This window comes from Triticum urartu, chromosome 1, assembly GCF_003073215.2.
Source record: "Triticum urartu cultivar G1812 chromosome 1, Tu2.1, whole genome shotgun sequence".
Taxonomy (NCBI): domain Eukaryota; kingdom Viridiplantae; phylum Streptophyta; class Magnoliopsida; order Poales; family Poaceae; genus Triticum; species Triticum urartu.
This window is the reverse complement of record NC_053022.1, coordinates 96,826,109-96,898,197: the sequence shown is the minus strand read 5'-3', so window position 1 is coordinate 96,898,197 and position 72,089 is coordinate 96,826,109. Positions and strand designations below refer to the sequence as shown.

The 72,089-nt window shown below is 44.4% G+C and overlaps 1 long non-coding RNA gene across 2 annotated transcripts; it reads left to right on the top strand.

The window, feature by feature from the left end:
- Window positions 1–31,431: 31,431 nt before the first annotated feature.
- Window positions 31,432–35,030, top strand: LOC125550236. Of its 2 annotated transcripts, XR_007301550.1 has the most exons (4): window positions 31,432–32,414; window positions 32,528–32,649; window positions 32,752–33,037; window positions 33,159–35,030. It is a non-coding gene; the product is annotated as an uncharacterized LOC125550236 (long non-coding RNA). The 2 variants fall into 2 exon arrangements; XR_007301548.1 differs by having other exon boundaries at window positions 32,752–35,030.
- The last annotated feature ends 37,059 nt before the right edge of the window (window positions 35,031–72,089 follow it).

Genomic DNA, 72,089 nt, shown 5'->3' with positions numbered 1-72,089 from the left:
TAAGAATTACGTTATGCATATACTTCATCAAATTTAATTGATGACAAATGTATTTGGCATGCAACTTATTCTTCTTGAAAAGAATTAAAGAGAGATATAGCACGAACATGGGCGAATCTTCATGAACCAACGATAGGATTTGGAAAGAATGAATTAATTGATACGATAACAACAGAAAAGAAATCTTGAATGAACCACCGCATGAATTTGAAAAAGAAAGAAGAAAGAGAATGAATCTCCAGAAAGCATTACTAACGCACGAAGATACTTGAAGGAATCAAGATGCAAGAGAACGAAGAGATCGCAAACGGATTAAAGATAGCTTGAACGAAGCACCGGTACAAATAAGGGAACGAACGAAGCTGAAAGATTGGAAGGAAGAAATATTCTGAAATGGAGACCTCCGGATAATCGAAATGGAAAACAACTCTTGAAATACTCCGGCTGGGTAAGAAAAGAATCACATGATTGGAAACAATTTGAGTGGATGGCATGAAGTTAGAACCATGAATCTTTGAGAGAACAGACAAGCTTTAGGGTAAAACCTCTTCTTCGGTCTTCAAACGTTGAGAATGACGATGAGGAACATCACCAAAATTGTTGAGATACTCCAGGAGAATGAAAAGCGAAGAGATTGAGCCAACAATGAAAATGATTTGAAATTGATCTTGCAAAAGCATCTGACTGATGAAATCATACTTATGTCATACTTCGAAAAGAATCTGAGAATAGCTCCGAGAAAACTAGAAGAGTCAGGTAAGATCCTAGGAAAAGACCTGTGGGTTAGGGCCCACTGAAAGAAGCACCGTTGGAAGGGACTTGTTGAAGAGAGAGATGATGCACTGGAACAACTAAAAGACTTCATTGAGGTGACAACCTGGAAATAATTGAATGCAAACACGAATCTTCTGAGATGTCTTCAACACTCCGGAACGATAAAATGTCGAAAGGTGAACGAGCAAGGGGAAACACTTGAGTCGAGGAAAAGAATATGATCCACAACAAAAATCTTGAATTGGATCCACCGGAAAGAAAACGATACGAACAATGATGAACTTGACGAGAATTCACTGGTTGAGACAACTAAGGAAAGATTGCAGAGGCTCCACACGGATGAAATTGATGCTCAAATAGAGGCTCAGATTCTGGGAAGAAAAGGGGTGGGGCAGGTAAAACAAAGTCAACTTGAAACGGGGAACTGACGAATAACTTGAAGAGAAAAACATCGGTTGAAATAATTGAGGAAAGAATGCAAAGGCTTCGCACGAGTAGGATGGATACTCGATTACGGACTCCGGCTCCGAGAAGAAAAAAGGGTGGGCGGGTGGAAAAACAAAGACAACTTCACACGAGGGAGCAACATCATTGAGAAAGAACTAAGGGTCAACCTCGCAGAAGATGAAGAGGATCGAATCAACTTGACGAGAGAAGCAGCGGATGAAAAGAGCTGGCATCGCAACGAACGAAAACTAACTGCGTGATCCTAAAAAAATTGAAGGGGAAGAGGAGTAAGTCAAAACACCTACGTCAAGATTCCTTACCAGAGCGACAAAGGGACGGAGGAGTAAAAAGAATTCCTACTCTCCAATATAACTAGACTCTGAAGAAGTTTTTTTCTAGACTCAACAACGGCCAAACTACACGATCAAATAAGGGGGCTCATGTGGTCGGTCGAGCCTCTGATACCAAATTGTCACGCCCAATATGCGAATCTATCCTAAAGAGACTCGAAGGTCCCACCAAGGATAGAACAGCATATTGACACGCTTTTACAAGGTGGATATTGTTACATCAACGCATTACATAAACAGTTGGGGATACATACAAGGCATACAAATGCTGCAAAAATACACCAATACATCATACAAGAGAACAACATCCGACTACGGATGAAACACAAACAAAATCTCAAACGACATGCACCCTGCTAGCCCAGGATGCCGACCAGGAACCTAACCCAAGATCGACGAAGAAGAAGAAGAACTCCAACACAAGCAAAACATCGCTCTCACGTCATGATCATCGCATTACCTGTACCTGCAACTGTTGGTGTAGTAATCTGTGAGCCACGAGGACTCGGCAATCCCATTACCATCGGTATCAAGACTAGCAAAGCTTAAAGGGGTAGGAAAGGGTAAGTGGTGAGGTTGCAGCAGCGACTAAGCAAAGTAAGGTGGCTAACTTACAAGTACAAGAGTAAGATGAGAAACTACGCAAACGGTCGCAAACTAGTAACAATCAGTAAGTGATCCTGAACTACTTACGTTCAAACATAACCCAACCGTGTTCTCCTCTCAAACTTCCCTGAAAAGAGACAGTCATGGTTACGCAACGCGGTTGGTGTATTTTAATTGAGTTTACTTCAAGTCTTCTACAACCAGATATTAACAAATTCCCATCTGCCACATAACCGCGGGCACTGCTCTTGAAAGTTTAAACCCTGTAGGGGTGTCCCAACTTAGCCCATGACAAGCTCACGATCCGCGAAGACAATCCTCCATCACGGGACCCTCCGATCAGACTCAGAATCCAGGTGCACAAGACATTTCGACAATGGTAAAACAAGTCCAGCAAGACCTCCCGATGCACTGACCTAGCCTGATAAGAGTTGCGCGATCTTGTTCTCAGGGTACACCGGATGGGACAAGCTACGAGTAAAACCAGCCCTCAAGTTTCCCCGACGCGGCCCTGCAGGCAGCCCGTTTGGGACCAACATGATGACCCACAAGTATAGGGGATCTATCGTAGTCCTTTTGATAAGTAAGAGTGTCGAACCCAATGATGAGCAGAAGGAAATGATAAGTGGTTTCCAGCAAGGTATTCTCTGCAAGTACTGTAATAAGTGGTAACAGATAGTTTTGTGATAGGATAATTTGTAACAAGCAACAAGTAACAAAAGTAAATAAAGTGCAGCAAGGTGGCCCAATCCTTTTTGTAGCACAGGATAAGCCTTGACAAACTCTTATATAGAGAAAAGTGCTCCCGAGGACACATGGGAATATCATCAAGCTAGTTTTCATCACGTTCATATGATTCGCATTTGGTACTTTCATAATTTGGTATGTGGGTGGACTGGTGCTTGGGTACTGTCCTTACTTGGACAACCATCCCACTTATGATTAACCTCTATTGCAAGCATCCGCAACAACAACAAAAGTATTAAGGTAAACCTAACCATAGCATGAAACATATGGATCCAAATCAGCCCCTTACGAAGCAACACATAAACTAGGGTTTAAGCTTCGGTCACTCTAGCAACCCATCATCTACTTATTACTTCCCAATGCCTTCCTCTAGGCCCAAATAATGGTGAAGTGTTATGTAGTCGACGTTCACATAACACCACTAAAGGAGAGACAACATACATCTCATCAAAATATCGAACGAATACCAAATTCACATGACTACTAATAGCAAGACTTCTCCCATGTCCTCAGGAACAAACGTAACTACTCACAAAGCATAATCATGTTCATAATCAGAGGGGTATTAATATGCATATAGGATCTGAACATATGATCTTCCACCAAATAAACCAAAGCAACCTACTAGTACCAATCCCGGACTTGGAGACAAGAATTGGATACAAGAGATGAACTAGGGTTTTGAGAGGAGATGGTGCTGGTGAAGATGTTGATGGATATTGCCCTCTCCCGATGAGAGGAGCGTTGGTGATGACAATGGCGATGATTTCCCCCTCCCGGAGGGAAGTTACCCGGCAGAACAGCTCTGTCCGAGCCCTAGATTGGATCCGCCAATGTTTCGCCTCATGGTGGCGGAGTTTTGTCCGAGAAGATGGCTTATGATTTTTTCTTATCGAAAGACTCCATATAGCAGAAGATGGCCATCGGAGGGCCACCAGGGAGCCCACGAGGTAGGGAGCGCGCCCAGGGGGTAGGGCGCGCCCCCCACCCTCGTGGGCAGGGTGTGGCCCCCCTAGTGAACTTATTGCGCTCAGTATTTTTATATATTCTGAAAATGTCTTCCGTGAAGTTTCAGGACTTTTGGAGCTGTGCAGAATAGATCTCTAATATTTGCTCCTTTTACAGCCCAGAATCCCAGCTGCCGGCATTCTCCCTCTTTATGTGAACCTTGTAAAATAAGAGAGAATAGGCATAAGTATTGTGACATAATGTGTAATAACAGCCCATAATGCAATAAATATCGATATAAAAGCATGATGCAAAATGGACGTATCACAACACCATCAGCACTGGCCCCCTGCTATGTAGAAAATCCTCGGGTTCGCGACTCCCTATGCCAATTAATTATTAGGTTCAAGTATTATTATGGAAAATTTTAAAACCATTGTTGGTCCTTGCTGGAAGAGTTTTATTCAAAGCGAAACGCCAAAAGGGTCCCATACCCCTCATCGTGTTAGGGATGCGAAATCAAGGAACATAACACCGGTATGACGGAAACTAGGGTGACAAGAGTGGAACAAAACACCAGGCATAAGGACGAGCCTTCCATCCTTTACCAAGTATATAGATGCATTAATTAAATAAGAGATATTGTGATATCCCATGATATCCATGTCCCAACATGGAACAACCTGCAACTGCACCTGCAACTAGCAACGCTATAAGAGAGGCTGAGCAAAGCGGTAATATAGCCAAACAACGGTTTGATAGGAAGGGTAAAAAGGTTAGAGGATATCATGGAAATTTGGGAGGCTTGATAAACAAATGGTAGGTAGCACGACATAGCGATAGCATCAAGACAACTAGCATAGCAAAGGTGGTAGTGAGATCCAAGGTGACGGTCATCTTGCCTGAAATCCTGCTAGGAAGAAGAACGAGTCCATGAATAAGATGAAGCCACGTAGATGAACGAATCCTCACAATCGCAACGAAAGAGGAACTGTCGAGAAGGAGCACAACCAGAAAGAAGCAAACAACATGGTAAAAACACAACACAGAAACATGACATGATGCTCAACCAAGTATGATGCATGACAAGTCTAAATGATACTACTCATGGCAACAGATGATGCATACAAGAACAACACATCAAAGCAAGTTTAAATGAGGCCGGAAACAACATATAACAATTCCGGTAAGTCCTCATATGCAAATTTCGAAACTGGTCCAGATCTGATTAAAACACAATGTTGAAGTTGTTAAACATAAAGTTAAAGTGCACCAAGATGTTCTACACAGTTTTCTAGCCAAGTTACATATAAAGTTCGTTTAATTCGGAGCTACGGCCTAGAAGATATGGGCAAAACAAGTTAAACATGGCATTGATGCAAATGCAAGCCAAACAACATCACAAACACCCCAAAACATGGATGCAACATGGCATGATGAAACTACATGCAAAACTAAGCAAGTTTCATATATGCATGTTCAAAACGGAGCAACGGTTCAACACATACACTCAATACAAGATTCAAACACAATCTGCCCAAAACAGCAACTAAGCACTTTGCAATCAAGGAAACAACATGCTACAAGAAACATAAGGACACAAACTTGATATGCACTAAAAATATTGACAACATGATTCAAATATCATTAAGGTTCAGGTTCATAGGTGTCAATATTAATCCAAGATGATCAAGCAAAGAAGCAACTTAATAACATAGATTATGACTTAGTGAAAAACAGGGCATACATGAGCAGAGTAAACATGTTGGCATGTTGGAGGCTTGAAACAATGATGATATATTGCAAGATCATGGCAAACAAAAGCATGGCATTAAAGTACAGGATAAACATGGCAAAACATGATTACTATGAGCCATAGATCAATGGCAAACAACAAGACAAGATGCAACATGATATAGGCTGATTCTCAGACTTATAAGGAAATCTAGGAATGCAAAACATAACAGTATGATGCTGACTTTCGAGGCACATAACAGGAAGCAGAACAACTTTAATAAAGATGCAAAAGACATGGACATATAATAGACATGATATACTTCAACTTAGCCAATGGGCACAAGTTCATATGAAGCATGGAGTAATTACTATGATGCTTGCAAAAAGGAACATGCTATTAACAGGTTGACAGATTTAGCATGATGTCAACTTGAGAGCAAGAAAGAGACAAAATGCATCAGGTTATATGGAAACCAAGGTCATGGAATCAAAGTACACATAACAAGGAGAAAATAACATCAAGGCATCATAACCATATGGCTTACAGACTAGTGGGAACCAGCAAGGCAAGTTTGAATGTTGTAACAGTTTCAGCAAGTGTAAAACAACAACATCAACATAGCATGTTTGCAAGCTTGCAACAGAGGTCATATGAAGTCCAAAATTATCAAACTTGGCATGTGGGCAAATTACTCATAGCATAATTCAAATCATGTAATAGGAGCATCACCAAAAGAGGCATAGATTAATCAATAACAAGCTCACAACATGGCATCATGAAGTTAACAGAAGACTGGAACATCATTTAGGCATGTTCATGGCAATGAAAACATATGCTACAGGACATATATGAGGCATCAAAAGCCATGGCATGATAGAGCATAACATGGAAATCAAAACATGTCAACTAGGCATCTCCAGATTATGCATGGAATAAATGGTAGCTTCAAGTTAACAAGGCAACATATTATAACAGTTACAGACTTGGCAAAAATCACTCAGACTCAGAAATCAGCAACATCAAGTAGCACACTTCACAAGCTTGTGCTAGTCACCAAAAGGCACATAAAAATACCTGGATTGCACCACTTTAAAGATGGCATGAATATGCTCCTAAAACATGCTGACATGATGCTCAAAAGATAAACACACGAAATGCAATGAAAAAGACAAATTGGCAAGTTATGGCAAGTTTCAGCAGTTAACATCATATAGCACTCTTGCAACAGGGATTAACATGGCATAATGCATGCTAACATGCATGAAAATCACACCATCGTGTAGAGCATCATGAGATCAACAATTCCATATATCAAACACTCAAAACAGAGCGACATGCCCCAAGGTATGACATGGCAAACATACATACATAAATGAGGGTTTTCCAGACAGCCAAAAAACACCCCATATATCAGAAGATGGCCATCGGAGGGCCACCAGGGGGCCCATGAGGTAGGGGGGCGCGCCCAGGGGGTAGGGCGCGCCCCCACCCTCGTGGGCAGGGTGTGCCCCCTAGTGAACTTCTTGCACTCCGTATTTTTTATATATTCTGAAAACGTCTTCCATGAAGTTTTAGGACTTTTGGAGCTGTGCAGAATAGGTCTCTAATATTTGCTCCTTTTCCAGCCTAGAATCCCAGCTGCCGGCATTCTCCCTCTTTATGTAAACCTTGTAAAATAAGAGAGAATAGGCATAAGTATTGTGACATAATGTGTAATAACAGCCCATAATGCAATAAATATCGATATAAAAGCATGATGCAAATGGACATATCAACTCCCCCAAGCTTAGACCTCGCTTGTCCTCAAGCGAAAGCCGAAATCGAAAAATATGTCCACATGTTTGGAGATAGAGGTGTCGATAAAAGTAAAATACGGACATGAGGGCATCATGATCATTCTTAGAACAGCAACTTACATAATTCTTGTCATATGATTTCTTATGCTAGAGTAATAATTCAATCACAATTTCAAGTATGAATCGCAAACTTCATTGAAAACTAACAAACTATAATTTCAGTCATTGGAGCAATTGCAATTTATCATAACATAGGAAATAGTCAATATATAAGAGCTTTTCAGCAAGTCCACATACTCAACTATCATATAGTCTTTCAAAATTGCTAACACTCATGCAATATTTATGGGTATGGAGTTTTAATCGGACACAGAGAAAGATAGGGGCTTATAGTTTTGCCTCCCAGCGTTTTACCTCAAGGGTAATGTCAACAATAATAGTTCATGAAAACTCACATCCAATTAGCCATATATACCAAGATCTTTCCAACATACTGTGCTTGCCAAAGGATAAAATGTAAAAAGGAAGGGTGAAGATCACCATGACTCTTATGCAAGGTAGGAGATAAAAGTAAAAGATAGGCCCTTCGCAGAGGGAAGCAGAGGTTGTCATGCGCTTTTATGGTTGGATGCACAAAATCTTAATGCGAAAGAACATCACTTTATATTGCCACTTGTGATATGGACCTTGATTATGTAGTCTATCGCTTTTATTTCTTCCATATCACACGATCGTATAAAGCTTATTTTCTCCCACACTAATAAGTCATACATAATTAGAGAGCAATTTTTATTGCTTGCACCGATGACAACTTACTTGGAGGATCTTACTCAATCCATAGGTAGGTATGATGGACTCTCATGGCAAAACTTGTTTAAGGGTATTTGGAAGCACAAGTAGTATCTCTACTTGGTGCAATGAATTTGGCTAGCATGAGGGAGAAAGGCAAGATCAACCATGTTTGATGATCCATGACAATATAATTTATCTCAGATGTAAGAAAACATAACCCATTACGTTGTCTTCCTTGTCCAACGTCAACTCTTTAGCATGTTATATTTTAATGAGTGCTCACAATCATAAAAGATGTCCAAGATAGTATATTTATATGTGAAGACCTCTCTTTCTTTATTACTTCCTATTAATCGCAACGATTACCAAAACTATGTTTGTCAACTCTCAACAACTTTTATTCATCATACTTTTTTCTATGCGAGCTCATTACTCTGCATAAGATCCATATGATCTTTTTGTTTCCTTTTTATTCTTTCTCTTTTCTTTTATTCACTCAAGATCATGGCAAAATAATCAAGCCCTTGACTCAGCACTAATCTTTATTATACATAGCTCACGGACTCGATTACATAGAAGGATCATAAAGCAAAACTCACAACTAGATCATACTAAAACTTTATTCTACTAGATCAAGATATTATCAAAAGGATCGAACTAAGAAAAACGGTAAAGATAAAAGTGATGGTGATACGATACCGGGGCACTCCCCCAAGCTTGGCAGTTGCCAAGGGGAGTGCCCATACCCATGTGGTTATGTCTCCTTTTTCGGGGATGGTGATGTGATATTCTTGGCGATGATGCCCCTCAGGATACGATTTTCCTCCTCGAGCTTATTGACTTGCTGCTTGAGGTCCATTATTTCCTTTCGAAGCTTTTCTGTAACAGCCAAAGCTCCCTGCACTCAAGGGTGCTGCATAACTGCGGGAGAACCAGTGACACTCTTTTTCATATTCTCAAAAGAAAGAAATCTAACATTGGAAGGGATAACCGAGTTTGGAATAGCCGAGCTCTGCAGTTCCCCCATTGTGAATCCAGCTCGGAAGAGAGAAGTGACTTCTTGATCCTCCTCCATGGCATCTATTCTCTTCAAGTCAGCCTCCATCTCTTCCTCCGTTGTTGGCCCAAAGTGGTCAACATTGTTGTTTGTCATTGATCTCGGTGCTGGGTGAGAAACCCGGCTCTCCCCGACTGACTCTTGCGAAGACATCTTGCTCTAATCTGCAGCAGCAACAACTCGAAACACAAACAGAGGATAATTGCGTGATACGGGAGTCAAAACCTCCGGGAGATTATATAATGAATTTTTACCGACCAAAATACGTAACATGTAAGAAAATGGAGTCTGGAGAGCACACAAGGTGCCCACGAGGTAGGGGGCGCCCAGGGGGTAGGGCGCGCCCTCCACCCTCGTGGAGCCCTAGTGCCCTTCCCGGACTGCTTTTTATTTTTCTATTTTTCTAAATATTCCAAAACGGAGAAATATTGCATTAAAAACTGTTTTGGAGTCGGCTTACTTACCGTACCACATACCTATTCCTTTTCGGAGTCTGAAACGTTCCGGAAAGTGTCCCTTATGTATTCCTCCGGGGTTACGGTTTCAATAACATTGGTTTCAACATTTATGGGATTACCTGAGATATAATGTTTGATTCTTTGACCCTTCACCACCTTCAGATTTGTGCCTTCGAAGTTGTTGATTTTTATGGCACTGGAACGATAGACCTCCTCGATAACGTAAGGACCTTCCCATTTAGAGAGAATTTTTCCTGCAAAACGAGAGTTGTATAGCAATACATAATCACCTACATTAAACTCACGCTTTTGTATCCTTTTATCATGCCATCTTTTAACTTTTTCTTTAAACAACTTGGCATTTTCGTAGGCTTGGGTTCTCCATTCATCAAGTGAGCTTATATCAAATAACCTCTTCTCACCGGCAAGTTTAAAATCATAATTGAGCTCTTTAATAGCCCAATAAGCCTTATGTTCTAGTTTGAGAGGTAAGTGACATGCTTTTCCATAGACCATTTTATACGGAGACATACCCATAGGATTTTTATATGCAGTTCTATAGGCCCATAATGCATCATCAAGTTTCTTGGACCAATTCTTTCTAGACCTATTGACAGTCTTTTGCAAAATTAATTTGAGCTCTCTATTACTCAATTCTACTTGACCACTAGACTGAGGGTGATAAGGGGATGCAATTATATGATTAACATCATACTTAGCAAGCATTTTACGGAAAGCACCATGAATAAAATGTGAACCACCATCAGTCATTAAATATCTAGGGACTCCAAATCTTGGAAAAATAACTTCTTTAAGCATTTTAATAGAAGTTTTATGATCATCACTACTAGTTGGAATAGCTTCTACCCACTTAGTAACGTAATCAACAGCAACTAAAATATGTGTATATCCATTAGAGGCAGGAAAAGGTCCCATATAGTCAAAGCCCCAAACATCAAATGGTTCAATAATGAGTGAATAATTCATAGGCATTTCTTGGCGTATACTAATATTACCAATTCTTTGACATTCATCACAAGATAAGACAAACTTACAGGCATCCTTGAAGAGAGTAGGCGAATAAAAACCAAATTGCAATACCTTATGTGCAGTTCTATCTCCAGCATGGTGTCCTCCATAAGCTTGGGAGTGACACTTGCGTAGGATCTGTTCCTGTTCATGCTCAGGTACACAACGTCTAATAACACCATCTACTCCTTCTTTATAAAGATGTGGGTCATCCCAAAAGTAATGCCTCAAATCATAGAAGATTTTTTTCTTTTGCTGGTATGTGAAACTAGGTGGTATGAATTTGGCAACAATGTAATTAGCATAATCAGCATACCATGGAGCAGTATGAGAAGCATTTATGACATTTAATTGCTCATCAGGAAAGTTATCATCAATAGGTAGTGGGTCATCAAGCACATTTTCTAACCTAGACAAGTTGTCTACAATGGGGTTCTCAGCTCCCTTTCTATCAACAATATGTAAGTCAAATTCTTGTAGCAAGAGAACCCATCTAATAAGTCTAGGTTTAGCATCATTCTTTTCCATAAGATATTTAATAGCAGCATGATCAGTGTGAATAGTTACTTTAGAATCAACAATATAAGGTCTGAACTTATCACAAGCAAATACAACTGCTAAGAATTCTTTTTCAGTAGTAGCATAATTTCTTTGAGCATTGTCTAGGGTTTTACTAGCATATTGAATAACGTGTAATTTCTTATCAACTCTTTGCCTTAGAACAGCACCTACAGCATAATCACTAGCATCACACATAATTTCAAAGGGTAAATTCCAATCAGGTGGCTGAACAATAGGTGCAGAGATCAATGCTTTCTTAAGTATTTCAAATGCTTCTACACAATCATCATCAAAGACAAATGGTATATCTTTTTGTAATAAATTAGTCAGAGGCCGAGAAATTTTTGAGAAGTCCTTAATGAGCCTCCTATAAAATCCGGCGTGACCAAGGAAACTTCTTATACCTTTGATGACCTTGGGGCATGGCACCTTTTCAATAGCATCAACCTTGGCTTTATCAACTTCAATACCTCTTTCAGAAACTTTATGCCCCAAGACAATACCTTCATTAACCATAAAGTGGCACTTTTCCCAATTCAAGACAAGATTAGTTTCTTCACATCAATGCAAAACTCGATCAAGGTTGCTCAAGCAATCATCAAAAGATGATCCATAGACGGAGAAATCATCCATGAAAACCTCACAAATCTTTTCACAAAAGTCAGAGAATATAGCCATAATGCATCTTTGAAAGGTAGCAGGTGCATTACATAAACCAAAAGGCATACGTCTATAAGCAAAATTACCAAAAGGGCAAGTAAAAGTAGTCTTTGATCGATCCTTGGCTGACACAGGTATTTGAGAGAAACCAGAATAACCATCTAGAAAGCAAAAATGTGTATGTTTGGATAATCTTTCTAGCATTTGATCGATAAAAGGTAATGGGTAATGATCCTTTTTAGTGGCCTTATTTAATTTGCGAAAATCAATTACCATCCTATAACCTATAATAATTCTTTGAGGAATCAATTCATCTTTATCATTAGGAACGATAGTAATACCTCCCTTCTTAGGGCACAATGGACAGGGCTTACCCACTGACTATCAGCAACGGGATAGATTATACCTGCCTCAGGGAGCTTTAGTATTTCCTTTCTTACCACTTCTTTCATTTTAGGATTCAGCCATCGTTGATGATCATGAACTGGTTTAGCACCTTCTTCCAAATTTATTTTATGTTTACATAGAGTGGGACTAATGCCCTTAAGATCATCAAGAGTATACCCAATAGCAGCACGGTGCTTCTTCAAAGTTTTCAATAATCTCTCTTCCTCATGCTCTGAATGGTTAGCACTAATAATAACAGGATATATCTTTTTCTCATCAAGATAAGCATATTTAAGAGTATCAGGCAACGGTTTAAGCTCAAACACGGGATCACCCTTGGGTGGAGGAGGATCCCCTAGGATTTCAACAGGCATATTGTGTTTCAGAATACTTCATCTAGCAAATATCATTTCCCTTCTTTCATTCATAAACATATCATTTTCATGGTCTAGCAAATATTGTTCTAAAGGATCACTAGGAGGTACGGGAATAGAAGCAAGACCAATAATTTCATCCTTACTAGGTAATTCTTCTTCACGGTGTTGTCTACTAAATTTAGAGAAATTAAATTCATGAGACATATCATCTAAACCGATAGTAACAACATCCTTTTTGCAATCTATCTTAGCATTAGCAGTGTTTAAGAAGGGTCTACCAAATATAATGGGACAAAAGCTATCTTGTGGGGAACCAAGAACAAGAAAATCAGCAGGATATTTAGTTTTCCCACACAAGACTTCAACATCTCTAACAATTCCCATTGGTGACATAGTATCTCTATTGGCAAGTTTAATTGTGACATCAATATCTTCTAACTCAGCGGGTGCAATGTCATGCATAATTTCTTTGTATAAGTCAAAAGGTATTGCACTAGCACTAGCACCCATATCACATAAGCCGTGATAACAATGATCTCCTATTTTAACAGAAATAACAGGCATGCCTACCAAAGATCTAGGTTTATCTTTAGCATAAGGTTTAGCAATTCTAGCAGTCTCATCACGGAAATGAATAACATGCCCATCGATATTATCAGACAAGAGATCTTTAACAATAGAAATATTAGGTTCAACTTTAACTTGTTCAGGAGGTGTATAAGTTCTAATATTGCTTTTACGAACCACAGTTGAAGCTTTAGCATGATCTTTTATCTTAATAGTGAAGTAGGAACAATAGGATCATTATAAGTGATAGTCTTTTCTTCAACTTTAATAGGTGCAGCTACTTTTACTTCTATGGGAGGATGATATTTAAACCACTTCTCCCTAGGGAGATCAACATGAGTAGCAAAAGATTCACATAAAGAAGCTACTATCTCAGAGTCAAGTCCATATTTAGTGCTAAATTTACGGAAAACATCAGCATCCATAAAAGATTTAACACAATCAAACTTAGGTGTCATACCTGACTCCTTACCTTCGTCGAGGTCCCAATCTTCAGAGTTGCATTTAATTCTTTCCAATAAATCCCATTTGAATTCAATAGTCTTCGTCATAAAAGAGCCAACACAAGAAGTATCGAGCATGGTGCGATTGTTATCAGAAAGCCGAGCATATAAATTTTGAATAATCATCTCTCTTGAGAGCTCATGATTGGGGCATGAATATAACATTTATTTAAGCCTCCCCCAAGCTTGAGCGATGCTTTCTCCTTTGCGAGGCCAAAAATTATATATATAATTGTGATCACGATGAACAAGATGCATAGGATAAAACTTATGATGAAATTCCAATTTCAATCGTTTGTAGTTCCATGACCCCGTATCATCACATAGCCTATACCATGTCAATGCATCTTCCTTCAAATATAAAGGGAAGACCTTCTTCTTAATAACATCTCCGGGTACACCTGCAAGCTTAAATAATCCACAAACTTCATCCACATATATTGGGTGCTCATCAGGATGCGTTGTTCCGTCTCCTACAAAAGGATTAGCTAGCAGTTTTTCTATCATACCCGAAGGAATTTCAAAGCAGACATTTTCATTTTCAGTAGGTTCAGTAGGTTGAGGAGCAACTCTTTGCTCTACTGGTTGGGGTGAAGATACCCCAAACAAGCCCCTCAGAGGATTACTTTCCATAGTAACAAGTGACAGTAAATTTTAGCACACTATATAAATTTTCCTTACCAAATTCCACCTACCAAAGGCGCTTCACTCACCGGCAACGGCGCCAGAAAATAGTCTTGATGACCCACAAGTATAGGGGATCTATCGTAGTCCTTTCGATAAGTAAGAGTGTCGAACCCAACGAGGAGCAGAAGGAAATGATAAGCGGTTTCCAGCAAGGTATTCTCTGCAAGTACTGAAATAAGTGGTAACAGATAGTTTTGTGATAGGATAATTTGTAACGAGCAACAAGTAACAAAAGTAAATAAAGTGCAACAAAGTGGCCCAATCCTTTTTGTAGCAAAGGACTAGCCTGGACAAACTCTTATATAGAGAAAAGCGCTCCCAAGGACACATGGGAATATCGTCAAGCTAGTTTTCATCACATTCATATGATTCGCGTTCGGTACTTTCATAATTTGGTATGTGGGTGGACCGGTGCTTGGGTACTGTCCTTACTTGGACAACCATCCCACTTATGATTAACCTCTATTGCAAGCATCTGCAACTACAACAAAAGTATTAAGGTAAACCTAACCATAGCATGAAACATATGGATCCAAATCAGCCCCTTACGAAGCAACACATAAACTAGGGTTTAAGCTTTTGTCACTCTAGCAACCCATCATCTACTTATTACTTCCCAATGCCTTCCTCTAGGCCCAAATAATGGTGAAGTGTTATGTAGTCGACGTTCACATAACACCACTAGAGGAGAGACAACATACATCTCATCAAAATATCGAACGAATACCAAATTCACATGACTGCTAATAGCAAGACTTCTCCCATGTCCTTAGGAACAAACATAACTACTCACAAAGCATAATCATGTTCATAATCAGAGGGGTATTAATATGCATATAGGATCTGAACATATGATCTTCCACCAAATAAACCAACTAGCATCAACTACAAGGAGTAATTAACACTACTAGCAACCTGCTAGTACCAATCCCGGACTTGGAGACAAGAATTGGATACAAGAGATGAACTAGGGTTTTGAGAGGAGATGGTGCTGGTAAAGATGTTGATGGAGATTGCCCTCTCCCGATGAGAGGAGCGTTGGTGATGACGATGGCGATGATTTCCCCCTCCCGGAGGGAAGTTTCCCCGGCAGAACAGCTCTACCGGAGCCCTAGGTTGGATCCGCCAATGTTCCGCCTCGTGGCGGCGGAGTTTCGTCCGAGAAGATGGCTTATGATTTTTTCTCATCGAAAGACTCCATATAGCAGAAGATGGCCATCGGAGGGCCACCAAGGGGCCCACGAGGTAGGGAGCGCGCCCAGGGGGTAGGGCGCACCCCCCACCCTCGTGGGCAGGGTGTGTCCCCCCTAGTGAACTTCTTGCGCTCAGTATTTTTTATATATTCTGAAAACATCTTCTGTGAAGTTTCAGGACTTTTGGAGCTGTGCAGAATATGTCTCTAATATTTGCTCCTTTTCCAGCCCAGAATCCCAGCTATGGGCATTCTCCCTCTTTATGTAAACCTTCTAAAATAAGAGAGAATAGGCATAAGTATTGTGACATAATGTGTAATAACAGCCCATAATGCAATAAATATCGATATAAAAGCATGATGCAAAATGGACGTATCACAACACCATCAGCACTAGCCACCTGATACGTCTCCAACGTATCTATAATTTTTGATTGCTCCATGCTATATTATCTACTGTTTTAGGAAATATTGGGCTTTATTATCCACTTTTATATTATTTTTTGGGACTAACCTATTAACCGGAGGCCCAACCCAGATTTGGTGTTTTATGCCTATTTTAGTGTTTCGAGAAAAAGGAATATCAAACGGAGTCGAAACGGAACGAAATCAACTGGAGAAGTTATATTTGGAAGGAAACACACCTGATGGACTTGGACCCCACGTCAAGGAAGGAACGAGGCCCAACAACGTCTACAAGAAGAAGGTCTTAAATAGCATGGTAATTTTCTTAAAATCGTAATATGCTAGGTATTCAAGAATAATAAAATTCTCTTATGAGTGTGTTGAATAGTACGAGAAGTTTGATACTTGATGATTGTTTTGAGATATGGAGATGGTGATATTAGAGTCATGCTAGTTGAGTAGTTGTGAATTTGAGAGATACTTGTGTTGAAGTTTGTGATTCCCGTAGCATGCACGTATGGTGAACCGTTATGTGAGGAAGTCGGAGCATGATTTATTTATTGATTGTCTTCCTTATGAGTGGCGGTCGGGGATGAGCGATGGTCTTTTCCTACCAATCTATCCCCCTAGGAGCATGCGCGTAATACTTTGCTTTGATAACTTCTAGATTTTTGCAATAAGTATGTGAGTTCTTTATGACTAATGTTGAGTCCATGGATTATACGCACTCTCACCCTTCCACCATTGCTAGCCTCTCTAGTACCGCGCAACTTTCGCCGGTACCATAAACCCACCATACACCTTCCTCAAAACAGCCACCATACCTACCTATTATGGCATTTCCATAGCCATTCCGAGATATATTGCCATGCAACTTTCCACCATCTAGTTCATCATGACACATTCATCATTGTCATATTGCTTAGCATGATCATGCAGTTGACATAGTATTTGTGGCAAAGCCACTGTTCATAATTCTTTCATACTTGTCACTCTTGATTCATTGCATATCCCGGTACACCGCCGGAGGCATTCATATAGAGTCCTACTTTGTTCTAGTATCAAGTTGTATCATTGAGTTGTAAATAAATAGAAGTGTGATGATCATCATTCAACAGAGCATTGCCCCAAAAAAAGTCCAAATAAAAAAAGGAAAGGCCAAAGAAAAGAAAGGCCAAAAAAAGGGACAATGCTACTATCCTTTTACCACACTTGTGCTTCAAAGTAGCACCATGATCTTCATGATAGAGAGTCTCCTATGTTGTCACTTTCATATACTAGTGGGAATCTTTCATTATAGAACTTGGCTTGTATATTCCAATGATGGGCTTCCTCAAAATGCCCTAGGTCTTCGTGAGCAAGCGAGTTGGATGCACACCCACTAGTTTCTTTTGTTGAGCTTTCATATACTTATAGCTCTAGTGCATCCGTTGCATGGCAATCCCTACTCACTCACATTGGTATCTATTGATGGGCATCTCCATAGCCCGTTGATACGCCTAGTTGATGTGAGACTATCTTCTCCTTTTTGTCTTCTCCACAACCACCATTCTATTCCACCTATAGTGCTATGTCCATGGCTCATGCTCATGTATTGCGTGAAGATTGAAAAAGTTTGAGAACATCAAAAGTATGAAACAATTGCTTGGCTTGTCATCGGGGTTGTGCATGATTTAAATATTTTGTGTGGTGAAGATGGAGCATATCCAGACTATATGATTTTGTAGGGATAACTTTATTTGGCCATGTTATTTTGAGAAGACATGATTGCTTGTTAGTATGCTTGAAGTATTATTATTTTCTATGTCAATATTAAACTTTTGTCTTGAATCTTATGGATCTGAATATTCATATCACAAGTAAGAAGAATTACGTTGAAATTATGCCAACTAGCATTCCACATCAAAAATTATTTTTTTATCATTTACCTACTCGAGGACGAGCAGGAATTAAGCTTGGGGATGCTTGATACGTCTCCAACGTATCTATAATTTTTGATTGCTCCATGCTATATTATCTACTATTTTAGGCAATATTGGGCTTTATTATCCACTTTTATATTATTATTTTGGGACTAACCTATTAATCGGAGGCCCAGCCCAGATTTGATATTTTATGCCTATTTCAATGTTTCAAGAAAAAGGAATATCAAACGGAGTCGAAACGGAACGAAATCAACTGGAGAAGTTATTTTTGGAAGGAAACACACCTGATGGACTTAGACCCCACGTCAAGGAAGGAACGTGGTGATCACGAGGGTGGGGGCGCGCCCCCTGTCTCGTGGGGCCCTCGTGGCTTCCCTGACGTGCTTCTTCTGCCTATATAACTCCATATACCCTAAAACTTCCAAAACGGAACATAGACCGGGAGTTCCGCCGCCAGAAGCCTCCGTAGCCACCAAAAACCAATCTAGACCCGTTCCGGCACCCTGCTGGAGGGGGCAATCCTTCTCCGGTGGCCATCTTCATCATCCCAGTGCTCTCCATGACAAGGAGGGAGTAGTTCTCCCTCGGGGCTGAGGGTATGTACCAGTAGCTATGTGTTTGATCTCTCTCTCTCTCTCGTGTTCTTGAGATGATACGATCTTGATGTATCGTGAGCTTTGCTATTATATTTGGATCCTATGATGTTTCTTCCCTCCTCTTCTCTCTTGTAATGAATAGAGTTTCCCCTTTGAAGTAATCTTATCGAATTGAGTCTTTAAAGATTTGAGAACACTTGATGTATGTCTTGCCGTGGATATCTGTGGTGACAATGGGATACCACATGCCACTTGATGTATGTCTTGGTGATCAACTTGCGGGTTTCGTGACATTGGGAACCTATGCATAGGGGTTGGCACACGTTTTTGTCGTGATTCTTCCGTAGAAACTTTGGGGCACTCTTTGAGGTTCTATGTGTTGGTTGAATAGATGAATCTGAGATTGTGTGATGCATATCGTATAATCATGCCCACGGATACTTGAGGTGACATTGGAGTATTTAGGTGACATTAGGGTTTTGGTTGATTTGTATCTTAAGGTGTTATTCTAGTATGAACTCTAGGGCTGTTTGTGACACCTATAGGAATAGCCCAACGGATTGATTGGAAAGAATAACTTTGAGGTGGTTTTGTACCCTACCTTAATCTCTTCGTTCGTTCTCCGCTATTAGTGACTTTGGAGTGACTCTTTGTTGCATGTCGAGGGATAGTTTTATGATCCAATTATGTTAGTATTGTTGAGGGAACTTACACTAGCGAAAGTGTGAACCCTAGGCCTTGTTTACCATCATTGCAATACCGTTTACGCTCACTTTTATCACTTGCTACCTTGCTGTTTTTATTATTTCAGATTACAAATACCTTTATCTACTATCCATATACCACTTGTTTCACCATCTCTTCGCCGAACTAGTGCACCTATACAATTTACCATCGTATTGGGTGTGTTGGGGACACAAGAGACTCTTTGTTATTTGGTTGCAGGGTTGCTTGAGAGAGACCATCTTCATCCTACGCCTCCTACGGATTGATAAACCTTAGTTCATCCACTTGAGGGAAATTTGCTACTGTCCTACAAACCTCTGCACTTGGAGACCCAACAACGTCTACAAGAAGAAGGTTGTGTAGTAGACATCACCACCCTGCTATGTAGAAAATCCTCGGGTTCACGACGCCCTATGCCAATTAATTATTAGGTTCAAGTATTATTATGGCAAATGTTAAAAGCATTGTTGGTCCTTGCTGGAAGAGTTTTATTCAAAGCAAAACGTCAAAAGGGTCCCTGTAACACCCCATATGTAACTTGCCATATTTGTATTCCAACTCTTGCCATTTTCGGCACTAAGTTATGATATTCCTCGTTGTTGGGTTTTTGTCTTCGTTTTGCTTTTGTCCTTGTCATGCATCTCATATCATGTCATCATGTGCATCGCATTTGCATACGTGTTCATCTCATGCATCCGAGCATTTTCCCCGTTGTCCGTTTTGCATTCCGGCACTCCGACGTCCTACGGTGTCCCCTTTTGCCTCTTTTCGTGTGCGGGTGTTAAACGTTCTCATATTGGACCGAAACTTGCCAAGCGGCCTTGGTATACTACCGGTAGGCCGCCTGGCAAGTTTCGTGCAATTTGGACTTCGTTTGATACTCCAACGGTTAACCAAGGAACCGTAAAGGCCTCGTGTGTGTTGCAGCCCAACACCTCTCCAAAGTGGCCAAAAACCCAGCTAAACCCCCTCCATCCTCTCGGTCGTTCGATCACGATCGCGTGGCCGAAAACCGCACTCCATTTGGAGCCTCCTAGCTCCTTCTATGTATAAATAGGCCTTCCCCGTCCAAATCTCGGATCAAATCCACCCCTAACCCTAGTCTTCCCCTTCCTCCGCGCGCCGGACACGTCCGCCCCACCCCCGTCCTACCACATGCTGCCACGTGGCGAGCCGCGCCCCACATCGCCACCGGCCCGCCCGAGCCCGGGTCGGCCCCCCCAGGCCCGCGCACGCCACCCGCCTCGTCCGCGCGCCCCGTCGCCGAGTCGCCGCCACCTCGCCGCCTCCGCGCCCGCTCGCCGTCTTTGCCGACGCCGGCAACCGCGCCGCCAGCCACCGCCGCTGGTCGCCGGCCCCCGCCCGCGCCTCCTTGGATCTGCAGCTCCGGCCGCGCCTCGGCGTCCGCGCCCGACGCCGCCGCATCCAAGGACCTCGTCGCCCCTCTCCGCCAACCTCAAGATCTGGCCACCGCATCCATCGACTCCGGCGAGCTTCCCCGGAGAAACTCGGTTCGCGTGCCTCAGATCCAGATCCAGAGAGGGTTGAGTTTCGTTTTCTCTAAGTCCCCAGTTTTCCATATTTTTTAGCTGTGTTCATCGCATCATAACTTTGCATCCGTAGCTCCGTTTTGGGCGTGTAGTATATCAAATTGTTCGTCTGGATGTGCTCTTCATTTCATTATATTGCACCATGTTCATTTGAGTTCATCTTGATGCCCTAAATGTTGTTGCAAGAGTGCTATGTAATGTTAGGTTCTGATTCTTAACAGATTATGGACATTTATCATTTTTGTCATGTTTAACGTGTGCCTCCTATGAACTTGAGCCCTACATGTGTTTTGGGCTATGCCATGCCATCTTTACAGGGGTGTATGCCATGTATTTTTGTGATCAATTTGGTGACTAGCACAAGCATGCAAAGTAGCTCTCGTGATGTTGCTGATTTCAGGGACTTAGAATTCTTCTAAGTCATTTTCCTGATGATATTTTTATGCCATGTATTCATGTTGCTACAGAGTGATCCATGCCTCTTTTGAGCATGTTCAGTAAGGATGATTTTGAGATATTGTTATGCTCTATCCATCCATGTCTTTGTTTGCATTTATGGAGTACCCTAGCATGACTCTATGTTGCTCTACTTTTGCTATAAAATGTTCCTCGCAGATTGTTTATGTGTTAAGCAATTTTGCCGAGGTTGTTGTAGTTGATCCATGCATGCTATGAGTTGGTTCTTGCCATGGTTATCTACTTGATCATGTCTTCTTTCTGGGTGTATGATTAGTTTGTCATGCAATGCCTTGTGGTGAGTGCATCGAGCTCGCAAACATGCCTACGTAACTCTGTTTTTGCCATGTCCAGTTTTCTGCTAAGTCTGAATCTGATAACGAAACTTGCTATGTTTACATGGGTGCCATTGTATCTTCTAATCCCTTTTGGCTTATGGTCAGTAAGGGAATTTTGTTACATGCTTTGAGTAGTTTCATGTCATGCCTTGCTTTGCCATGATATGCTCCTGTAGCATGTTGATATCTTGCTCTAAACATTGCTTCCGGATGTTAATTCCTGACATGTTGTTATTTTCACAAAGTCTGTGAACCTGATATCTTTTGTACTTTTGCCATGCTTGTTTGAACCTGCTATTGTGTGATTTAGCCGTAGCTCAGTGTTCATCTTTTGTCACGCATCTTGAGTGGATCACTACCATGTGCTTTGTTGCTATGTTAGAGTCCAGTAGCTTATTTTTCTTGATGCATTTAGATGGCATCGTGCTGTTAATCGCAGATTTGTGCCATTATTGTTTTGCTTGCCATTTTCAACCCGTGCATTCGATTCCGGTGATCTTTATATCGATTTCGACCAAAATCAACTCACCCTTCCAGCGGCACTCTTGGTTTACCAAGTTGACGCCTGGTTCAATATTTTCCCTCTAGATCATGCATATGCATTGCATATCACATCCCGCATATCATGCCATGTTTTGCATCATGTTGCTTGCGCATTGCACCGTGGTTGATTGTGGTTACCTTTGCTTGTGTTCTTGCTTTGGGTAGAGCCGGGAGACGAGTACGTGATCGAGGAACCCGTTGAGAACGCTTACGAGGATCAAGCTTACGTCAACTCGAAGAACTTTGCAGGCAAGATGACCATACCCTCGAAATCACTTCTATCTTTGCTTGCTAGTTTCTCGCTCTTTCCCCATGCCTATGCCTCGATACCTACCACATGCTTTACCATGCCTCCCATATTGCCATGTCAAACCTCTAACCCACCTTGTCCTAGCAAACCGTTGTTTGGCTATGTTACCGCTTTGCTCAGCCCCTCTTATAGCGTTGCTAGTTGCAGGTGAAGATTGGAGTTTGTTCCTTGTTGGAACATGATATTTGTTGGGATATCACTGTTATATCTTGTTTACTTTAATGCATCTATATACTTGGTAAAGGGTGGAAGGCTCGGCCTTATGCCTAGTGTTTTGTTCCACTCTTGCCGCCCTAGTTTCCGTCGTACCGGTGTTATGTTCCTTGATTTTTGCGTTCCTTACATGGTTGGGTTATAATGGGAACCTCTTGATAGTTCGCCTTGAATAAAACTCCTCCAGCAAGGCCCAACCTTGGTTTTACCATTTTCCACCTAGCCTTTTTCCCTTGGGTTTCGCAGACTCAAGTGTCATCTTTATTTTAACCCCCCAGGCCAGTGCTCCTCTGAGTGTTGGTCCGAAACGGGCAGCCTGCAGGGCCACCTCGGGGCAACTCGAGGGTTGGTTTTACTCGTAGCTTGACCTATCCGGTGTGCCCTGAGAACGAGATACGTGCGACTCCTATCGGGATTTGTCGGCACATCGGGCGGCTTTGCTGGACTTGTTTTACCATTGTCGAGATGTCTTGTAACCGGGATTCCGAGTCTGATCGGGCCGTCCTGGGAGAAGGAATATCCTTCATTGACCGTGAGAGCTTGTGATGGGCTAAATTGGGATAGCCCTGCAGGGATTTGAACTTTCGAAAGTCATGCCCGTGGTTATGGGAAGATGGGAATTTGTTAATGTCCGGTTGTAGAGAACCTAAAATTTAACCTAATTAAAAATGAATCAACAGTGTGTGTAGCCGTGATGGTCTCTTTTCGGCGGAGTCCGGGAAGAGAACACATTCTTGGGTTATGCTTGAACGTAAGTAGTCTAGGATCACTTCTTGATCATAGATTCTCGAACGTGCCTTGTCTTCTCTTCTCGCTCTCATTTGCGTATGTTAGCCACCATATATGCTAGTGCTTGCTGCAGCTCCACCTCATACCTTTTACCTACCTTTAAGCTTAAATAGTCTTGATCGCGAGGGTGTGAGATTGCTGAGTCCCCGTGACTCACAGATTACTTCCAAAACCAGATGCAGGTGCCGATGATACCATTCCAGGAGATACGACTGAGCTCAAGTGGGAGTTTGATGAGGACTTAGGACCATACTACGCTTCCTTTCCAGACGATCAGTAGTGGAGCCCAGTTGGGGCGATCGGGGATCTTATGCATTTTGGGTTGTCTTTATTTTGGTTCCGTAGTCGGACCTTGATTGTATCTGGATGATTGTAATGCTATATTTATGTTATTGTGTGAAGTGGCGATTGTAAGCCAACTTTGTACCTCTTTCTTATTCAGTACATGGGATGTGTAAAGATTACCCCTCTTGCGACATTGCCTACAATGCGGTTATGCCTCTAAGTCATGCTCCAACACGTGGGAGATATAGCCGCATCGTGGGTGTTACAAGTTGGTAATCAGAGCCTTCCCCGACTTAGGACCCCCTGCTTGATCGAATCGTAGGCGTTGTTGAGTCTAGAAAAATGTTTTGAGTCTTATAGGATTATATATATCGGAGAGTAGGATTCTTTTTACTCCTCAGTCCCTTTGTCGCTCTGGTGAGGCATCCTGACGTAGAGTTTTGACTCTTCTCTTCTCAAATTTCACTAAAAAAATTTAAGATCACGCGGGTATCTTGGAATCGTTCCGATGGTTTTGTGACGAGAACATTGTTCTTGGTGCCTCCTGACATTTAGGGGTTGTGGCAGTGTCCTGGGGAGTTGAGCTCCAAGGTGTTGTCGTCACAATTTTATCGTTGCAGTTCTGGAATACCTGAGTTACGCCGACATCGAAAATCTCTTTTATGCAGTTGTTGGTGAGATAACCTCGACGCCACCCAGTACTGGGGCGGGAGTTGGGGAGTATTGCCATAACTCGTATAATAGATGCTTTTCGAAGGTTGAGGTAAATGATTTCCGAAGGTTTCTTGGTTATGTGTTGAAGGATGGATACAGCTGGATGTAGGATTTGCTAGTTTTGGGTGAGATATTATGCTTCCCTTGTATCCCCAACGCCTGATTGCATAACCGAGAAATTTCGGGAGTTTCATAGGTGGGAATTCATGTAGCTCTAGTATTTCTTCCGCAGATATTTGGTTTGTGATTCGGTAATCATTACCAAGTATTTGTTCATATCCGTACCTTGTTGTTTTATTCTTCTACCTCTATCTAAGTGGCTTCTCAATTTATGGAAGTGTGACCATTTAATTTGGAATCCATTCGTTCATTCTTGTTCGAATGTTAAGACTTTATATTGCAATTTCGATCCATTTTATTCAGCTTGAATATATGTCTTTCAAGATGCTAACAGATGTCACCCTCTTCAGGATGGCTCCTCCAACGCGTCAGAATCCAGAACCGCCGCCACCACCTCCACCTCCGGAGGCATGGCAAGCTGTGATGGCCGCTACCAACGCCAACACGCAGCTGATTATGAAACTCTTGCAAGAGCGGAACCAAGGAAATCAAGGCCATGGCAACAATCAAAATCAGTTTGCTACCCTCAACCAGTTCCTCGCAAACCAGCCAAAGACCTTCAGTAACTGTGTCGAGGCTACAGACGCTGATGATTGGCTCGTGGATATCTGCAAACATTTCGAGTGCAGCAACGTCAGGCCTAAGGACTTTGTCAAGTTTGCTTCGTTCCAACTCAAAGACCAAGCTGCAGAGTGGTATCAGCAGTACAAAGATTCCAGAGGAGGTCATGTGATTACCTGGGATGATTTCCGCCAAGACTTCAGAGCTCACCACATTCCTCAGATTGTTGTTGAGAGCAAGCATGAGGAGTTTCGCAATCTGAAGCAAGGCAGCTTGTCTGTTTACCAATACAACATCATGTTCTAGAAGCTCGCTCGTTTCGCCAAGCAAGACGTCCCTGACAAGAAGAGCATGATTTATCAGTTCAGAGGTGGCCTTAGAGAAGATCTGCAACTAGCTCTTGTGCTTTTTGAGCCAAAAAATTATGATGAGTTCTACAACATGGCACTGAAGCAAGAGGCTGCTCAGCACAAGTGCGATGCTTCCAAGAAGAGAGCCAGGGATGCAACTCCTTCTTCTTCAACTCAAGTGGTAGCTAAGCAGCAAAAGTATTGGTTGCCTCCTCCTCCTCCGTTCCGTCAGCCTTATCAGCAGAAGAGCAAAGGTGGCAATGGAACTTCCCACCCACCCAACCCAGGCTATCAGAACAAGACTTCGTCTCAGGCTCCAAGATCAAGTGCTCCATATCACCGTCCGCTCTCAGAGGTCACGTGCAACAAGTGTCAGCAGAAGGGTTACTATGCAAACAAATGCTTCAACTAGAGGCGTCTTCCTCCTCCCCTGTGAGATCTGCCAGCACCGCAGTGGTCAAGCATAATCCCAAGCATGCCAAGGTCAACATGATGAACGCAGCTCAGGCAGAGGACTCGTCAGAAGTGATCATGGGTAACCTTCCTGTTAACGATATTCCTGCAAAATTTCTTTTTGACACTGGTGCATCGCATTGTTTCATGTAAAAACCATTTTTTGCCAAGAACGAATTCACTTCTTCTCATTTGCAAACGTCCTTACAAGCTTGGACCAGAAGATATCGTTTCTTCGGGTAAACGGTTGAGAGCCAGTTTGGTGGTTCCAGATGTTTCTATCATGATGGGCGACTATAAGTTTCTGTCTTCTCCAATGGTCCTTGGTAACTCGGATATTGATATAATTCTCAGCATGGACTGGCTTTCTAAGCACAAGGCTCAGCTTGATTGTGCTGCCAGGCAGATTCAACTGACACACTCGTCTGAGGATGTGATTGTCTTTGCCGCTCGTGATGATACCATTCGACTGTTTTCTCTCAATGAGAAGAGCGAGTTGGATGCCATCTCTCAGATTCCAGTCATTTGTGAATATCAAGACGTCTTTCCAGAAGAGCTTCTAGGAATGCCTCCTCACCGGCCAGTTGAATTCGTCATCGATCTTGAGCCTGGCATGGAACCTGTTTGCAAACGTCCTTACAAGCTTGGACCAGAAGAGTTGAAGGAGCTAAAGAAACAACTCGATATACAAGAGCGTATAGGTCTCATCCGACCAAGTTCTTCTCCATGGGGATGTGGTGTTCTTTTTTGTCAAGAAGAAGGATGGAACGGACCAACTTTGTGTCGACTACCATCCATTGAACAAGAAGACCATAAAAACAAGTATCCACTTCCTAACATCAACGAGCTTTTTGAACAACTCAAAGGTGCTCAAGTATTCTCCAAGCTTGACCTCCGTATGGGCTATCATCAGATTCACATTCGTGAACAAGATATCCCCAAGACAGCTTTCAGGACAAGCTATGGTTCGTATGAATACACTGTCATGTCTTTCGGCCTTGTCAACGCTCCTCCAACATTCTCTCGCATGATGAACTTCATCTTCAACCCCTACACAAATGACTTTGTCTTGGTCTATCTCAATGACATTTTGGTCTTTTCCAAGAACAAGGAGGATCATTCCAAGCACTTGAGATTGGTGCTGGACAAACTTAGAGAATATCAGTTCTATGCGAAGTTTTCAAAGTGCGAGTTTTGGCTCGATGAGGTTCTCTACCTTGGGCATATCATCTCCGCCAAAGGCATAACTATTAATCCTGAGAAGGTGTCTGCAATTGTGAATTGGGAACCACCTCAGAATGTGAAGCAACTCTGCAGCTTCCTTGGGCTCGCAAGCTATTGTCGAAGGTTCGTTGAGAATTTCTCTCGGATCGCGAAGCCTCTTTCCAACCTCCTCCAGAAGCATGTGAAGTATGTCTGGACGCCTGAATGTGACATCGCTTTCAACACCCTCAAAGAGAAGTTAGTCACACCTCCAGTTCTGACTCCTCCTGATGAATCCAAACCATTCGAGGTTTTCGGTGATGCTTCCCTTCGAGGTCTCGGTGTTGTGTTAATGCAAGAGAAGAAAGTTGTCGCCTATACCTCTTGCCAGTTGAAGCCCAACGAAAAGAACTACCCCACTCATGACCTCGAGTTGGCGGAAGTTGTCCATGCTCTTTTAACATGGAGACACCTATTGTTGGGAAGAAAAGTGGACATCTTCACTGATCATAAGAGTCTCAAGTACATCTTCACTCAGCCCAACCTCAACCTCAGGCAAACTCGTTGGGTCGAAATGATTCGAGAGTACAACACGAGTATCGAATATACTCCAGGCAAGGCCAATGTCATTGCTGACGCATTGAGCAGGAAGGCTTACTGCAATAGTTTGATTCTCAAGCCCTTCCGACCAGATCTTTGTGAAGCTTCCTGTCGGGGATATACCCCGCGGCATTGACCCGGCCGGAAGTATGACCCGGCCGGACTTGGCGCTTCATCGTAACCCGCCGGAGGACTGGTGACTCACAGGTCTGGCGGTTCACTGGTGTGACAACTCACGAGCCTGGTGACTTAATGATGGCCCCGACGGCGAGTCAAATGGATCACAAGGGCGCAAGTCCCAGTAGGCCAGCTCATGTTATTGTGGGCCGGCTTAAGACGGAAGGCATGAGGAATATTTCCTTTATGAAGAAGCAAGACCCGGACTTGTATTCAACTTATGAGAAAGGATAGACTAGTCCTAGTCCTACTAGGACTCCACATGTAACCCGCCCCTTCAACATATATAAGGAGGGGCAGGGCTCCCCAAAGTGGGAGAGAAAATAATCTTTAGGGCTAGACACAAAGAGCCGGCCTACCGGCGACTCCCTCATTATCATAATGAGACATAGCCACAAACAGCATGTAGGGTTATTACCGGATGATGTTTCCCGGAGCCCGAAGCTGTCTAAACCCTTGTCTTGGGCCGCGTCTCTCGATTCCGCTCAACCCCTCTCAAGCTACCACATAGATGCGTTGGCTTCGCGACTAAGTCCTGACACTAAGGACATCTGCCGTGACAATTCCATGACAGTTGGCGCCCACCGTGGGGCTCGCACACGGTGGTGATGAGTTCTTGAAGGGATCTCCTTCAGGGATCAAGAAGCTCACAATTGACAGACGAAGGTTCGAGTTCAAGAAAGTTAAGATGGCGTCAGGTGTGCCGCCGCTGCTGCAGGTTGAAAACCGATCGGTGCAAAGATTATGTCGCAGGAACCGATAGGAAACTTTTTGCAGTGTGTTGTATGATTGGGGAGCGGTCAAATTGTAAGTCGCCGAGACCGCGTTTTCCTGTTGCCGCACGTTTCACCGGTGCGCCAAGTCCCGAGGCATTCTGTTGCTATTACTAGTACTACTTCCGGATCGTACTACTCCTCCACATCATCTTTCCCTAATAATAAAGCACGGATTGACTCCGTGGGTTCACCGTCATAATACGCTTTTTCCCATAATTTTACGCTTTTAGTTTGTTTCATATGATTTGCCCGAGGTGGTACTATTTTTCTGCACAGGCTCACGATCATTCACTTTTATTTATGGCCATGAGGCGGCGTGTACATCATGGGCCATCAGCCGGCGTGTAACCAGCCCATCCCACCAATGCCATGAGGTGGCGTGTACATCATGGGCCATCAGCCGGCGTGTAACCAGTCCATCCCACCAATGCCATGAGGCGGCGTGTACATCATGGGCCATCAGCCGGCGTGTAACCAGCCCATCCCACCAATGCCTTCCCGTAAGAAGAAAAAATATGTTCTGTAAAACAGAGATGAAAAAAATTATTGCCGGGCGCTGAACTCGAACCTTGGTCTCCTAGATGTGAGTGGGCTGGGCTAGCCATATGAACTATTGGCCGACTTTGGTAAAAAGAAAGGTTTAACTTAAAATGAACCATATCACAAACCATATCACGAGTAGATCCGAGCCAAACATTAGAATGGAAATTTTCATATTGGACCACATAGATGCACGGCTAGGCCTAATCAACATCCAATCGCTACACTTCTAGGCCTTTTTTGGGCCACGAACAACATGAGAAAAAAAGGCCGCGGCAACTCGTGACCTCCTGTCCCGGCAAAAGGCTCCAACAACCAAACAGACATCCAAATTTGATGTTAAATAATCCCACGTTGTTCCTTTAAACAGAATCCTACCAGTTTATATATGTTAGCAAGTGTCATGTAATCAGCAAGACGCATAAGAAAAGAGACCGTGAGATGAATTGAGGGTGGTCTATCGAAGTAAATAATTGATTGTGGTCTATTAAAGGAAAGAATTGACCTTTGTCTATTAAAGGAAGGAATTGAGGGCCGAATATGAACAAAATAAAGTCAGGATGGATTTCCAGATTGTGGTATAAAAGGAAGGAATTGGAGGCTGTATATTGAAGGAAATAAATTAATGGTGGTTTATTAAAGGAAAGAATTGATCCTTGTCTCTTTAAGATTAAAAAAATAAATTACATGTGAGGCGTATTGGGTATTAAAGGAGATCGAGGGTGAGCCTGCCGGCCGGACTCACAACCGATGAATCATTTGGAGGTGCGGAGAGTTGGATGCTGGAATGCTCTAACAAAAAAGGATAAATGGAGCAGTGTGCCGCACTAGCACGACGGAATTGTGTCTATCTTTGGGCACTAATGAAGGATTGGGCGAATTAAAAAGAAAGAATAAATTCCTGAAACAGAATTGTGGGATGTCTAATTCCTATTAAAAAGGAAAGGATGAGGCAAACTAAAAGGAAGAAGGATGGACCTTTGGGCTGCAAGTATACACATGCAGGATGATGGAGGTGCACGCACATATCCGATATTGACTGTGCTTTTTTCATGCCTTCAACAATTAGACCTCTTTTAGCCAAACACATACGACCACAACAATAATAAAAATCCATTCAGATAAATAAGAGCTTGACTCGCGCTTCATGAATGATTAATTTTACCTTTCATTCTATGTCAATCGTCTCAAGCCTACGTCGCATTCAATTTATGAATTTTTAATTACACACATCAATATACTCATCCAAATGTCGTCGTCCGACCGTTATTCTTATTCCCGTGCACCGCGATCCATGCCATCCACGGACGTGAACTAGAGGTTGCAAATTCTATCATCACCTCGACGTAGTCATTGAAATGTCGCTCCTATGTAATATTTCGTGTCACTTTGTTAGAATGGTTCGTAAGAGTTTAGATTAGTGAGCCTCAAGTTACTACAGTTTCCAAAGCTCTCTCACACCATGAACAGAACATCAATAGTTGACATTACTCCACTACTCCTTCAACCCCTTTCCTTCCAGAATTAGGAAATCCATGAACGCATTAATTGTTTTTGCAAAGATGGTATGGTTGAAAACACAAATCTTTTTTATGTTGGGAATAATTAACGTTAATTAAAAATTAAATAACAATTATTATATTAGTTTATGTTAAGAAAGTTATGTTCTCCCGTTGCAACGCACGGGTATTTTTGCTCCCTAATAATAATAATAAAGCACGGATTGACTCCGTGGGTTCACCGTCACAATACGTTTTCTTCTCATGTCATAATACGCCTTTATAATTTGTATGGACAAAATCTCTCCCTAATAATAATAATAATCCCTCCCTAATAATAATAATAATAATAATAATAATAATAATAATAATAATATAATCTATCCCTAATAATAAAGCACGGATTGACTCCGTGGGTTCACCGTCACAATACGCTTTCTTTTTATGAATTTACGCTTTCGCTTTGAATTTAAAACATATATGCGAAGTGATACTAATAAAATTCAGTACATCGCACGTTAGGCTCGCACATGCTATTGATCCTTTTTATTACGGGGGCCTTCTCTTACATTGATCCTTTTATTATGGGCCTTCTCTTATGGGTCGTCGAGTATTGAAAAGAAAAACTCCTGAAAGCGCACGCACACGCGGACATCTCCTTCTTCTCTCTCTCAACACGCACGAACTCCTCCTGACCAGCGTTGGCCGCTGCCGATCTGGACTCTCCGGCTCCCGTGGTCCCCCCCCCATCTCGCGCTGCTAAGGGAAGGAAGGGCATGGCCCTGCGAGCGGCCACGACGAGGCTCGCGTCCTCCATCCGCCGCCACAGCCACCTCCCAATGTCCGAGTTGCTGCTCCCGTGTCATGATTGGAGACCGTGTCCTTTTCCAACTGCAATCAATGGATTTCCCTACCCGGATTTGAGTCGCCTGGTATAAGAAGGAAGGGTCCTCGGCCGGAATCTCCATCAGGTTGCGTCCTTGGACCAGAAGCTCCATCAAATCCCGTCGAAATTGCAATTTTCCTCGAAACATCCAATGTCGCCGCCGAGTTCGCTGGAGGAAGAAACGCCGAGTTCGCCGGAGGAATAAGAACGTCCGTCCAACCGTCCAATGTCGCTGCCGGTGGCTACACCAGAGGTATATATCCCCTTGATATTCATTGGATGCAATTCCCTGTTTTAGATGTTGTTTCTGTCCCCTGCCATTGACTACGCAACAAGGGATGGAACCTGAGGCACATCCGCTATGGTGCTGAGAAGGAGGCAGCTGTGGCACCCGACAAATGTTGGACTCAGCTTTGATGCTCAATTAGGGCGGCCACACACATGACTCTGCCCAAGATTCAACTGCAGGTGGCTCGGATAAAAAGGATTGCAACATAGAACTGTTGATAGGATGGTTAGTTTTGGAAGGGGAATGGTAGTATGAGCAGAGATTGAAAACAAGGCTGCAGTGCAAACACTCTTGCTCAACCAATTTAAGCTCAGCGTCAGCTGTTGATTAAACATTGGATATACTCCCCTAAATGACATCGTTGCACTACACTGGACCTGACGAGGAGGGGATCCAGCTAGCTGTCTGATGGCACTTCCACATGTATAAGCTTTGTATGTCCCTCCTTTTTCTGCATCTTTGTTTCCAAAGGTCGAGAAAGTACGTCTCATCTTTTTCTTCAAAATTTCTTGCATGAGACTGACCATTGTTTCTTCTTTTCCTTTAGGAGCTTAGGTTGTATTTCTGAGGGGAGCATACTTATTATTACCTTAATTGGGTTTGACTTTTGGCTACTGTATTGCTGTCACAACTTACCTGCGAAATAGAAAGAGAGTCATGTTTGATAAGGTATTCTGATTCAGCTGTATGCTTGCAGAGCATTTATTTTTCTATCCAAGTATTACTAGACTCTACCAAGTTTTATAATGACATAACATTAACTTGTTATAGGATATGTACCGAGTAATGAGTATGTACAGAAGTGTTGGTTCTTGGTTCTTGCATGGAGGTGAGCAATTATGGGTTGCAAACGTTGTTGCTGCCCATCACCTGGTCCAATTGAAGCACAACCAGTAGGCTGCCTTGAATAAAGGAGTTCTCAAAGATGATGTCTTTTAGCACGACCATTTTTATTGATTTAGTTTCTGTACAATTTTGGGGCATCCAAACTTGGAAAGTTTCATCCTTCAAGTTAAATTGGGACAATCCGTTCATTAATTTCAGCAAAAAAATATTGGTATTGTTCTTCCCATTTTTATTCACATCCGTAGAAATATAGGTTTAATGATGACTCTGCAATTTTCCTATTAGTATGCATGATTTTTCTTTTTGATTGCTCACCCTCGTACTTTTTGCAGTAAGATCATAAATGACAATTATAACGGTGGCGATTTTTACCATCAATTCCTTATTTTTCACTTCTCTCACACTCATGATAGGTTGATATATATTTCTAGTTATCTTTACATCTTCAGTATGTTGATGTAGCTCCAATCTCATGATACAATCAATTCATTTTCTGCAGCCCATCTCATGCAGGCAGATGGGGCGATACATTCATGAGCTTGCCACTATGCTTAACTAGCTTGTTCAACTTCTCTTGTGAGATCAAATTACTTTGATGTGAATTTTCATAGCTCTTTGTGCTCTTTCCTTCTTGCTGAACCAATGTTTCCTCATGAGGTGACCCTGATTATGTGGACCCTGATTTGACTTGGAGTCTGCCTTAACTAACACCTCTGATATTTAGATAGAGACAAGGGGACGGGTGAATCCTGCGGAGGAGGACGAGGTCACAAGGAGGCGTACGCCAAGGCCGATCCCATCAGGAACTACATCTACCGCCGTCGCCTCTCCTGTGAGCGTCTGGGAGCCCCTCCTCGGCTCCTCCCACAAACACATAGCGGCGTCTTAAGCACGTCCGCCGCTCGTTGCCGCCGGCTGGTCGTCGTCTCCCTCACCGGCATCCCAACGAATCCATCGGCAGTAGCCTTCCTCTCTTCGATCTTGACGTCCGTTTCGTTCGTCGTTATCCAGCCCCCTGCTCCCTGAGACGGCAAGGAGATGGCGCTGCCGAGATTAGGTCAAGCGCGACAAAGCATACCAGACCCGATCCAGCACCATCCTCCCTGCTGTGGCAAGGAGACGGGCGCTTCACAGGCGAGGTCGGGCCCGATGAAGTAGGCTGGATCGATCTCATGCACGTACCAGTCGGGCCCGACTACTACTAAACCCCATCCATGGATGCAAGGTCTCCGTGCTCATCGTCGACGGCTGCACCCTGGCCAAGTCGCTCATCATTCGCGAGTACATCCATACCGCTTGACGGTGCAGCTGACATGTACGAGGGTGCCGACGCTTGACGGAGACGAGAGCACAGAAGAGGTTGCCGCCATCAAACCCCGTCAGAGCATGCCACGCCGACCCACGGAAGCAGGCCGCCATCGTTGAACCTGGCCAGCCACGATAGTGCATGAATAAGGGCGCCGCAATCGAACCGGCATGCTGCGTGCGTGAAGCCATGGAGTACCAAGGTGCAGGCCAGCGTGCATTGTGTTCACCCCGGGGGTAAAGCTCGGTGATGGAAGCTGCCATGCTACAAGATGCATGTTGCACATCCGCGTGGCGATCATGCACGCATATGCTCTCATAGCCAGGTGCGGTCGCATGAGCTCCTGGGCGGCGTAGATATACAGCGAGCATGCATGTAGTACGCACAAAGCATCAGCATGACTGACAGTTCTTTTGTCGGAAGAGCCTGACAAATAGTTGTAGCTCCTCAACTGATCTATGTCTAAAGTTTCAAAGCAAGGATCAATATGCAAGTAAAAAATAAAAAATCAAGGATCAATATGGCAGCTATATTTACACTGCTAAAATTTCAATTTACTCTGACCGATGTTGCGTGTTTGTCCAGCTGTTTTGTAGCTAGATACAGACAGACAGGTCTCATGCTTAGGCATTTGACACGAACGATGGAAATTTAACGCAGAAACTCAATGAGACCATGACTAACTACCGTTACATGAAATTACTGGCTACTGCATTCTATTGATCATGCATGGCTACTGAATTCTTAAATTTATTTATGTTACTATCAGCTAGCTCAAGTATGTATGACTGTAGGAGCTCAGGAATACTCTTACTATGTCTTTGATTTTGTTAAAGACCCAATATATGATGAGGTGCTGCCTCTCCTGATGCCGAGCTATTTAAAATTTGGTATTTCACATTTTTTTCTGGCCAGTAAATTTCACAAACATAACTGCAGACCATCTGCTCCTGCGCAATGAAACTGTTTCAAAATTCATATTGTGTTTGACACCCTGAACCACTTTATTAGATAACAGATTATAACTTCCACTTCTTTTTTATGCTGGACCATGATGAATCAACAATTTATTAGATAAAAAAATTAATCCCTGGAGAAAATCAGAGTATTTATCGACTATATATGCTCTATGGATGCCGGCAAATTTGATTGTAGGGGCTAGCAATGCTTCATTTCAAGCTACTGTAATAACTCTTGCTGGTTAGTTACCCCTGATCCTAGCAAGTGAAATCAGAACTAATACATGTACATGATTGTTGTTTGAGTTGCACAGATTGGCACATGTATGAATAAGTTTCAGTATTAGATTGGTGTACTGATCATGGCTATGTTGTGGAAGAGTTCTTGCACGCAGTGTTCGAAAGTAGCATACTTCCGTTCTCTGTAAATTGGTACTAGATAAAAAGGATGTTCCATTTTCTGTAAATTGATAGAAAATGGATGCAGGTGTGACCTTGGGGAAGAAAGAGTCGGACGACACATGAAAGACTGTGAGGACCAGGGATTCTTCTTTGCTGGTGGTAAGGTGGAGACCCTGCTTAGGGAACATGTTGCGTACATCCTCGCTGCTTTTCTTCTTTCAGTTTTAGATACTTTCCAGCAGGTGTGTACCTATCTTGCTATGTACTGAATTCTTTGCAACTATGTACAAAATTCTTTGCAACTACCTAGAGCAGGTTTTTTGAAAGAAAAAAATGTGGTGTTTTCTCTGCAGTGAAGCACAAACGTCCCGCGGTGCAACACACATACTCTTTTGTTATTGGATATAATAAATGGTGCTTAAAGATATTACGTTGTATCGCCTTCTTTTTGCCCGGTGCAACGCACGGACATTTGTACTAGTCTATCCCTAATAATAAAGCACGGATTGACTCCGTGGGTTCACCGTCACAGTACGCTTCTTCCCGTAAATTTACGCTTTTAGTTTTTTCACCTATATTATTTTCTACATCTGAGGTGGTACTATTCATGTGATAAAGATCCGTCCGTAATTTTCATCGGTCCATCTCAAAAAACTTCATACATCCGTTTCTCTTGGGCCTAAAAAATTCTTCCTCGATGTCTCGGAATCGGGCCATCTATCCCGACGGGTCAGACCGAGGCAAAAAGTGCATCAGTATAGAATCGAACAGGCAACCTCCTGTTGAGGAGTTAACGCCATGACCAACCGACCCAGCTTATGCTATGTGTTAAAGGAAGGCCAACTCACCTATCAAATAATACCACATCGCCCCCTTAAGTATGATCCACCCAATTTATATACGTCAATGATTTTCCTGGGAGTTAAGAAGTCGTTTTGGGAATAAGAAAAGAGAGAAAGAAAGAGAGGCTAAGGAAGGACAGAGAGAGGGGCTAAAGAAGGAAAGATAGGCTGATTTCAGAAATAAGGAAGCAAGGAGAAACAGACGTGATTCACGTTCTATCAGAGGGCTAAGTAAGGACCCTAGAAAAGAGGGCTAAGTAAGGAAGGAAAGAGAGGGGCTTGTGATTTCAGAAATAAGGAAGCAAAGATAGGCTGATTTCAGAAATAAGGAAGCAAATAGAAATAGAAATAGACGTGATTCATGTTGCGTCAGGGGGGCTAAGGAAGGAAATGAGAGAGGCTTGTGATGATATCAGAAATATAAGAAAGCAAAGAACGTGATTGCCTGCTCTGCATATGCCGTGTACCCAAGAAAAAGACAACATACATCCGAAAAGCAAAAGAACGGCCAATTTTTTTAGAATCTCATAGTGTGTCTCGCTAAAATTAGTTCAACGGATTATTACGATGTCATTATGCATTGACATCCGATCTACAACTGAAGTTGGACGGAAAATGTGTGTATGCCATTGTTCTTGCTTCAATGTCATTTTTTTATTTCCTAAATTGCCTCTAGGAGAAACTGGACGCTCTATCAATACATCCACCAATGTTATATTTATGATGCAAAATCTATTCAGTTTCCTTTCTTAATTAACAATGATGTATATACAATATAAAAAGCTCTCATGCAGGCAAGCGATTTGGATCACAATCTCGCATCATTGATACCAAGTAACAAAGAAGGAAAATGGATAGAGAACGGTATGCATGGATGACCAATGAAGAAAAATAGAAAAAACTAAAAAAGCATCGTGAAAACTATCGGCAAAATAAATTAAAAACTAAGATTCAACCCAGTTGCGAAATAAAACACAAGGGATGAAGAAATATTCAAACATGGAGCCAACACAAAAAAAAATGCTCACAAAAAAGGCAGAAATATGCAAAAATGCAGCAGATTTTTTATTTTATGTTTTGGTACTTTGAATTTTGTTATCTTTTGTATGTCTTTTTATTCCTATGCTTGAGTTTATTTTTTTCATCACAATCAGAGATGATTGTCTTTAACCAAACCAGCAAATTGTACAACGCATAAGTTTACTAGCGGTTTGTAAAGATTGGTTGGCTGAAAACAAAATTCTCCTTCATGTTATTCCTCAACACACATTCCCATAGCCATGGATATTGAGTATAGGGGTGTGCGTTTTTCTTCCGTTGCAACGCACGGGCATGTTTGCTAGTCATAATAAAGCACGGATTGACTCTGTGGGTTCACCGTCACAATACGCTTTCTTTTCATGTCATAATACGCTTTTACAATTTGTATGGACAAAATCGTAATATAAACAAGGTGGTACTAATTTGGGGGTACGCACTAAAGATCTTCCTCCGAACGTAAATTTGGTCGTCGCTTCGATCCGAGTTACACGCCCAGTGGGCTTCACAGCCCAACTTGGCGCTGTGGCCCAAGAAAGAAGGCCCACATAAGACAAGGTAAAAATATTTGCTCTTGTAGAGAATTGAAATTGCGACCTCCCTCTCACAGATCAATCGTTGCAACCAACTGAGCTATCCCAGTATTTTTCTGTAATAAAGCACGGATTGACTCCGTGGGTTCACCGTCACAATACGCTTTCTTTTCATGTCATAATACACTTTTACAATTTGTATGGACAAAATCGTAATATAAACAAGGTGGTACTAATTTGGGGTTTTTTGAGACAAACTAATTTGGGGGTACGCACTAAAGATCTTCCTCCGAACGTAAATTTGGTCGTCGCTTCGATCCGAGTTACACGCCCAGTGGGCTTCACAGCCCAACTTGGCGCTGTGGCCCAAGAAAGAAGGCCCACATAAGACAAGGTAAAAATATTTGCTCTTGTAGAGAATTGAAATTGCGACCTCCCTCTCACAGATCAATCGTTGCAACCAACTGAGCTATCCCAGTATTTTTCTGTAATAAAGCACGGATTGACTCCGTGGGTTCACCGTCACAATACGCTTTCTTTTCATGTCATAATACACTTTTACAATTTGTATGGACAAAATCGTAATATAAACAAGGTGGTACTAATTTGGGGTTTTTTGAGACAAACTAATTTGGGGGTACGCACTAAAGATCTTCCTCCGAACGTAAATTTGGTCGTCGCTTCGATCCGAGTTACACGCCCAGTGGGCTTCACAGCCCAACTTGGCGCTGTGGCCCAAGAAAGAAGGCCCACATAAGACAAGGTAAAAATATTTGCTCTTGTAGAGAATTGAACTTGCGACCTCCCTCTCACAGATCAATCATTGCAACCAACTGAGCTATCCCAGTATTTTCTGTAGATAAAATTGTTCTTTCTATTAAATAGTCCCACATCGCCTTCTTTCGTCTAATCCACTCAATTTATATACGCCTTTGATCTTCGATGTATCAAGGAGCTATCCCGGGAATAAATAAACGAAGGAAGGAAAGAGGACGACATGCATATAAAGAAAGGAAGGAAATAAGAGGACGGCATGCATAGAAAGGAAGGAAGGAAATAAGATGCCCACGTGTGAGAGAAATAAGGAAAGAAAGGAATTGAGTTCTGAAGGAAAGAGCACGACATGCATATAATGCAAGGAAGGGAAATAAAATGATTTCAATCCTCAATTTCGGCGGATAATAAGAAAGGAAGGAAGGAATTGCTTATAATATATATACAGCGGATATAATTGGATAGAATGCACGGAAGGGAAATAAGAAAAAATAATGATCAACTTTGATGCACGTTGTTGATTGGTGGTTGCTCCGTCCGAAAATAGATCTTCTCATTCCCAAACACCTCAGTGTTAACAGCTGATCAAAGTTTTGCTATCTTAAATTTTTTCTTAATATAGCCAAAATTTAGCTAGGATAGGCCACATAATTCGGCTTGTTCATTGCAACATTTTATTAGGTAGATATTTATCAGTTTACATGCATTCTGTTTTTGAAGGACAGTGCAGGAATTTTTTTTTATTGCGACAGCAGCTTGCGACAGATGTGATACCTCATCGGGTTAAATTTTATGAGGTTTGTCGTGAATAGGTGGACAATATGACCATGGTGTAAGACGGGTGGGTCGCTTGAAGCACGAGAGGATTTGCTTCCCCGTGGCAACGCACGGGCATATGTGCTAGTCTATCCCTAATCCCTAATCCCTAATAATAATAATAATAAAGTACGGATTGACTCCATGGGTTCACCGTCACAATACGCTTTTTTTCTTGTGAATTTACGCTTTCAGTTTGAATTTAAAACATCTATGCGAGGTGGTACTAATTCGGGGAACCACGTCGCAAAATTTTTGGGCCTTGCCCTGAGATCGTCTCACATAGCGCATATGAGCACACATCAAACCACACGTCTCACATCTTTGTGCCAAAAAAACCTTAACTTCCAAATAGTGATTTGATTTTTTTGACTCATCATATTGTGTTGTTCGACTGTATTGGATCTGTTTGCTTCTAATCGATCCATTAACAAACATAACCAACTACAACACTTTCTCATATGTGAGACCAATTAATTTTAATTTGTTCATTTGTTAGAGACGTACTTTAGGGCTAGAGGGACATCAAGCTTGGAGACAATGACTTTGATACTTGCAGTGTATAGAGGCTTCCTTTATAGGATAAAAATGACAACCGTGTATGCTTTTATAAAATTAGTATATGCCTGTATGTAGTCTATATTAAACTCTTTAAAAAGACATATTTATTTATAAATGAAGGGAGTAGCCATTTTAGTCTAGTTGCCTTTTAAAAGTCCTTATCTAATTTTAGCATATAATTTCAAAAAAAAGTATCTCTACTACATCTCCATAACTATTCTTCAGTCTTGGACAACATATTCATTTAGTTGGAGGATGCAGTCATGCGGGGATAATAGTTTTTCACCCGTTGCAACGCACGGGCATATTTGCTAATCTCTCCCTAATAATAAAGCACGGATTGACTCCGTGGGTTCACCGTCACAATCCGCTTCTTCCCATGATTTTACGTTTTCAGTTTAAATTTTAAACATATTCGAGGTGGTACTAAAACCGTTTCGTTTTCTGGTGACAATTGTTTCCGAGCTGTCCGTATAGCTCTTGTCGTTCCCATGGGCCCTAAATCGTCCAACCTAAGAAACGTCCTGGTCGTCAGGCTTTGGGCCCTCATGCATGTTTATATTTTGATGATTTGGGCCTTGCACGCACGTGATTTCTTCCGATGCTTGTTCAACTAAATAATAATAATCCCACATCGCTTATTTCCGCTTAAAATCTCACTGATTCATATACACACCCATGGATGATTCATCAAGCGACCGGAAAAAAGGTGCGGAGGATGAAGCATACTTTAAGATTACATCCGTTCCAAAGAAACACCTCTCCATGCGCACAGGAGATGACCCCAACACCACGAATCACAAAGAAAGCATGAGTTTGCCGACCAAACTGGATCAGAAGGAGCACGAGGGACAGCGGGTGGCGCTGCCGCCCCTCCTAGGCAGCCGAAGAACAGCCGCCGGCCGAATCACGGGATGCGGGTCGGCGATGTTGGTGGTGACGCCGGGATTGGATGGATCCGGGCGCGGACGATGGCTCCCCGTCTCCAGCGGCGGCTCGAGTCATGGAGGCGATGCAGGTCGGGCGTGAGGCGAGCTTGGGGAAAGGGAGAGCGGGCGTGGAGGAGGCAGGAGGGTTCACCGGCCGGAGGGGCGGGGTGCGGACGCAGCAAGGGGATCGGGCGCAAGGAGAGGTGCGCCTGTGTGTGGCGGCACTGAGAGGCTAGGCCTTGGGCCGGATTTCGGGGTGCGGCCTTGCTGGCTGGCTGGAGGAAGGCCAGGGAGGGGCCGGCCTGGAAGGAAAGAAAATGAAGTCTTTGGTAATGTCAAACTTATAATTCGGAATTTGTGATGGTTTAAATTATAAATACTTTTGCCACTTACATTTCTGTAACTGAAAGTCTGTGTTTTCCAGATGTATGATATTATACATATCTAACGTTCAGAATGATCTCTTTATACGTCTTTATTGTGCCTTATGACCAAACATTTTAGCCCAAGGGTGATATGCCCAAACATTTTTTAACACAAGACATTCGTGCATCTTTTCTATAAAAAAAACCAACATAGTGAAAAATCATTCGCATTCAAATGTTTTCAAAATTCTAAAAAAAAACTTTAGAATTAGTTATTAAACTGAATAGTACAGAACATTCAATCATAGGTATGTCCCATTAAAAACAAATACATCACTATTTTTCCATCCGGTGATAGTGCTATTATCAAGGAGGCGTCATCGAATTAGACCACTATGACTTTTTTAACTTTATACTCCATGGTCCGGGCACCAACAATCATTTTTTTAAATTACCTGCACCAAGCGTGTATTTTTTAAGATAATGAGCGTTTCTAATTGCTCTAGGTTTCACAAAATATATTTATATTTCATATATGTTCACACTTTTTAAGAAATCCTGAAATTTCCCAAAAATATTCTGGTTTAAAAACATTTATAATTGTAACAAAATCACTAAAAAATCATGTGTTCATAAAATGTTGGGCTCCAAAACATGTTCCAACTCTAATAACAAAACATAAAAAATGATAGACAAACTATTTCATGCACCACTGTACTATTCCATAGACGAAGGAAGTTAGGCTAGCTTCTTCACATCTACACTTTATGTTCAGAACAACAACAAGAGTGTAATCTTATTATCGATGTTTATCATAACTGCTATAAAAATGGCACATGATGACACATGGTGCAGGCTTTGCTTTTTTTGCCTGTTGCAACGCACGGGCATTTGTACTAGTAATAATAAAGCACGGATTGACTCCATGGGTTTACCGTCACAATACGCTTTTTTCGGTGAATTTACGCTTTCAGTTTTTTCACCTATATTATTTTCTACATCGGAGGTGGTACTATTCTTCTTATCATCGAAATTTCGTCCGCTCAGATCGAACACAAACGACCTACAGCATACTGGGCTTCGACGTGTTTGGCCCAACAAACAAATCAAACACGCAGTCCTATTGTTCCAGTTAAACCGAATCGAACGAAGTTACTTTAATTTCGAGGCTCATAATCTCGCCAAGTTTGCATGTAATCTTGAAGTAGGTAGACATTTTTGGTTGGGTATTCCTCATGACCCAAACCTTGTATCTATGATGATTGCCTTGAATGAATAAAGAGGGCGAGATTCTACTCAAAAAAAAGTTAAACCGAATCGAACATGCAGTCCTATTGTTCCAGTTAACCCGAATCAACACGGGCGATAAAAAAACCCGACCCGAAAGCCCACGACCTTAGGGCATCTCCAACCGTAGAGCCCCTCAGGAGGCATTTTTATCGCCCCTTGGGGGGTTGCCGGCGAATTTTTTTGCCTGCGATCTAGAAAACATCCACTCGTTCCGCCCCCCACACACCGTCTCCAGCACCATCGAGAACGCCCGCCACCGTCCGCCACGCACCACCAGCCGCCCGGCCTCCCAGGCGGACGGGCGCGGCCGAGCTCCGCCACGCACAGGCGGGCGCGGGTGCGAGCCGCCCCGGCCACGCACAGGCGTGCGCGGGCGAGCTCCGCCCCGGCCACGCGCGGCGACTGCGAGCTCCGCCACGGCTCCTCCCCGTGCAGCTCGGCGTGCAGAGGAGGCTGGTTCCGAGGCGAAGAGGGAGAGCCAGGCGACGAGCGGCGTGCCGAGGAGGACGAGCCCGACGGGCACCATCCAGAGCTCCCTGACGACGACGCCGGCTGGCTCTTCCTGACAACGATGCCGGCTGCTTCCTGACGATGACGCCGCCGCCGCCGACGGCTGCTACCCTCTGCGTGGACGACTTCTGCGTCTCGCCGGCCTTCCGCGGCCGCTTCCGCCGCGACGTCCCGCAGCTCGCGCGTCCGCCACGCCGGGCGACGAGGAGGAAGCAGGGCGCGCGCGTCCGCCTGGCGTCCAGGAAGCAGGGCGCGGCGCCGTCCGCCACGCGACGAGGCAGGGAGGAAGTAGGGCGCGGCGCCGTCCGCCACGCGACGAGGCGGGGAGGAAGCGGGGCGCGGCCAGCCCGTCCGCCATGCCGGCCACGCCGGACTCGGCGAGCAGCGACAGGGGCATGCTCCTGGGCTGGAGCTCGACCCGAACCCGTCGGCAGCATGGACGGGGGAGCGGAGGAGGCTGCCCGTGGCAGCACGCCGTGCTGCGGGAGGTGGCCGCGTACCTCCTCGACCACGACCACTACGACGCCGGCGAGCTTGGCCGCCGCCGCCGAGGATGGAGAGGAGGAGAAGGAGGAAGGGGGGCGCCCGACACGCCACGCCCCACGCGCCACCCGGCCTCCCGCCCTGGCCGCCGCCAGTCGTGCCCGTGCGAGGGGCTGGTGCCGCCCGTGCGTGGCTCGTCATGGCCGGCGCGCTCGGGGCCTCCTCCTCGTTCATCTCCAGGTCGCCGGCGAAGCCTCAGCCATCCGAGGCCCCAGTCCCATCGGCGCTTGAGCGGGCCGCCCGCGAACTCGGCGGCGAGCGACGGCGCCAACCGGGTCCGCCGGAACGCCCACTCGGCGGACGCGGAGGAGATGGGCTGGATCTTGTGAGGATGGTGGCCATGGCGCCCAAGCGAGGAGGAAGGAGATGGTCCGCGAGCCCTGCCCCGGCCATGCGCGCTATGTGGAAGGAAAGGGAGAGGTGAGGAGAAAGAAAATAAAGAAAGGGGAGAGGAGAGGAGAGAGGGGAGAAAGGGGCTGACGAGTGGCCCTGTGCATGCAAAAGTCATCTGCCGGCGTCCCGAGCTGCCCTTCAGGGGACTAGGTTTAGGGTGGTAGCGCCCGGCCGTAAATATCACAAAATTCGGCGAAAAGTGGGGCGTTTTTTATCCGCAGGCGTCAAAAAGTGCCTTGCGGAGGCTTCCTGGGGGGCCGGCTGGAGATGCCCTTACCCCCCCCCCCCCCCCCCCCCCCCCCCCCCCCCCCCCCCCCCCCCCCCCCCCCCCCCCCCCCCCCCCCCCCCCCCCCCCCCACCATCTCCGCCAACAGTGCGCCGCCGCCGCGCGCCGCGACCACCGGCCCCCGCCGCGTGCCGCCACTGCCGGCCAACGCCGCCGCGCCCACCTGCCTCCATCCCTGCGGTTTTCCACCGCCGGCGACAATCAAAGCCGGCTCCGCACCTTCCCCAACTCATCTTTCCCCTGCTCCTCTGTCGCTGCCGCTCTCCATCGGCCGACCAACTCCCCCGAGTCAGCGCCGCCTCCTCCATCTGGTTCCTGCTCGATCTCCTCCAGGTACAGATCATCCACAATCTCTCGCGACGGGAGAGGAGCCTCCGCGTGCTTCTTGTCGGGCGACAGCGCAGCCGTGCACCCTTGACGCCGCTCTTCCACGTGAGGAGATACTGCCTGCGGCTCGGCCACCCCAACCCTAGGGCCGACGCCGTGGTCATCGTCAAGATCCCCTTCCCCTCTGTCAGCCATCTTCTCCTCCCCGGCCGACGTCATCGCCTTCGAGGACGAGGACGACGGTGGTGGCTGCGCGCTTCCCGTCGGCGGATTCCACCACTACCTCCAGGTTGGGACTGGTGCGCGGGCGTCGACATCTGTGTGCCCGAGATCATCAGAGTTGCGTCAGGCTGGCGCACATCCTCCGCTACACCCCGACGCTGGATGCGTCGACCTCATCCCATTGCCGCAGGAGATAGAGGGCCCCCTGGACTGGGATACCGGCGAGATGGAGGGCAACTTCAGCGCTGACCAGAGAGCCAAGGTGGTGGTCGTGCTCTACATGGTGCCCGGCGACCTTAACGGCCAGTTCCACGCCGAGAAGATGGGCTACCACGAGATGGTCCTGCTCCGCCCCCAGGGCGCCGCTGAGGTGGTCGTGCTGGCTGCCGAATTCGATAATACTCGTATTTCATCCCCTGCGTCAGCTCATTGGCGGAGTTCTTCTCTACAGGTAATTGCAAAAGCTCGAGTCTTTGTGTCTTTTACTGTTCTGCCGTACAAATATAATTACAGTTGCATCATTAATTGGATCAGCACTTGCATGTTAAGTCAGTTTCATTTTGAGACATCGGATGTGTATCTTGTGAAACCATATCCGGGTTTGTACAAACAAGATATTGGATCGGAATGCACATTGACTAGATATGTGTTGAATATCAGAGACAATACAAAATCGAGTCCATTACATCTCAGATTGTTGTCTGGTTTATTTTGGATAAATTGACATCATCCTGGTATTTATATTCAAAGAAGGATAAATTAACCTTATCCAGGTACACATGAGTATTTATATTCATCTCAGATTGTTCACATTTAACTTCAGGTAGCAGAAAATCATGCAACACACACGTTCAATTAACCACCTACTTATGCTTGCATATCTTTCCGCGGAGTACTGCACATCCTGATCTGCGTCTACTTGATGAGCTGATGCCACAGGTCATGTCGATTTGGTTACCATTGAGTAGTTGGAGAGCTACCTTAAGACACACGATGTACCAATGGTAGTCATATATATCTCATAACAGGGCTTTCCTTGATCAGTGTTGTATAAAGATATGGCCACTGAATTTGGCGTGCCTGCCTCTTTGTTTTTCTGAATAATGTGAGAACTTCTAGCCTTCTAGAACAAGCATAGTAGCTTATTTTAACTTTGTCTAATAAATATCCTATATGGTCAATCTAGGATGATATTGGCAGCTCTCCATTGTACTCTGCCCGTACTACTTTTGCCTTTTTCTTCTTCTGACTCTATTGCTCTGCTCCATACCACAACTATTAAATTGGACTTTTCGAACATTTGACAATCATTAGGGAATTCAGTCCTGGTACATTTCCTAGAACAGTGACCTTTATTTCTTAGTGGATTTTAAATTTCAATCACCCCTATGGCTTTTTAAGAAAGAAAGAAAATATTAGGTTATCATGAATTTCGCCTCTCCCATCTCATTGTGATTGTGAGCATGCTCTTCACCTCTGCCATATCATTACCAGTATGCTCTTAATGCACTTCAGCAAGTTCAAATTTCAGTGCGTACTAGAAATCTCTACTCACTTCTGAGCAATTCATTTTGTCAGAAGATGATAGTACACGACAGAACACGCCTGCTTCTAGCAAACTGCTGTATTGTTTCCCTTGGAGGTTAGCTAGCCATAGATACTCGTCGGATGGAAAACTAATACGTACAAACCTAGCCGACCATCGTGGACACCGGTTAATCCTATTTGGTGATTGTAGGAAAGTGACGATCTTTCAAGCCAACAACCAGGGGCATGAGTTCACATCTTCAGGTATGTGTATGCACATGATCGTCTAAAGTAGATGTTTATACATCTCCTGGCCAGTTTGATATTTGGTCTCTCATACTAGGAGTCGTTAATAAGCTTCAACTAATGAGATGGAACGATATTGCTTTTTTAAGCACTTAACCACAGGAAGAAACTGTTTTGTGACTATCGGCATCGAATAGAAACGAATGAAGTATCGATACTGGAAAAATGGATAATCAGGTGTCTCTAACATGTGCTAGCATATATTGTTTGCATCTCAAGATGACCCGGTACACAAATTTTCTTTCTCTGTGGTACGATGATCTTAATAGATCAGTAACCTGTATGAGAAACAATATGTTTGTTATTTTGATTATCATGATGATCATCACTTTGTCAGGTACCAATGTATCTTTTGGACGTTGTATGTTTGTTATTTTGTCAGTATTATATATGTTCAACCTTACCACAAGTTAAGCTCCTCCTTAGCAACGGCCCATCTCGATGGTGGCCTTTCATAAAAGCACTAAACCTTACCACAAAGCCGGCTCTGTATCACATTATTTTTTGGATTTCTCCCGTTGCAATGCACGGGCAATTTTCCTAGTTAAAAAGAAAAAGAAAAATCCTATCGAACGAGCGTTTCGCTACGAAGAACTAAAGAACGAACTCGTTCACTCCAGAAGCTAACATAGCGAACATTTACTAATTAACTAGGTTAAAAGAAAAACCGGGTTTAAATTAAAAACCGAAACCCTAAAGAGAGAACCGGCGAACCGGGGACGGTTTATTACCCGTCCGGATGAACCGGTGGTTCGACAGCGGCGGCGGCAGCTTGGATCGGGGCGACGGCTCCGGCGACGAGATGCGGCAGCGGCGGCGGCAACTCGACGGCGACGGCGGCAGCAGCTAGCGGCACGGGTGGTGGCTACGCGGGGCGGCGGAGGCGGCGGCGAGGCGCGAGGGCAGTGCGGCAGCGAGGAGCAGTGAGCAGCGCGGCGAGGGCGGCAATCGACGGTGGCGGCGGTGGATGCGGCGGTGTGAGGCGAGGGGCGCGGCGCTCGAGGGAGAGAGAAGGGAAGAAGAGGGCGGCGGGGCCAGCGCATTTATACAGGGCCCGGGGCGGATCCTGTCTTGGGGAAGGGGGAGGCCGGCGCTGTGGGTGCGGCGGACTCCGGCGGGAGTCCCGCACGGGCACGCGAAGAGGGAGGCGACGTGGTGAGTGGGCCGGCTGGCTGGGCTTTGGCCCAGTTGGCCCGGTCCGGAGAAAAGTTAAAAAAATAATAATTTTGCAGACAGAAGGAATAAAATAAAGGCAAATAAAATAGAATATAACATAGGCATATAATATATCTAAATTTTCAGAAAAAGTTTTCCTACAAGATGAACATTCTTCTAGAGTCAAATAAAATCCATACAAATTGAGATAAAGCAAAGAGTGCTACTGGTCTATTAAAATCCAATAAAAATCATTTTAAAAATACCAAAATTATTTCAAATTTATTTATCTCCAGTTTTCTGATGTAGGAAATCATGTTACCCTATTTTCCATATATTTTTATTTTGGAGAAAAATAATTTGAATAAAACTCAAATAACTCCAAATTGGAAATAAATTCAAAGGGGATTTGAATTTAATTCTTTGAAACTCCTAACTCATATTTCATATGTTTTGAAGAAGTCATTTTATCTTCGCTCTTGAAAATCATTGAGTTGCATAAAGTTTCTGGATTGGAAATATTTTTGAAATGAAATTCAAATGTTTTCAAAAACCCTTGTCATTTAAATAAATAGAAGAAGTCATGTCATCTTCTCTCGAGGGTTTTGTATTTGAAAAGAATTTGAATTTACGGAGATCAAAATGCAAAATGAAAGTTTGGAAAAATCCTTTTATTCCCTCTCATTTAACTTTCAAAAAGTTTCGAATTTCACGCAATCAATCACAGAACAATCAAATAGTCAATTAATCTATCTATTTCTTATAACCTTCCAAAATTTAGAATTTTGGGATGTTACAAATTGCTTCATGCTATTACTAGTAAACATGCACGTGCAATGCACGTTTTATTAAATCCAAATTTTGAATACGCAGATCACATCTCGACTAATAAAATTAGTGTTCATGCATGTGAGTTGTTACACCATATCCAGTAAAAATAACAATACATCATATACGTTCGTAAGTGACACTCAGTTCATTGTTACTCATACCCACAACTTATCAAAGAGACCATCTAAATCTAATGCGAATTCCGGGGGCTGTGTACCTCTCAAACACTGCATCCAAGTCACCTACTCTCTCCGTTCGAAATTACCTGTCTCGGATATGAATGTATCTAGAACTAAAATACATCTAGATACATCCATTTCTGCGACAAGTAATTCCGAATGGAGGGAATAGATCTTCCCGTGTCATTCCCCTCCCATCATATCTCGTCTGGTCGCCCCGACCTCTCTTCTTTTCTAGCAATGCACCCTGCTCCAACACCGCCAAGTGAAAATCCACCTCACACAGTCGACAAATACATGATATGAAGAATACTATAAATCTAGTACTACATTAAGGTTGTGAGGTCAATTCAACATTTGGAAAAAAATAAATATGGAAAACTGTACTTAATTAGGTCTCTGTTGTTGGAGTTGCAAGATCTATTTCCATCACCGGTGACATGGAATTGTTGGAGTTTAAATAAAATTACTCATCACAAAATACTGTTTGAACAACAATTATTTTGATTACTAATAGTTACACAAAATACAGTTTTTGTGCAACATTGCAAAAAAAATGGATGTTTAGGAATTATAAATGGAAACAAAAAAATATCCAAACCTAGAAATACCTGCAAATGAGATTATAAGTTGGCTAGAAAACATTAGCCATACATCAGTTCAAGTGGCCAAGCAAGAAGTAAATACAAGAGGAGAAGCATATATCGGTCCAATACCTTCTACACAAGAAAGAACTTAACTTTACAAATCTCCTCGTTCAGGCATACATATGCTTCCTCCGAAAAAATAAAGGCATACATGGGTTAAATCAGGGTGCCTAAATGAAGTAAATCTTCAATTGTTAGTCTTCAATCATCTCCGGTAATGTTTTTTGCATTTTGAAAATATATAAATGTTCAAGAAATCAAATTAATTGTTTAAGGAGAAAGTAGCTTGTCACAAAAAGTAACACAAACTACACAAAGCTATCTAAAAAATGGATTCCCAACTTTTCATAATATTGTTTCAATCCCATTCCTATTTAATGCAATGTTAGCGGTTTGCACATTAGGTTGGGTTTCTTCCAACATGCTATCTATGACCATGAGGTGATTTATTAATTCAAAGAATTTGTTCAAGAGTGAATTTACAATGTAGCTCAATGAATAATATGGAACATAGTAAGGCAATGAGAAACAACAAGAACCATGTCTTACTATGCTTGAGCTGCATATGCATACCTTAAAAAGGAGTGCTGTTATTGTAGAGCTTAATCTCTAATCGAGCTTTCTCATTAGTGCAACCCATAACAATATTTTTAGAAAGTTTGCCCAAGTAAGACTTAATTATTTCACCTAGTAACACGGTAATGCTTTTCTGCAACAACGTTTTGCGCCCAGTATGGAGGAGTTTTGAAAACAAAAGATATACCAAAAAGGATGTCGTCGACCAATAATTTCAGAAATAGCTGCGGTTGATTATATAAAATAAATAGAGGAAACATCATATTACCAGGACAAGAGGTCACATGCAGGTTACCAGCAATCTCAGCATCAGTGTGGTAGATGAAGCTTTGTTCCAAAAAGGCTCTTGGACACAACCTATAGCCTGAAAGGGCTCCAGGATCATATACTACAAAATATACATAATATGCTTTCATGAACCTCCATTGCACACTTTGTCGCTATATGTGCATACAAATGTTTGATGCTTAGTCGGACCACAACATCAAAGCAATCTTGATAGGATTACTTGATGCCTGCAGCTAGCAGCAATGCAATTCATGGACATTGACCTCCTATAGATACCACGATCTGTAGTAAATTCACCTTAAAACACACAAATATGAAGCGATATTATAGACAAGTTAACCTGTAATATAATTGTTTTGCGAACAAATCTACTACTGACCATTGAAAGAAATCTGAACATTCTTCATGGGTTCATTTATACTGTCGGCATACGTTAACAAACACACAATGCTGAATTCTTTATGGGTTCATTTCTCTCCAAAATTTAAGATGCATTGCGAACATTCCCTCTACATAAAATGGAACCACTCACTCTTTTCTCTAAGCGCTCTGCGTAGACAATCAGTCCACTTCCAGTAGCAACTAATTAACCTGCCAAAGCAACAATTAACATTAGCGATGTAGGCGAACTCACTCACAAATAGCTACTATAAGGATACTGAATATTAGAAAAAACAAGAAGGCAAAAAACGAAACTTAAAAAATAAAATAATTCCATCAATACCCTATTCTCCTTATTGTGAAGCCTGATTATCAACAACGGCATGTGCTGCGTCCGCGGGGTCGTCGGTGGCAATGCAAGGAGCGGGCCAAGCCAGGGATGCAGGAGGACAAGGAGGTTAGTGTCGAAGAGATTGTGAGGTAGGCGGGAGGGAAGTGTCGAAGAGATTGTGAGGTAGGCCACCGACGGGGAAGGAAGTTCGAAGAGACTGTGAGGCAGGCCGCCGATGGGGAAGTAGAAGATTGCTTGCAACGGATGTGTGGCGTCCATGGGGTCGAAGGCTTCAGAATCTGCAGGGAAGGGGATAGGCCTGGGAGGCGCGGGGGTCGTGTATGGAGGGGCAGGCGCGGCGAATCGATGGAATGATCTGCCTTATCTGGTCATCATCAACCTACAATCGAATGGAAACACATGTCATTTATTTTATTCGAAATGAATATTTCTAGCATCAATTGAAATCATGCTTGAACTACAAATGAATGAAGTGCTTGTTGGGATTGGAAATATATGTAGTCAGTGACATACAGCGATCCAACTGCTGAAATTTGTGCTCTTGAGCACCTACACAGGCCTGAAAGAAGTAATCAAAGAAGAGGGGAATCACTTATGAACACTGCAAGTTTGCAACTAATTTGTAGTGTGGTTAATTACATATTTACATGTCGACCGGGCAGAGAAGCAAGCACTCGTGATCTTGCCTGCTGCTGAACACTCTCTGATTATGCACCCCAATGGACAATTGTTCGCGTCATCATTCTGCACAAATTTGCAAGATGAACTTGTATAATGCATTTCAAGTATGAACTGCTAGCTAGGAGAAAACTGAATGTGTGGAGCACCTGACGATGGTAACGATGCGCTTGGAGGCGGCAGTGATGCACCGGCCCTGGTCGCCGAGGTCGAAGCCATCGGTTAGCTTGGGCATGGCATCGCCGGACCATGCCCCCCAGCAAACCTCCCCTCCCCCTCCTCCCCCTCCCCCTCGTTGTCTTAGTTCCTCTACCCCGCCTCACCGTCGAACTTGTCCTCTCGCCGCAGAGTGACGAGCGAGCGGGCCATGTCTCTCGACGGCACGCGTCTCGATTGCCCCCTGGGTGGCGGCCGCCCGGCTGAGCTCCTCGGCGGCCCGTTGCCTTGGTGGTGGCGGCTTGGCGGTCAGCAGGGCCTCGCCTCCCTGGCGGACCATGTTCGTCGCCGTCGTTGTCGCGGAGCCCCGGCGGATTTTGAAACTGATTTATATCCAATGAAACTCGACAGAAACTCACAAAACAGAGGACTAAACCGTGTCCATGGATTATGAAGCGAATTCAGAAGGTGGGGAGAGATATGAGAAAACGAATTGCACCTTTAGAATTTTGAGGATCTCTGCTGTGGAGTCGGCGGCCAGGCCGGGGCAGCGGCTCTGGTGGCGGCCAGGCCGCGGCGGCGTGGTGCGGCGGAGGCGGCGAAGGCTGGGTGGTTGGGGAGGCGCGGGGGCGAGGTTGCGGGAGCGGCGTGGAGGCGGCGGAGGCTGGGCGGTTGGGGAGGCTTGGGGGCGAGGCTGCGGGAGCGGCGTGGCGAGGGTCGTGGGAACGGCCGTGTGGTGTGGCGATCTGTTTAGCGGTTTTTAGGGAGTGTTTAGTGCTAAGATGTGTTTAGTGGCTTGGTGCTAAACATGGAAAGAATCTGAGACGTTGAATCGGAGGGTGCGTACGGTGAAGATTTGATGGATCTCCGCCTCTCATGCTTTTATAGGGGTAGTAGATGGCATGGTGGGTAATTAAAGTGTAAAACGCGTTTAGTATGCTGGAGGGATGTAGACCATCAAATTGCAGGTTTCGATGGATAGGATGATCTGGTTCTCCGCCCTCTCTTTCTTTTATAGTGGTAGTAGATATATATATATATATATATATATATATATATATATTCTGTTTTGGATGTTTAATGGGCTTATTTATACACTTTTATATTATTTTTGGGACTAACCTATTAACCGGAGGCCCAATCGAAATTGCTATTTTTTGCCTATTTCAGTGTTTCACAGAAAAAGAATATCAAACGGAGTCCAAACGAAATAAAACCTTCGGGAGCGTGATTTTTGGAACAAACATGATCCAGAGAACTTGGAGTGGACGTCAAGCAACCAACAAGGAGGCCACGAGGTAGGGGGCGCGCCTACCCCCCTGGGCACGTCCTCCACCCTCGTGGGCCCCTCGTGGCTCCACCGACCTACTTCTTCCTCCTATATATACCCACGTTGTGACGCCCTGATAATTAAGCTACAGTAATCCCCTGCTAATAATGCCATGTCACCATGATTACTATGGCCGATCTCGCAATGGTTCAAAAATGATTCAAATTCAAATTTAAAATAGAGTCAAAATAATATTCCATCAAAGAGTAAAATAAAAATGTTCGTGTTATTCCATAAATTCCCCTGATAATTTATCATGTAGAAACCAACTTATTTGGTTAACCCAATTAACCCTAGTAACCTTTAAACATGTTGATAGCATCTAGTTTGGCCATTTTAAATCCTAAAAGTAAATGCGATTTCCCAAATAATGTGAGACTTGTTGTGTGGCCTCAAAATATTACCTAGTATTTGTGTGTCAAGTTTCATGACTAAATAAATTCGTTTCCTAGGCGAAGTAGATAGAACGCAATATAAAAAAAAGAAGAAAAAAGAAACAGAAAAGGAAATGGAAAAACGAAAAGCTACGATGTGCACTTGTAGCCCAATGCTAGAGTGCAGGCCCAAGCCCACCACGGCCTTTTTCTTCCTCCTATGTACAGAGAGGAGGCAGTGCCTGTGCATGGCGTGCATCCATGCCCGCCATGGCCTCCTCCATCGCCGTGTCGATCATCCACAGGCACCCCGAGGTGTATAAAGCCCTTCCCGACGCATCGGACAAACCCTAGGCCACCCATTATTCCCCCTTGCTCGCCGCTTTCTTTTTCTTCGTCGTCCGAGCGCGTGGTCGCCACCACCTCGTCGATCCCGCGGCCACCGGACTCCCCTCGTCGCTGCAACATGTCCAGGCGCTCCCTCGCCGTTGACTACTTCGTCCACTCCAGTGAATCAAGTCGGGACGCCGCATAGCCTCACCATCGGGTCGTCTTCCTCACCACTTCTGCAGCCACTTGTTGTCGAGTTCGTCGTGTCCAGCCATCCCCGTGCTCCGTGACCACGTCCACAGGCTCCGCGGTGAGCTTCTCCATCGATTCCCCTCATTTCCCTCTTCGATCCGTCGCCATAGTCGTCGCTCGCGTCCTCCCGAGGCTGCGCCCGGAGCTCAGCTCATGCGGGCGCCCGCGCCACCCCCTGGCTGCGTGCCCGCGCCCGTCCGCCGCGCACTGCCCGAGCCCCATACGCGCCCTAGCGGCGCCCTCGCCTATCCATCGTCGCATGGCTGCTTGCTGATGCGTACTGCCGATGTTTGCTGCCGTTCTTGCCGCTGCTCTTGTTGCTGCTCTCGTACTGCTGCTGCCGCTAGGTGCTGCTGCTGCTCTCGTACTGCTGCTGTCGCTAGGTGCCGCTGCTGCTTGAGTACTACTGCCCGCCGCTGCCTGCTGTTGCTGCTGGCCACGGCCATGGCCGTGTGCGCCAGTGTGTGTGCGTGTTGTGTGTGTAGTTGTGTGTGTGAGCGCATTGTGTGTGTGTGTGCGCATTTGTGTGGATGAGGCCGGTTCTGTTTAGGTAGGTTAGCTAATTAGTAGTTAGGCTAAGTAGTGGTTAGGTATAGTGTAAATGACATGTGGGACCATCCTGATTAATTACCATTTTATTAAACTAAGACAATGACAGGTGGGACCCACTTACACTATTCATATGTTGATGAGTCAACCTTGGACCGGGTCAACCCAACCCCACTGGCCCCACTGTCATACTCACATGCTAGGGTAGCACTAGGTGACAAAAGTATATTCTATTTTTAATTTGAATTAATATAAAACCAGAAATTCTAGAAATTGTTTAAATTTTTGAAAATTAATATAAAATAATCCGTAGCTCGGATGAAAATACTTTGTATATGAAAGTTGTTCAGAACGACGAGACGAATCCGAATATGCAGTCCGGTTGTAGCGACCAGACCTCAGACAGTCTGATCTCTGTGCTTTAGTGTCATCCCTGGATCAGTAATGCTGACACGCACAGTACTTGAAGAATTTATAACAGAGTAGCAATCACACACTTATTATATCAAATGTCTCAAAAGAGAACTTATTATAATAAATATGGCTTAAGGCCATCTAATAACGATAATAGCGGAAGGCTTGGAAGATAAGTGAGTCCATCAACTCCAACGGCATCACTGAGTATTGAACCACGACCTAAAGGCACCTTACTCGTCGTTTGAAAAGTCTGCAACATGAACGTTGCAGCCCGAAAACGGGCCAGCACATGGAATATGCTGGCAAAGTAACACATAGAGAATAGTGAACAGAATAGGCTATACTACATGCATATATGGCTGGTGGAAAGCTCTATGGTTACAGTTTTGCGTAAAGCCAGTTTTTCCCTACTGCAAAGGAATAAATTTTATTTAACTATCATGGTGGTTGTTAAACATTGAGAGTGTTGAGACCCTCTCAATCCCAATTAAACATCATCATTAAAACCCAACAAAATTAATTAAAGTCACATGATGAGATTCACATGATAATCCAAGTACTAGATACTCAAGATATCCATAACCGGGGACACGGCTAACCATGATTAGTTTTTACACTCTGCAGAGGTTTGCGCACTTTTCCCCACAAGACTCGATCTCCTCTGTTGAGATTCTCGCACTACATGGTGTTTGAGAAACGGACGACCGAAACATAGTCTTTCAGAAGCGCTAGCACCTTACGATCGGGTAGACCGTTACACCTACTTTCCCCTACATCTGCTAGTCTATCACTGTAAGAGTTCGTACGACTTAATTAACTATGCTAGAGCCCATAGTAGCTTGTGGCTGCACACGGAAGTTTCTAGCATGAATAATCTCATGATCCCTTTGAGCCTGGGTGGCAGTCCATAAAGAAAAGCAGGCAATCGCTGGAATACCCAGGTGCCTCAATCTACCCAGATGTGTATTTAAGTTGCCACCTTAAGTTGAACCATTAATTAACAATCTCACATCTGTCATGGATACACTCAAACCCAAACCACGTCTACAAGCATAGCATGGCATAAGCAAACGTAGAAGTAACTTCCAAGGTTTGATAATAAAACAGGTAATAGGTACTACCTCATCTACTTCCCAACCCACAATTTAATTAGATCCTAATCATGCAATGTTTTGAGGATTGATTTAATGCAATAAAACTAGATAGTAAGAGGTATGATCAAAGTGTTACTTGCCTTGCCGATGATCCGCGAAATCTAGAGATTCAAAGTAGCAAGCGGCGCATTCCGGGTACTCTATCGCAAACAAACAAACAAGCATACAGTAAGTACTCATCTAATGCACGGGTAAAACTCAAATAAGAAATAAAACCAGAAATTTCAACTTAAGAACTCCGGTTTGCAAAAAGAATCAAATCAAACGAAGCAGCGAAAACCAAACAGCGAAAGAAACAAGATTCATGTACTAATCTGGATCTAAATCAAATTTTATAGATGCAAAAACTTGTTTGAGTTGGTTAAACGGAAAGAGGGTTTCGAGACGAAACTCCAGGCGCTTGAATCGCCTGATTCCGATAAACGAGCGAAAAGTTAAACTAAAACGAAAATCGGATCAGAAATCGCGATCAGAAATAATCGCAGGAAAATCCGAGAAAAAGAGAAACGACGAACAGGCTAACGAACGAACGTTCGCTGTCTGTGGCTAAATGACGAAAACCGTTCGTAAAAACGAACGTAAAAGCGGCCGTTCACTAAATAACTAAACCGAAGAAAACCAAACTAAAAAAAATAAACCGCGAGTTCTAAGAAAAACCGATCGGTTTTCCGTAGAAAACCAACGGCGGTGGCGGCGGTTACCGGCGACGGTGGCGTGGGCGGCGGCGGGCTAGGGTTTCGGCGGGGTGCGGGGTGGGCTGAGGGGCGGCTTCCCCTGACTTATAAGGCCGGCCGGGCCAGGAGTCCTAGACGGACACGGCCCGGTTAGGTCAATGGCGCGTTAAAAAAAATAATTTGACGTGTAGAAAGGGAAAGAAAATAAATACTAAGCGGACTCCAAAAATCCCGAAATAAATTTTCCCCGACTTCTAAAATCAAGTCGGACAAAGTGAACATTTATTTGGGGCCTAAATTCAATTTTGAAAGACGCGCATTTTTCCTAAATTCAAATAAAACAGCGAAAAACTCCAAAATAAAATCTTATTTGATTTTTTATTAAATCTTCAATATTTCTTTATTTTGGGAAAGTCATTTTATTCCCTCTCACTTATTTTTATAATTGAAATAATTGAAGATAAAATAAATAAAATCAAATGATCCTATTTTCAAAATTTGAGAAAACTCAAATATGAAAATAACGAAATCCCCAACTCTCTCCGTGGGTCCTTGAGTTGCGTAGAATTTCTGGATCAGGCCCAAAAGCAATAAAATATAATATGCAATGATGATCTAATGTATAACATTCCAAATTGAAAATTTGGGATGTTACACCGGTCATCCGCCACACATCCCTAGCATAGCGAATGCAACAATCCCCCTCCGGTTCATCTGTCCGAAAACGCGAAACACCGGGGATACTTTCCCGGATGTTTCCCCTCTTTTGCCGATATCACCTACTGCCGCATTAGGGCACACCTAGCACCGCGTATTGCCATTTTATGCTTTGTGATGCTTTGATTGCTCTGTTGTTTATTGTGTTCCCCCTCCGTTACTTCTTTCCGGTAGACCCCGAGACTGCTGCCAATACCCCTATGATCGACTACATCGACGACGACCCCTCCTTGCCAGAGCAACCAGGCAAGCCCCCCCCTTGATCAACCCGATATCGCCTATTCTTCTCTCTACTGCTTGCATTAGAGTAGTGTAGCATGTTACTGCTTTCCGTTAATCCTATTCTGATGCATAACCTGTCATTATTGCAACAGTTGTTGATACCTAACTGCAATCCTAAATACTTAGTATAGGATGCTAGTTTATCATCAGTGGCCCTACATTCTTGTCATTCTACCATGATGTACTATCGGGCCGTGATCACATCGGGTGTTGATCACGGGTATATGCTATACATATTACACATGATACATGTTGTGACTAAAGTCGGGTCGGCTCATAGAGTACCCGCGAGTGATTCACGGATTGGGTCCGAAAGGACGTTTGTCCGGACGGCCCTCTGAGTGAACCTTTGCGGCGGAGCGACAGGGTAGGTTGAGACCACCTAGGAGAGAGGTGGGCTTGGCCCTAGTCGGCGTCCACGGTTATTTCAAAATAACACACTTAACGAGACCTATGTATTTGATCTGAGTCTGGCCACTGGCCTATACGCACTAACCAACTACGGGGGAACAGTTATGGGCACTCGACGTTGTGGTATCAGCCGAAGCCTTCGTGACGTCAGTGACTGAGCGGCGCGCGCTGGGTTGGACTGGAACGCCTACTCTTGTATAAGGGAGGCTAGGTCTGCTCGCCGGCCGCGTACGCAACGTGCAGGTGTGCAATGGGCAATGGTCCAGACCCCTGCGCCATAGGATTTAGACCGGCGTGCTGACCTCTCTGTTGTGGCTAGGTGGGGCTCCGACGTGTTGATCTTCTGAGGCCGGGCATGACCCAAGTAAGTGTGTCCGGCCAAAGGGGATCGAGCGTGTTGGGAAATGTGGTGCACCCCTGCATGGAATGTGACGCCCGGATAATCAGGCTACAGTAACCCCCTCGTAATGATGCCATGTCACCCCGGTTACTAATGATAAACTCGCGTTGATTAGAAACCGATTCAAATTCAAATTTAATTAAAGGCAAACAACAAAAGTTTTCAAACTTAAAAACTAAAATGTTCAATAAATAGTAGATAAATCAGAGGCTAGGATAAAATTGTAAACAACCTTATTGAAACATGTTAAGTCATTTAAACAATCTCAAACAGTGGCTGAATACCTTATTTAATAACCTTTTAATTAATCTAAATCTAATATGGAATAGTATTTCACCCAAACTAGTTTTGGTGCTAGGATCTAATGCACTGCATTTTATGAACTAGCTCCCATATTTTATAAAAATCAATTAGGTGCTAAACATTTTTTTGGAAAACAAAAAAGGATAAATAAAAAGAAAAAGAAATCAAAGAACCGCCCCACCCCTGGGCCACGGCCCAGTTGGCCTAGCAACCAGGCCGGCCCAGCTGCGCCCGGACCCTCACTCCCTTATCCCCTGGGCGACCAAACCCTAACCCACCATCCCCACTCGCCCCGCACACCCCCCCGCACGATCCCCTCTCCTCCCTCACTCCCCCTCGATCCGGATCGGGCCCCGACCCCGGTGCCCACCTCGCCGTCGACGTCTCCCGACGCGGCCCCGCCCTTGCCGCCTCGACCCCGTCGCACACCTCACTCCTCTCTCCTCTGGATCTGGAGACAGCCGCGCCCCGACCCCGCCGACGCCGATGCCGCGCGCCACCCCGTCGATCCTCGTCGGCGCCCCAGAACCCGCTGCCGTCGCCGGATCGACCTCCTCCCCAAGCACCGCTGCCCGAACCCCTGCAACCCCTTGTGAGGACCCCCTCCTCTCCCCCCTTTCCCTCTGTCATCGGCGCCGTTTGCGACGCCCCGACCTCCCCTACCGCGCGCACGCGCTCACCGCGGTCGGGTCGTGCCCTGGCCGCGCGCCGCTCCGTCCGGGCGTGCCTGTCGCCACGCGTCGACGCGACTCGCATGCACCGCTCGCTCACCGCGCGTCGCGTCACCGCCTTGTTTTCCCCACTGCACCGCGCCCTCGCCACGGTCGCGCATGGCCGCGCCCCTTCCTCCGTCCTCCCGCGCACGCTGCCGCCGCGCATGCCTCTGCTCGCCCGCGCTCCGGCTCCCTCCACGTCCGCTCCGCCGCTGCCTCTGCTGCTGCTGCTCCTCCACCATTTCCCCGCTTCGGCCCCTCCCGCTCGCCGCGCTGCCCTGTTCCCTGCGTCGTCCGCCACCCGTGCCGTGGTGGCGCTCTGTCTCGCCGGCGAGCAAGGCCCGAGGCCAGCGCCCGGGTCCCCCCCCCCCAATCGGGCGCCCAACGCCCGTTGGATCCGCATCAGCCCCCTGGGGCCTATGACAAGTGGGCCCCTGCCCAGAACGTTTTAGTTAAATAAATAAATAAATAAATAAATAAATAAATAAATAAATAAATAATTTAATTAATTAATTAGTTAAAGAATTAATTAACTTAATTAATCCTGATTAGATTAGCCAAATTAATTAATTAACCTGACTAATCTGTTATTTAAACTAATTAAATTGATTAATTAGTTATCAGAGTATGACAGCGGGACCCACACGTCAGGTTGACCAGTCAACCACTGTTGACTGCTGACGTCAGCATGATATCATGCTGATGTCATAAATCCATTTTCGAATTAAATTAAAAAATTAATTAAATTCCAGAAATTAATAAAATCTTTAGAAAATCATATCTTTTAATCCGTAACTCGGATTAAATTATTTTCAACATGAAAGTTGCTCAGAACAACGAGACGATTTCGGATACGCAACCCGTTCGTCTGCCACACCCCCCTAACCTATCGAACTCGCAACTTTCCCCCTCCGGCTCCTCTGCCCGAAAACACGAAACACCGGGGATACTTTCCCGGATGTTATCCCCCTTCACCGGTATCACCTACTACCGCGTTAGGGCACCTCTAACGTCGTTACTTGTCATGTCATGCATCACTATGCATATGCTTGCTTATATATTTATTGTTTCTCCCCCCTCTTCTCTCGATAGACACCGAGGCAGACGCCGCTGCTACCCAGTACGACTACGGAGTTGACGACCTCTCTCTCTTGCCAGAGGAACCAGGCAAGCCCCCCCCCCTTGATCACCAGATATCGCCTACTCTCTTCTCTATACTGCTTGCATTAGAGTAGTGTAGCATGTTACTGCTTTCCGTTATTCCTATCCTGATGCATAGCCTGTCCTTGCTACTACTGTTGTTACCATTACCTGCTATCCTACTGCTTAGTATAGGATGCTAGTGTTCCTCAGTGGCCCTACACTCTTGTCCGTCTGCCATGCTATACTACTGGGCCGTGATCACTTCGGGAGGTGATCACGGGCATATACTATATACTCTACATTGATACATTACCTGTGATACTGTTCGGACATGGGGGCTGAAGGGGCAGGTGGCTCCATCCCGGTAGAGGTGGGCCTGGGTTCCCGACGGCCCCCGACTGTTACTTTGAGGCGGAGCGACAGGGCAGGTTGAGACCACCTAGGAGAGAGGTGGGCCTGGCCCTGGTCGGCGTTCGCGATACTTAACACGCTTAACGAGATCTGGTATTTGATCTGAGTCTGGCCATTTGGTCTATACGCACTAACCATCTACGTGGGAGTAGTTATGGGTATCCCGGCGTCGTGGTATCAGCCGAAGCCTTCGTGACGTCAGCGACGGAGCGGCGCGCGCTGGATTGGACTGGAACGCCACTAGGCTAGGTCTGCTTCCGGCCGCCCACGCAACGTGCAGGTGTGCTAAGGGCGATGGGCCCAGACCCCTGTGCGCTTAGGTTTAGACCGGCGTGCTGACCTCTCTGTTGTGCCTAGGTGGGGCTGCGACGTGTTGATCTTCCGAGGCCGGGCATGACCCAGGAAAGTGTGTCCGGCCAAATGGGATCGAGCGTGTTGGGTATGTGGTGCACCCCTGCAGGGAAGTTAATCTATTCGAATAGCCGTGATCTTCGGTAACAGGACGACTTGGAGTTGTACCTTGACCTTATGACAACTAGAACCGGATACTTAATAAAACACACCCTTCCAAGTGCCAGATACAACCGGTGATCGCTCTCTCACAGGGCGACGAGGGGAGGATCATCGGTTAGGATTATGCTATGCGATGCTACTTGGAGGTGACTTCAGTCTACTCTCTTCTACATGCTGCAAGACGGAGGCTGCCAGAAGCGTAGTCTTCGAAAGGATTAGCTATCCCCCTCTTATTCCGGCTTTCTGCAGTTCAGTCCACATATGATACCCTTATTCCATTTGATACCATTGCATACATATGTAGTATAGCTCCTTGCTTGCGAGTACTTTGGATGAGTACTCACGGTTGCTTTCTCCCTCTTTTCCCCTATCCCTTTTACCTGGTTGTCGCAACCAGATGTTGGAGCCCAGGAGCCAGACGCCACCGTCGACGACGACTCCTACCTACTACACCGGAGGTGCCTACTACTACGTGATGCCCGCTGATGACGACCAGGAGTAGCTAGGAGGATCCCAGGCAGGAGGCCTGCGCCTCTTTCGATCTGTATCCCAGTTTGTGCTAGCCTTCTTAAGGCAAACTTGTTTAACTTATGTCTGTACTCAGATATTGTTGCTTCCGCTGACTTGTCTATGATCGAGCTCTTGTATTCGAGCCTTCGAGGCCCCTGGCTTGTAATATGATGCTTGTATGACTTATTTTACTTGTAGGGTTGTGTTTTGATATCTTTCCGTGAGTCCCTGATCTTGATCGTACACGTTTACGTGTATGATTAGTGTATGATTAAATCGGGGGCGTCACATGGAAGTTGATCTATTCGAATAGCCGTGTCCCTCGGTAAAAGGACGACCCGGAGTTGTACCTTGACCTTATGACAACTAGAACCGGATACTTAATAAAACACACCCTTCCAAGTGCCATATACAACCAGTGATCGCTCTCTCACAGGGCGATGAGGGGAGGATCATCGGGTAGGATTATGCTATGCGATGATACTTGGTTAACTTACCATCTACTCTCTTCTTTTGCTGCAAGATGGAGGTTGCCAGAAGCGTAGTCTTCGATAGGACTAGCTATCCCCCTCTTATTCCGGCATTCTGCAGTTCAGTCCACATATGCTACCCCTTTTCCATTTGATACCAATGCATGCATATGTAGTGTAGCTCCTTGCTTGTGAGTACTTTGGATGAGTACTCACGGTTGCTTTGCTCCCCCTTTATATACCCGATTGCTGCGACCAGGCGATGGAGTCCAGGAGCCAGACGCCACTGTCGATGATGACTGCTACTACTCGGGAGGTGCCTACTACTACATGCAGGCCGCTGACAACGACCAGGAGTAGTTTAGGAGGATCCCAGGCAGGAGACCTGCGCCTCTTTCGATCTGTATCCCAGTTTGTGCTAGCCTTCTTAAGGCAAACTTGTTTAACTTATGTCTGTACTCAGATATTGTTGCTTCCGCTGACTTGTCTATGATCGAGCTCTTGTATTCGAGCCCTCGAGGCCCCTGGCATGTAATATGATGCTTGTATGACTTATTTTATTTGTAGAGTTGTGTTGTGATATCTTCCCGTGAGTCCCTGATCTTGATCGTACACGTTTGCGTGTATGATTGAATCGGGGGCGTCACACACGTACCCTGATAACATCAAGGAGTACCATGAAAACCTAATTCCACTGCCGCAACCTTCTATACCCGTGAGATCCCATCTTGGGGCCTTTTCGATGCTCCGTCGGAGGGGGCATTGATCACGGAGCGCTTCTACATCAACACCATAGCCTCTCCGATGATGTGTGAGTAGTTTACCTCAGACCTTTGGGTCCATAGTTATTAGCTAGATGGCTTCTTCTCTCTCTTTGGATCTCGATACAAAGTTCTCCTTGATTCTCTTGGAGATCTACTCGATGTAATCTTCTTTTGTGGTGTGTTTGTCGAGATCCGATGAATTGTGGGTTTATGATCAAGATTATCTATGAACAATATTTGAATCTCCTATGACTTATTTTATGTATGATTGGTTATCTTTGCAAGTCTCTTTGAATTATCAGTTTGGTTTGACCTACTAGATTGATCTTTCTTGCATTGGGAGAAGTGCTTAGCTTTGGGTTCAATCTTGCCATGCTTGATCCCAGTGACAGTAAGGGAAACGACACATATTGTATTGTTGCCATCGAGGATAAAAAGATGGGGTTTATACCATATTGCATGAGTTTATCCCTCTACATCATGTCATCTTGCTTAAGGCGTTACTCTGTTCTTATGAACTGAATACTCTAGATGCATGCTGGATAGCGGTTGATGTGTGGAGTAATAGTAGTAGATGCAAGCAGGAGTCGGTCTACTTGTCACGGACGTGATGCCTATATACATGATCATACCTAGATATTCTGATAATTATTCGCTTTTCTATCCATTGCTCGACAGTAATTTGTTCACCCACCGTAATACTTATGCTATCTTGAGAGAAGCCACTAGTGAAACCTATGGCCCCCGGGTCTATTTTCCATCATACAAGTTTCCAATCTATTTTATTTTGCAATCTTTACTTTCAATCTATATCATAAAAATACCAAAAATATTTATCTTATTATTATCATCTCTATCAGATCTCACTCTTGCAAGTGGCCGTGAAGGGATTGACAACCCCTTTATCGCGTTGGTGGCGAGGTTCTTATTTGTTTGTGTAGGTACGAGGTGACTCACGCGTGGTCTCCTAGTGGATTCATACCTTGGTTCTCAAAAACTGAGGGAAAAATTATGCTGCTTTGCTGCATCACCCTTTCCTCTTCAAGGGAAAACCAACGCATGCTCAAGAGGTAGCATCATCGTATGAGACTCATACATTGCTAGCACTATTTTGACCTTAATATGCAATGGTCTTAGATTTTATTAACCATTCTTGAATCAGTTTACCTTGTCGATCTCACAGCACACGATCTGTATAGCTAACTCGACTGTGATCTTCAATAATATTGCACACAGTTGGTTTCTTTCATCGTGTGCACTATAGAGCGCAGAATTACTTATTGCACTCGAGTGTCCATCATCACCCTTCTGTGTAACTTTGACCTCATCACCCAAGGGTAAACTTATGACCGAAGTCATTCCACACACTTCATTTTACAAAGCTTTTTGCCAATAAACGCCCATGATTTGTCCCTCTTCTAGCCGACGCGTGGCCAAACTAGCCGGGCGGGAAGCTTGCGCGATAAACAGCGCGGTAGCGCGGGAACATGCTCTACGAGCCCACGCCTGGGGTGCGGTGTTATCAAGTGTGCACTGGATTCTGGAATCCTCTGCTATGAACACCGTGACAAGACGTGACGATTACAGGCCGGCCGGCCCCCATTTATTAAAGCGGCCATTTAACCTACCCTTGTGTCTCTTCAACCTTTCGATCACACCCCACCATTGCAAGAAGCACACCCACCACGAGAAATTCTTAGAGGGTATCCTGCGTGGCTCCAATGGCACTCCGAGCAGCCGCCGCCGACGAGCAGCAGTTCACCATGCGTGCCGTGGTGGACACCCACAGAAGGTTCATGGACCTCTTGGTGGAGTACACCAATGTCCCGGTCTGGGTGGAGCACTCCATCCACATCATGGAGTTGTTGCTTGCCGAGGAGAAGTACAAGGTGGTCGGGTTCGACCTCGAGTACACCCGCGCTCATGCCGGGTCTCGTCCCAAGGTCACCGTCGCCCAGATGTGCGTACGCCACCATGTCCTCGTCTACCACTACTGCATGGCCACAAGGCCTTGCGAGCATTTCGCTAGGTTTGTCAACAGCCCCCACTACATGTTTGCTACGGTGGACATTATCAATGATGTAAAGGCGCTCGAGAATTTGGGCATCGCCTGCTAGAATCTTGTTGACATCCAGGGCCAATACAAGATCAGGGGCAGCAAGGAGCATGAGAAGGACTCACTGGTTCACCTCACCGAGGCCATCATCGACCCCTATACAGAGACATGAAGGATTCGTGCAACAAGGACAAGCGTGCCTGGCACTCGGCCTGGATGGAGAAACTCGACAAAGATCAAGTCGTGTACGCGGCCAAGGAGGCGTACACGAGCTACGACATGTATAGGCGGATCGTTGACATGAGGAAGTCCCTGCTAGGGATCCAGCTGGAAGTAGAGCAATGGGAAGCATCTTCACAACAATAAGTAGATGATTAGATCCTCGTTTCTCCTACTTTAGTATGCATGTAATTGCTTTCTTTGGTGTGTGTGGAAATGTTATGTGTGTAGTCACTTGTGTAATTGTATGCTTAATTTGGTTATGCAATGCTGTCTTTTTAAGTATATATGTTGATGATGTAGACAGAGCGTAGATGTTCCGCGGACAAAGAAAATCACATCGCACATGTACTAAACAATGGAACCCGTCAGTGATGTTTTCATCAATCTCTCACAATTGTATACCAGCAATCGTTTGCTCACAACACACACGGCTTGTTAGCAGTAATCGTCTGTGTTGTTATCGGTCTTCGCACATGTCTCCGATTACAGACCTGCTTGCCTCGTATCACACACATCTTGTTCATTTGAACCGTTTCTGTTCTCATGTCTCAACACAAACAGTTCATCCGAGTGAACCGCATGCTGTATATCGCACACACCTTTGATCTGGCTGACAGTTTCTTTTGTGTTGCCTAATCACAAACAGTTCATCCGAGTGAACCATATGATGTGTATCGCACACGCCTTCATCTGGCTACCCGTTTCTTTTGTTCCTCCTCATCACAAAAAGTTCATTGAACTGAACCCTATGCCCCTCATCGCACACGCAAATAAAACCTGAACCGTGTTTGATGCATCCACCATCGCAAACGGATTATACATTTCTGACGGTTTTCATACAACACCATTTGCGATTATTGCATCGCACACAGTTTCTCGAAGGGTCTCTGATCATAGTGTCGCGTTAGCAACATCCTGCAGTAGTGTAGTACAAACCCATCTGGTTGTTCCATATAAATTTCCTTGTCTAACTCTCCATTTAGGAAAGCAATCTTAACATCCTTTTGATGAATGAGAAGACTATGCGAGGCAGCTAGTGAAAGTAGAACTTGAATAGTGGTCAGTCGAGCCACATGTGAGTAACTATCAAAGAAGTCTTCACCTTCCTTTTGGGTATAACCCTTAGCCATGAGCCGAGCCTTGTACTTTTCAATAGTACCATCAGGCCTAAGTTTCTTCTTGAATACCCATTTGCACCCTATAGGTTTGCACTCATAAGGACGATCAGTTATCTCCCAAGTTTCATTCGCCAAGATGGAATCCATGTCGCTACGAACCGCTTCCTTCCAGTAGTCAGCATCTTCATATGCATAGGCCTCTGAAATAGAATTGTGAGTGTCATCTATGAGATAAACAAGAAAATCATCACCAAAGGACTTTGCAGTCCTCTGTCTCTTGCTCCTAGTAGGAACTTCATTGTTCTCCTCCACAGGACTTTCAAAGTGTGCCATCGAAATGACAGGTTCGGTAATTGTAACTGGTTCCTGATTCAATGAACTAGGCATCTCCTAATTAGATGAGGTAGCCATATCCTTCATGGGAAAGATATCTTCCAAGAATGTCGCATCATTCGACTCCATGATCGTACTAACATGCATGTTAGGTACCTCTGATTTTACAACCAAGAATCAATAACCAATGCTATGAAAAGCATATCCCAGGAAAACACAATCCATGGTCTTTGGTCCAAGCTTGCGCTTCTTTGGAATTGGCACATTGACTTTCGCCAAACAACCCCAGGTTCGTAGATAAGAGAGCTTTAATCTTTTCTTATCCCATTCCTCGAATGAAGTTATCTCTTTGTTCTTTGTGGGAACTCGGTTTAGGACATGACATCAGTCAATATCGCCTCCCCCCACCATGCCTTCGAGAGACCCGATGTGTCTAACATGGTGTTAACCAAATCAGTTAGAGTACAGTTCTTTCTTTCGGCTACCCCATTTGACTGAGGTGAATAGGGAGGCGTCCTCTCATGAATTATACCATGTTCCACACAAAAAGCATCAAATTCATTGGAAAAATACTCTCCACCACGGTCGGACCTAAGCCTCTTGATTTTTTGATCAAGTTGGTTTTCTGCTTCAGCTTTATATATCTTGAAAAATTTCAAAGCCTCATCCTTAGATTTCAGAAGATACACACGACAGTATCTAGTGGAGTCGTCAATTAATGTCATGAAATATTTCTTTCCACCTTTTGTCGAAACACCATTCATTTCACATAGAACTGAATGTATGAGTTCTAGTGGTGCAAGATTTCTCGTTTCCGCAGTCACGTGAGACTTACGAGGTTGCTTAGCTTGCACACACACTTGACACTTAGATCCCTTGACAGTGGTGAAACTAGGGATTAAGTTCAACTTCGCTAGTTGCGACATGCAACCAAAGTTAACATGACAAAGACGTGAATGCCACACATTTGATTCACTATTGTTGGAAACATGATTAACAACTTTATTGCAAATGTCTATTAAGGATAAATGAAACATGCCTGACTCATAGCCTTTACCAACCAAGGTTCCAAACTTAGATATTACAAATTTATTCGACTCAAAGACAAGCTTATAGCCATCTCTACATAGAAGAGATCCTCTAACAAGATTTTTATTGATGGAGGGGACATAATGCATGTTCTTCAGTGATAACCCATAAGTATAGGGGATCGCAACCGTTTCCGAGGGTAGAGTATTCAACCCAAATTTATTGATTCGACACAAGGGGAGCCAAAGAATATTCTCAAGTATTAGCAGTTGAGTTGTCAATTCAACCACACCTGAAAGACTTAATATATGCAGCAAAATATTTAGTAGCAAAGTAGTATGGAAGTAATGGTAATGGTGGCAAAAGTAACAGTAGTAGTTTTTGTAGCAATCGTAACAGTGGCAACGAAAAAGTAACTAAGAAAAGATCAATATGTGAAAATCTCGTAGGAAATGGATCAATGATGGATAATTATGTCGGATGCGATTCCTCATGCAACAATTATAACACAGGGAGACACCGAACTAGCTCCAGTTCATCAATGTAATGTAGGCATGTATTCCGAATATAGTCATACGTGCTTATGGAAAAGAACTTGCATGACATCTTTTGTCCTACCCTCCCGTGGCAGCGGGGTCCTATTGGAAACTAAGGGATATTACGGCCTCCTTTTAATAGAGTACCGGACCAAAGCATTAACACTTAGTGAATACATGAACTCCTCAAACTACGGTCATCACCGAGAGTGGTCACGATTATTGTCACTTCGGGGTTACCGGATCATAACACATAGTAGGTGACTATTGACTTGCAAGATAGGATCAAGAACTCACATATATTCATGAAAACATAATAGGTTCATATCTGAAATCATGGCACTCGGGCCCTAGTGACAAGCATTAAGCATAGCAAAGTCATAGGAACATCAATCTTAGAACATAATGGATACCAGGGATCAAACCCTAACAAAACTATCTCGATTACATGGTAAATCTCATCCAACCCATCACCGTCCAGCAAGCCTACGATGAGATTACTCACGCACGGTGGTGAGCATCATGAAAATTGGTGATGGAGGATGGTTGATGATGACGATGGCGACGGATTCCCCTCTCTGGAGCCCCGAACGAACTCCAGATCAGCCCTCCCGAGGAAGATTAGGGTTTGGCGGCGGCTCTATATTGTAAAATGCGATGAATCCTTCTCTTTGATTTTTTCCTCCCCAAAAGTGAACATATGGAGTTGGGGTTGAGGTCGGTGGAGTCCCAGGGGGCCCACAAGGAAGGGGGCACGCCCTGCACCCTTGTGGACAGGGCGTGGGCCTCCTGATGCTGATTCTTTCGCCAATATTTTCATTAATTCACCACGTCGTCTCCCGATCATTTAGATTGGACCGAGAACCCCCATGGCCGTATACTCATGGGCTAGTTCGTACAACCGATGTATACACAAGGAAGATTACACAAGACTTGGTGATTAAGACGAGGACTCCTCCCCACCGGCGTATTCGACTAGGACTCTTGTTATCCTAGGCCTCTGGTGCATTATATAAACCGAGGCTAGGCTAGTTGATAGATATATGTTAGATCATTATGACATTATTCATCATACCCTTAGGTTTTAGACCACAACATATGATCTCGAGGTAGATCAACTCTGTACTTGATACTCCATCAATATAAACAAGAGCAGGATGCATGGTTTTACCTCCATCAAGAGGGTCCGAACCTGGGTAAAAACACCGTGTTCATCGTCCCTGTTACCATCGATCCTAAATCCACGGCTCGGGACCCCCTACCCCGAGATCTGCCAGTTTTGACACCGACCATGGTGCTTTCATTGAGAGTTCCGCTGTGTGATAGACAAAGGATCAATGGCTCGACTGCAGATCAATTGCGACGTCGGCATCTTCATCGCCGGCTCGACTGGTCACCTTGGCTTGACCGAGGACTGTGCCCTACCTCCGATCGTCATGTTTGGATGAGGGACTTCATCAACATCAACTCCGATCTCTATCAAGATCATGGAGGAATCATCCATGGAGCTCAGGGGCTCAATGTCAACATTGCCCTTGGGCGACCGTGCTGTTTTTCTGGACATCGAACTCGTATCCTCCGCCACCACCTCCTCGAGTGTCGTTTTAACGATTGCTTCGGTGGAATTGGGAAGAATTGAGTCTACAAAAACCCTGGAAAATTTCATCGAGTTTCGACGAGGAATCTCTGGCAATCTATGGTACACCGGAGCCCTATCAAATCTGGATGGGAATCTGGACGAGTTTAGGGCGTGGTCTCTACATCCCAGCTCATAGGTCCTTTGGAAGATCCAACCGTTCATCTGTTGCGGAATTCCCATATCTACCACCCCTCAAAATTTCATCTCGATCCGACAGTCCAAACTCCGGGAACCTTCCGATTAGTGCATCACTTTTCAGATCAGTTTTCTGCGCGAGAACGAATCCGACCCGAGTTCATCTTTTTTGTGAACGGGATTTTAGACATCCTTTTTGAAGAAAGTTTTGTATGGGGTATTGCGTTTTGTTACCAAACACATCCCGCTACTTTTAAAGTCTTTTCCAATATGATCTTCACCATCGCGCCGGTGTCAAACCAGCCCAACAACGTTGCTCTACGGCTGCCGACCTGCGCTAGACACGTCGTCGCTTTGTTGAGCCGAGCTCAACTTCTTCGGATCATCATCTCGGCAAGCCAAACAAGAGTTCGGCATCGTGAAGGATAAATCATCACCAACACCGCCGCCCCATGGATTACACGGAGCGGGCACACCACATCGCCGCACAGTCACTTCATCAAGCCAGCATTGACCATGTCACAAGTTACGACCTGCATCGGCATGGTGATACGTCAATTCTGCATCATGCTTTTATATCGATATTTATTACATTATGGGCTGTTATTACACATTATGTCACAATACTTATGCCTATTCTCTCTTATTTTACAAGGTTTACATGAAGAGGGAGAATGCCGGCAGCTGGGATTCTGGGCTGGAAAAGGAGCAAATATTACAGACCTATTCTGCACAGTTCCAAAAGTCCTGAAACTTCACGGAAGCTATTTCCAGAATATATAAAAAATACCGAGCGCAAGAAGTTCCAGAGGGGGGGCACGGCCTAGCCACGAGGGTGGGGGCGCGCCCAACCCCTCTGGGTGTGCCCCCTGCCTCGTGGGCCCCTTGGTGGCCCTCCGATGCCCATCTTCTGCTATATGGAGTCTTTCACCGAGGAAAAAATAATAAGCAAGCTTTCGGGACGAGACTCCGCAGCCATGAGGTGGAACCTTGGCGGAACCAATCTAGGGCTCTGGCGGAGCTGTTCTGTCAGGGAAATTTCCCTCCAGGAGGGGGAAATCATCACGATCGTCATCACCAACGATCCTCTCATCGGGAGGGGGTCAATGTCCATCAACATCTTCACCAGCACCATCTCATCTCAAACCCTAGTTCATCTCTTGTATCCAATCTTTGTATCCAAACCACAGATTGGTACATGTGGGTTGCTAGTAGTGTTGATTACTCCTTGTAGTTGATGCTAGTTGGTTTACTTGGTGGAAGATCATATGTTCAAATCCATTATGCATATTAATACCCCTCTGAT